Source organism: Euphorbia lathyris, chromosome 7, assembly GCF_963576675.1.
Source record: "Euphorbia lathyris chromosome 7, ddEupLath1.1, whole genome shotgun sequence".
NCBI classification, from domain to species: Eukaryota; Viridiplantae; Streptophyta; class Magnoliopsida; order Malpighiales; family Euphorbiaceae; genus Euphorbia; species Euphorbia lathyris.
In genome coordinates this window covers 4,949,291-5,021,379 of record NC_088916.1, presented here as the reverse complement: position 1 = coordinate 5,021,379, position 72,089 = coordinate 4,949,291, and the positions used below count along the sequence as shown (strand labels likewise).

The 72,089-nt window shown below is 34.9% G+C and overlaps 2 protein-coding genes across 6 annotated transcripts; one reads left to right on the top strand and one right to left on the bottom strand.

The window, feature by feature from the left end:
• Window positions 1-39,588: 39,588 nt before the first annotated feature.
• On the top strand, window positions 39,589-53,212 carry LOC136235629 (phosphatidylinositol N-acetylglucosaminyltransferase subunit A). Of its 5 annotated transcripts, none has more exons than XM_066025445.1 (13): window positions 39,589-39,733; window positions 44,747-44,932; window positions 46,868-47,001; window positions 47,199-47,771; window positions 48,171-48,325; window positions 48,727-48,817; window positions 48,917-49,033; window positions 49,107-49,210; window positions 49,710-49,800; window positions 49,880-49,975; window positions 50,564-50,772; window positions 51,137-51,332; window positions 52,570-53,212. In XM_066025445.1, exons 3-10 carry the CDS (start codon window positions 46,885-46,887, stop codon window positions 49,952-49,954), a joined length of 1,323 nt encoding a protein of 440 aa, XP_065881517.1. In that variant the 5' UTR covers window positions 39,589-39,733; window positions 44,747-44,932; window positions 46,868-46,884; the 3' UTR covers window positions 49,955-49,975; window positions 50,564-50,772; window positions 51,137-51,332; window positions 52,570-53,212. The 5 variants fall into 5 exon arrangements, with proteins under 5 accessions (XP_065881517.1, XP_065881516.1, XP_065881513.1 ...); XM_066025444.1 differs by having other exon boundaries at window positions 50,544-50,772; XM_066025441.1 differs by having other exon boundaries at window positions 49,880-50,772.
• Window positions 53,213-59,801: 6,589 nt separating this feature from the next.
• LOC136201118 (NAC domain-containing protein 86) lies at window positions 59,802-67,562 on the bottom strand. The gene is made up of 3 exons (XM_065991698.1): window positions 67,397-67,562; window positions 65,103-65,380; window positions 59,802-60,655 (listed from the first exon to the last, which is right to left on the bottom strand). The coding sequence occupies exons 1-3, from the start codon at window positions 67,551-67,553 to the stop codon at window positions 60,302-60,304; spliced, it is 789 nt and encodes a 262-aa protein (XP_065847770.1). The 5' UTR covers window positions 67,554-67,562; the 3' UTR covers window positions 59,802-60,301.
• Window positions 67,563-72,089: the final 4,527 nt, after the last annotated feature.

Sequence of the window (72,089 nt, the reverse complement as noted above, 5' to 3'; positions counted from 1 at the left end):
TTTTCTCTTTTGAACAACCAATTTCTCTTTCCTAGCTTAATAATACATAAATACATCAAATGTAGAATATAATTTTCATCAAATCTACAATAAAATGTTACTTGCCGATGTGGTTGGATCCTGATAGTTCGATTGGAGACCTGCAATTGAACAAAAACAAGATCAAAAGAGGGTCATTGGCTAACAAGCTCTGATGTATAAGCCAGTTTAAGGCAGGACTCAATGATGAACATAATAATAAATCAAAGTTGAATGAATAAAGTAGCATATGTTGAGCTGAACTTACTCTGTTTATTGTCATCAAACTGTAGAAGATAGTTATGTGCTAAGGAGCGGGATGTACTATGTGTAGGGGGAATCCTTGTAATCATATTATGTAATGGGGGAAAGTGACTATTAACAGTCATTGGTTCTAGGCCTATTCTCGACTATAGGGAGGAGTGACATGTCACCTTTGGACTTGTCACTAGGTTTGCTTGTATTCCACCATCTCTAGTAGTTGCCCCCTACTGCTATGAGATGGAACCTTATGGATGTATTCTTGTCGATTATATATTAATGAAATCATCCGCGTATTATTCACTTCCGTGTCCCTTTTATGTTGCCTATAATTGTATGTGAATATGCTTGATTGTCTTATGATTGCGTTATTGTTGTGACCTTTATATCTCGGATATATGGACGATATCTAACCCTTACATGTGAATATTGCAGATAAGGTGAATTATATCTAGTGGCTGGCTTACTTCCGGAGGATTAAGTGAGCGCCATACGGGTCCATCGGGTTGGCCCCGTGACACTACGTACCACCTATTGATAGTTGAACCTGCACCCAAATATCGGGTCTGATATTTCTGAAATCTACTAGATCCATGATTCATGGGATCGAGCGTGATTGTTGTAATAGATGGATCATTGATTGGGTCTTTTGAGACTTCCTTCTAATACTGAGAGTCGTATTGTTCTGTTTGGATATAGAAGCGTCACATGTTCTCTTTCCTCAAGTGTTAGTTCACGTCTCTTAAGTGTTGCGTGATGAGTTTATATTCTCATACTATCACTTGTTATTGGAGTTGTCAAAGGAAGAAAGATTTTTTTATATTAGTAAATAACAAAGTTCAAAAACTTATGTAGGACTGTAAATTATCTAGACCGATCTTGAATAGTTCAACATTAGGCTCGATAAAAGCTCGACTGTCTTCAGCTCGATTTATAACGAGCTGAGCTTGAGCACGAAAAAACTTGGCTTGAAAGATTGTGAACAGACTCGATTATAAGTACATAAACAAACTTATGAACAAGTTTGATTATAATGTTCATGGACACACTCGTGAGCAAGCTTGATTCGTTTTTTTAATAAGAGTATTTTTATAAAGGAGAAAATAAACAACGTAGTTTTGTGTAAAATTTAGTTTTACAAGTTTCGAAACTATGAAGTTTTGTGTTAACAAATTTCAAGTGAATATAATTAATGAGTTGTTCGTGAGCGAAGTTCATGAATATAATTAACGAGCCACTCGCGAGCAAAGCTCGTGAACAAGCTCGCGGGCAGCTCACAAACAAGATGTTGAGCTCAAGCATGTTAATTTCCTATCGAGGAGCATGAGCAAGTCAAAACTCGACTAGACTGTATTACAACCTGATAATTTGTTATCTGATTTTGATTACGTATCCAAGTCGCGATGAGGATCCGACGACGTATTGAGCCTACAAAATAGTATGCAGGCCAGACAGGGCCCGCTCCGATACCTAAATCAGTTTCTGGTTTAGGACCGAATGGGAGGGTATGGACTAGTTTGAGATAGTAGTTAACGTACCGAACCTTGCGTCTATACATGTCTATTTATAATATTCGATTAGGTTTAAGATTGTCACCTTCTTAGGAATCCTTAAGGAGCTAAGATTCCTAATCCCTTAATGAGTCTGAATCCTGGGAGGAATCCTTTTTCTCGTAAGATTCTAGAAGATCCCTTGTAGCTCTGATGTTAGAAGCTCGTGAGTTGCGCTGGGCTGCTGCTCATTGGGCTTGGACCATGGTGGATATATCTAGGCTATTGAAGGGGTCATAGACCGTCTTGGGCATGTGTGCCCTTATTACACTTGGACTTGGGCCGCGATGAGGATGGTGATGACGTCACACATGTGATATCACTTAGTCTGATATCACAACCCTACTTTTATGTCCGGTTTTGAAATTTAGACCGCAAAGAAAGTGATGTGAAAGTTAACGGATCATGGATGTAATAGAAAGTGGTGATTATTAAAACATGAAGAAAAAACAACAAATTCCTCAAAAAATAACGTTGTTTAGTGATTATGAGTGTAACATATTTGTTATTTATTGTGATAGATAGTTCCCCTTTTTATTATTTATTATTTATTTCTTTGTCTACATTATTTATTTCTTGTTTTATAATTCTTATGGGTGTGGGGTTTTACGTCAACATTAAATCATTAATTAACTTTCAATTTGTTATATAGTACTTATTAAGTTGCAAATAATTGCGATTATTCTTATGCAATTAATTAATTAATTAACTGTTTGTTTACTGATTTAATTAAAGTTCCTTCTATGATTAATTTTGTTCTTATTATTCTTTAACTAAGATGCTTTTGTCATTTGGTAGGTAGTAGATAATGATTTATATACTTAAGAACAAGATCCATTCTCGAGTTTCTAGTTTCATTATTATTATTATTACTCTATTCTCGAAATAAAAGTTAATAATTGGCCGGAAATGAATTAAAGATTGGCATGTTAATCAATTTCATTATCTCTTTTGAGCCATTACATTCGTAAGAAGGGAGTGAGAAACACAATAACGGTAAAAAGAAAATGGGGGTTAAAGAACGAGTGAGGCCGTTACAAGTTGTGAAAAGTTAGTAAACTCGTTAAAATAATATGTTTTAGTAACGGGCATGTCAAAGAACGTGATACAAAAAATAGATTTTGCAACGGGATTGGTTTGTACGCGTTATATATTGGTAATGTAATTGCAACGCGCATCTTTTATGTCGTTACATCTGGACAAAGTGTTAAGCTCGCCAGAAGTTAGTGATGTAATTGGAACGCGCTTTTTGTTTTAGCTTGTTACAAAAAATATATATTATCGAAAATTGTAATCATTGTCAGAAAATATGCATGATTCATTAAGAATGAACGTCTTTTAAACGTATACATAATTCATCTTAAGCAATTTGCACAACCAATATACAATTTGTTAATTTCAAGATTTATTTTCGTGAAAAATAATTTGGTTGTTTTGTTATATTGATAGTCAAGATTGATGATTCAAGATACATGAGCAACCTGTAATGGAGAAATATGAGCAACGTACAATGCAGATTTCAATGCATGACTTGGTTGGAATTTCAACAAAGGATTACAATACATATTGTATAAGTGATAACGACAAGATTAATTATGGTGGATTAGGATATCATGAAGATAATACTGAAGATATGGTGTGTCCAACTATAGGTGTGGAATATCTGAGTGTTGAGTCCTTGGAATATGCATACAAAGAATATGGTAAAGTAAAAGTTTACTGTATTTTTAGGTCATATTGCAGCAAAGACATTCAAATATAGGACACTCAGCTATGATAGGAAGGAAATCAGAAGGTCAGAAAGAGATTAAAACAATAAATTGCCCAGCAAGAATAACAGCATAAGAGAACATTGGTGTTTGGAAAGTTACTCAAATAGTACATGAGCACAACCACGAGTTGATTCCATACATGATTAGAACGATGCCTAATAATAGTAATCTGATTACTCAAGATAAAAGGCAATTAGAAACGTTTGATATAGTAGGGTTAAAGACAAGTAAGAGCCATAGATTGTTGGAAGTTCGAAATAGTGGATCACATAATATATGTTTCTCACAAAGGGATTACAAAAATTTCATTAGACGTATGAGGAGGCTAATGTTTGGTGATGGTGATGGTGATGCTTAGGCAAGAAACATAATGTTCTTGAATATACAGGAGAAAGATAAGGAATTTTTCCATCTGATTTAGAAGAATGATGAAGGAAATTTAAAGATTGTTGTGTGGATTCATCCTCGTTTAAGAGCGTCTTTTGAAGAATTTAATGTTGTTGTGAGCTTTCACACAACTTATCTTGTCAACCGATATAAAATTCCATTTGGTACATTTGTTGGCGTCAATCATCATGATAAATCGATTGTATTAGGTTGTTCCTTATTGTCTAATGAAGATGATACTTTCAAGTGGCTTTTCCCTACTTGGACAGCACCAATTGGAATATCAACTTTTAAACATGTAATTCCTAACGCAACTCATTGATTCTGTCTGTGGCACATCATGTCCAATTTTTTGTAAAGTTCAAGAACTTCGCAAAATTTGAAAATGCATGTAGTGAGTTTAAGGCGATAGTCTATAACTAATACTCCAAAGAAGTCTTCGAAACAAAATGGGAAGATTTTTTGCAGAGGCGTGGTTTTGAGCACAATCGGTGGTTAAAATGAGTTATACAATGAGAGGGAAAGTTGGGCCTGGGTGTGTCTTAGGGATACATTTTAGGCTGGAATGGTTTCAACATAGAGGAGCGAGAGTATGCATGTGATATGGACATTTTGTTCGTATCTTTTTAGGGTGATTCACGGTTTATTTTGAGCTAATGATTAAGTTTAATTCCAAAAATGAGTGTGTTTTATTTAATTAGTAGAACAATAATAAAATATGTGCTCTTGATAATTTTTCATTCTTTTTAATGATATTTCAGTAAAATAAAGAAATCAAGTAATCTCGAGTTCTATAGTTGTTCTTTGCAGGTTCGGGGAACACACACAACATGCAAAAGACGATGAAAACAAGTCCATTTTCCCACATCCACGCGGAGCTTGATATGTTCCATGGGTGCCCACTGAATTATGATAGTCAATGAAGTTAACCTGATCCTTGTCCCCCAGTCAATAGCAGTCCACGTGGAGCTTGATATGTTCCACGCGGAGCTTGGAGCCTTGATAAAACGTTGATAAACTTCAGAAGCTCATCCACGCGGAGTGTGGACCAGGTCAAGGATTGGGGATTTAGTCTTTCAGTAGTGTGAAATCTGCAACGCACGAAGAAAAGCATTTCACGCGGAGAGTGACAAGTCCCACGCGGAGCGTGGCCTCTTTTTTCAGCATCAAATGTGAACTATCCGAAGACCTCTGTAATTATGATTATGCCCCGAGCTTCGTTTGTGTATAAATAGGAGTGCTTGCCACTCAAATCATCATCCAATTTTTGTGTAATAAAACTCTACCACCTTAAGAGCTTGTATAATCCTTCCGTTACTCTGTTGAAGTTACGTTCCACCCGCATTCCCCAAGCTCGAGAGTTCCAATTCCAAGTCTGAAGCGACGACTTTGAGTCCGGTTAGCTAGTTCTAAGGGCTGATTCTTCTTCCCTTTTTACTTGTTAATTAGCTTGTACTCTTCCTATATGCTAGACTTGGTTGTATTTCGTATTTACATTTTCCACAGTAATAATATATGAGTTATAGTTTTCAGTTTCACTATACGTGTTGATATTTAGTGTTTGCTTTGATACTTATAATTGATTATTGTGTAGGTCGCTTACGAACTCTGAAATCCATTAGGATTCACATAGGTATTGCCTTACCAGAAGTGACAAACCAGAAACCATAGGGATTGACAAGCCACAGAACTTACATTCCCTATTTTCTGAACCTAAGAATTAGAGTCGCCTTAAGAGGGAAATACGATCTAAGAACCTCACGGAGTTGTTCGGTCTATAGATAATCATCTTTGCAAGATTAAATTGTTACTCGTTTATATTCAGAAATATTGTTTATCGTATGTTGTAACTTACCACTACCCGTATCACTTCATAAGAGTTTGAACTATACAAAACTGTTTCACCCAAAGTTTAGGAGTAGTTTATAGTATCACCAACTCAAATCTAAAGTATTCACCGCCTAGATAACGTATAGAACCGAGTAGTTTAATATTTGTGGGTATAAATCCCGTGGATTCGATACCTGAACTTAACCAGATTTATTACTTGATACGACAAGGTACACTTATCCATTAGTTGTAGAGTTGGAGTAGCGGTCACCTCGAGTGCTTCACTACGCTTTACTTGCATCAGCATGCGTATTTTGAAGGTTGCATAAATTATAATAGCACAATCAAGAAATTCAATGAACAATATGAGATTTCTATAACCGACAAGATGGAGAAAAAGTTCAAAGCTAATCATGAAAGTAAACACAAAGTACTAAAACTCATGATTGATTATGAATGGGAGAAATAGTTTCAACAAGTTTTCACCAATGCAATGTTTCGTACAGTGCAAGATGAGATAAAACAGATGTGATACTGTTTTTGTGTCCGGAGTGATCCTAATGTATTACAACCTGGGATGAAAAAGATCTCAGTGTTTGACATGCACATACCAAATATAGTAGAAATGAGGTGAATCATGGAAGGAAACGTGAAGGAACGCTTAACAACTCAAGAAAAAGGGCACGTAATGAAAACATCGGGCATCAAAAGGTATATATAATCTATTTTCTGTTTATAATTGTATCATCAGAATTGGATGGTTGACTTCATTTTGTTTTTTTATGTCATAGGGTACCCAGTTAATCGTCCATACTCAATACAACTAAGTGAATAGAAATCCAGACAATTTGGATCTCATATTATGTTATGGAATTATGGGAAATAAGTTTGAATTTTTTTTTACCTCACCTTACAATTGGCTGATCAAAGTTGATGAGCTGTTTACCTGGTGAATGATTGGAGTATGCACTATTTAACGCAAAAGCATGTGTTTATACATAAAAGAATACACGTGTGTCTTTAACCTTTTTTACTCGTATAACATAATTTGCTTTAACAATTCAATGATCTAATGTATGTGTTATTTATGCGGAATACATGTAAGCTAATCTCGTAATATGGATTTATTTTCACAACTCAGTTGTTCAATGTGTTATTTAGAGGATGGGAAATAACTTTGATGGAATTGTAGAGCTCAACTACAGTTGATCTAGGTGAGCATAGTTGATGAATTTTTACCCGGGGAATTGTTGAAGTATGCATAATTGAAAGCAAATGGATGAATTTATATAGAATGCATGTGCTCTTTAATTCTTTTACTGTTAAACTACTCGTTGTATCGTGCTTTTGTTTTCACTCGTTATATATGATGAGATATCAAATGAGATACATTATTTAGAGGGTGTTTGTCTTAGCTTTTCAGAAGAGCGTTTAGCGTTTCACTCCAAACCGCAGGAAATATAGCGTTTGGTACCATAGCGTTTAACATTTTCTCTAGAAATTGCAGCGTTTTGGAGCTTTTCACGAAAAACTCCTATTTGGAGCTAAACAACTGTTTGTAGTTATTTGTTATTTGTAAAATTATCCTTCTTATTTTCACAAAATATGTTTTTCATTAACATTATTTATATTTCTACAACATAATTACCGGAAGAACAAGGTTTTGTTGCGTTCAATAATTTTTTATTTTTTTATATAGATTATTTTTATTAATTTGTGTAACATATTTTTCATTTTATAATAGGATAATGTGCAAAAATACCCATGACGTTTATAGCTAGGAACAATTTTACACTGAATGTTTAAAATTGTGCAATTATGCCCCTAATGTTGGCAGCCAAGAGCAATTTTACCCCTAACATTAACAAGTTTGGGTCAATTTGAGAAATAATTCATCAAACTGTATTCTTGGTTATGAATATTGTCGTCTACACTTCACATGTGCATCATTTTATCATCATTATTAACAGATTGCAAACATATGATTAGACATGAAATTTAAAAATATATATATATTATATTTTATACGAGTTGGACAAAAAAAATTTAAATATTTCACTGAATTTATAAATATCAATATTCAATTTTATTATTAAATCACAAAAAAAAATATGAAATCTCATTTTTAGAACTAACTGGTATGTGTAATTGGTGTAGAATAAAAAAATAAAATATATGTGTTTTATAATAATGTCTGAAATTGACCCAACTTGCCAATGTTATGAGTAAAATTGCTCTTAACTGCCAATGTTATGGGTAAAATTGCTCTTAACTGCCAATGTTACGGATAAAATTGCATCATTTTAAACATTATGAGCATTTTTTCACCTATCCCTTGTATAATTTCTTTGTTGATTAATTTAAAACATGTCCATATTAGACATTTTAAATCCGAACATCAACAGTTCAATATAATTTTACCAAACACTAATAATTAAACAGCTAACAACAACATCAAACAGCTTACTGCAACTGCAAACAGCTAATAGCGACCGCAACAGCTATTAACTAACAGCTGAATCAAACAGACCCTTACTCTTACTCGTCCATATTATTTTTGTTTGGTTGTGTAGAACTATTATTTTAAGTAGTTTTTATTTTTTTCAAAAAAATAATTAATTTGAAGAATTAAAAAAAAAATTGCATAGTATTTTTATTTTATTTATCTTTTTGTGGGGGTGAGGGGGAACAAATGACGAATCTATTTAAAAAATATTATGATCCTGGCTATGGCAAAGAACATAGGGTTAAAATGGCATTTCTGGTCTCAAAAGGACCAAACAATCTCAAAATATTAATATTAAAAATACCTAAGGAATCAAATTAATTTTGGACCACTAAATAATAATATTAAAACTACCTATCTCAATTAACGAAAATTTATATAATTTTATGGGTTAATTACAAATAACTATCATGTGGTTTGGCCGATTTGCGATGTGGTACTTGTGATATTTTTTATTTGCAAACACAATCCTATGGTTGCAAAATTTTACATGTTTTTTTTACTTTGCCAAATTTGGCTGATAACGATTTCGAAATAAAAAATTTCAAGAGCTAAATGATATCTTAAGCAACTTTAATTCTTCAACTTTTTAGGTTTAAGGTCATTTAGGTGGTGTTTTTTTATGAGAGAGAAAGATAATGTTTAGAGAGAGAAAACTCCAAAAATGATGATTTTGAAAAATTAAGAATATGGTTCCATAGTAAATATGATACCAAACAAGTTTAATTCTTGAAAATTTTCATTTCGAAGTCGTTATCGGCCAAATTTGGCAAATAAAAAAAATATGTAAAATTTTGCAACCATAGGGTTGTGTTTGCAAAAAAAAAAAAAATACCACAGGTACCACATTGCAAATCGGCCAAACCACAGGGTAGTTATTTATAATTAACCCTAATTTCATTTATCATATTTTTTCTCGTTACACGCTATGATTTGCTACAAGTCGAGTTCGTAGTTGGTATTAAAAACTAGGGTTAAGGTACAAAAATACCCCTAACGTTTAAAATGGTGTAGTTTTACCCCTAACATTCGAAGCCAAAAGTAATTTTACTCCTAACGTTGATAATTTGGGTCATTATCAGAAATAATTCATCAAACTGTTTTCTCAGTCATGAATCTTATCATCTATACTTCACACTTGCGTCATTTTATCAGTAGAAAGTCACAAACATATGTTGAGATGTGAAAAAAAATATACTGTCTTTTGTACGAATTGGACAAAAAAAAATCAAAAAATTCAGTGAATTTATAAATATTAATCTCCAATTCTATTATTAAATGATAAAAAAACATGAAATCTTTTTTTAGAACTAACTAATATGCAATTGGTGCAGAATAAGGAACAAAATATCTGTGTTTTATAATAGTGTCTGAAATTGATCCAAAATATCAACATTAGGGGTAAAATTGTTCTTGACTACCAACGTTAGGGGTAAAATTGCACCATTTTAAATGTTAAGGGTAAAATTGCTCGTCACCCAAAACGTTAGGGGTCTTTTTGCATCTTAACCCTAAAAACTACTCTAAAATTTGGAAAAACTTAAACTAAATATCGTAAATAATTTGAAATATATACCTTTTATATTTCGTCTAATACATCACCCGCTTTCTGAATTTGTCCATAAAAGTAGATTGGCTCCTTAAATTTTATTAGTGTCTCACCAGCTCCCTTAAACTTGCTTATTTCGTATCACCGGCTCCTTGAACTTGTCCATAAAAGTAGATTAGCTCCCTGAATTTTGCAAGTGTCTCACCAGTTCCATAAACTTGCTTATTCCGTAACAACTAAATACAAAAATCTTAATACTAACTCTCGATCCTCATTTATTCGACCTCTCAAACATGTAACACTAACTCTTATAATAGGTTGAAAGAGAGAAGAAAATGAAAAATTACATCTCGAATAGATGAAGATGTATGTTTAAAATTTAGGTTTGATAAGTTTTTCTATTTAGTTGTTATGGAATAAGCAAGTTTATGGAGCTGTTGATACGAAATGAGCTAGTTTAAGGAGCTGGTGAGACACTAACAAAGTTCTGGGAGCCAATCTACTTTTATGGACAAGTTCAGAGAGTTGGTGATGTATTAGACCTTTATATTTAGTATATTCAGTAGTATTCACATGGATTCTGATGATCAAATAAATTTGGTCATTCATCATTAACAGTGTATTAATAGGTCATTCATCAAGTTTCAAGCATTATCTACTCTTGCTTTATCACGGTCTATGATATTGAAGATGCAGATTCAAATTTTTCTAATATACTTCTTGATTGTAATTTTTTTTTGATACACTATTAATGATGAATGACTAAATTTATTTGAACAATGATTATATACTTCGTTTTGAACAATGATCAAAACGAAGGCCGCCTGAACCGCTTAAGTTCTTTAAGCGTTCGAAATCGAGAATCCATCCCAATTTTCTCCGATTAATCCCTCTAGGCGTTTTTTAGCACCTAGGTTATTTTTAACCGTCCGGACTCCGGCTAGGCGTCTCGATGCTGCTTAGACCGTCTAGGTGCCGCCTAAGCAACGATGAACAAAAGTATTTTTTATTATAAATTATTTTTTTCTTTATTATAATTCATTTTTGAGTTGTTTCAATGATATTGTATGATGTGGTCCACATTTTTAAAGATATATGTTACAAATATACATGTTTTTCTATATTAAATAATTTTATATTATTAATTTTAGATAATATAATACATATTTTAATTGAATTTATATAACAATTTGTTGATTAACAATTAAAAAGTATAAAAAATACAAATCCAATCAATTCCCAATTAATCTCCAACTAATCACCGATTAATCTCAAAGGTCTTCGCCCAACTAGCACATAGCATTTTCTTACAACCTTGTATATATAAATAATATGAAACATTATAAATCATGAAATCAACATTTATGAGAGAATATTTTCTAAATCTGGAAGTCCAATATATTTAAATTTCACATGCACATTGGAATTATTAAATTTTGTTAGTATGTAAATAAACAATAATTAATTAAGAGAAAATTATTTTTAACTATTGTGTGAATGCAGGAAACAAAGGACATTTTCAAGCTAATTTAAAATTGATAAGATAATGCTAATTTTTTGAAAATATAAGATAATGCTAATATAAGTATATTTACGTGTAACTATTTCATTGCGTATTAAGGACTTAGGACCCAATTAAAATTCTATTTTATTATAGTTGGAATATACTATTAGATTCTATATACTTTATGGATGTTTTGCTTGCACATGGCTCAACAAAATATTCATTTTCTTTTCCAATTAAATTAATATTAAATCTACACAAGTTTTGAATTTTTAATGAGAGAATTACTAAAAAAAAATAAAAGTGTGTCTATTTTTTTATTAGAAAAAGTAAAAAAAAAAATGGCTGTTTAATTGTATCGATCCGGTCTAGCGCGGATGACATCGAGATAGAAAGTCTAAATAAGGAGTGACCTAGGGGGGATAGTGATGGAGGTAGTCCTACGTGGAAAATGAAGAGAGAGGACGACTCTAACTTATTAGTAAGGTGTGTATTCGAACATGTAGACACATTTTAAAGTCGTGAGGTCCAAGGTGTTGGGTATGAGCCAGAGTAGACAATATCTACATGGTATTAGGCCATATTGTTATAATTGATATCAGAACCGACTTTTCACATACGATGTGTGGTTCAGGGACAAACCAACCGAAAGTTGGTCACCTGTAACGAGCCGGTCCAGAGTGGGTGACGCCGGGATAGATGACAGTATGAATGAAATGAATCTCACATCGGAAATGGAAAGAGTGTGTGAATAAAGCTTATTAGAAGACACATTTTAAAATTGTGAGACTCAATGTATTGAATATCAATCAGAGCGAACTATATTTACATTGTATTGTTGTGGCATCGATGGTCGATGGTATCATATTCAACCTAATATTAATATAAATGAAATATTTTATCATATTAGGGTAAATTACATCCACGGCCTCTGAACTTTATCTATTTTAACATTATGACCACTGAATTTCAATTCTTAATGGTATGGTCACTGAACTTTACACTTTTTAATACTGATAGCCACTCAACGACCGTTGACGGTCTCAAAATAAAAAATTCGAAGAGTTAATGATATTCTAAGGAACTTTAATTTTTAAAAAATTTCGTTTTGAGGTCATTTAGGTGTTGTTTGGTTAGGAGAGGGAGTGAATTTTTAGAGAGAAAAAGATAAAAAAAAAGTGATTTTAAAAAATAAAAAATGTGGTTTCTTGGTAAATGTCATTGTAAACAACTTTAATTATTGATTATTTTTATTTTAGGATCGTTAACGGTCATTTTGAGCAGTTAGTTAAAGTTGAGTGACCACCAATGTTAAAAAGTGTGAAATTCAGTGACGATACCGTTAAAAACCAAAATTCAATAACTACAATGTTAAAATGGATAAAGTTCAGTGGCATGGGTGTAACTTACCCTATCATATTAACATGGTGACATTAGGGATGTAAATGGGGCGGGGATTACCCGTCCCCGACGGGCCCCGCCCCGTTTTATTATAGGACCGGAACGAGGACCAATATGTGCCCTGTTAGCGGGGATGGGAAAGGGTATCCCCGCCCCGTGGGGATCCCCGAACCCGCCCCGTATTGTGCCCCTTGGGGATTCCTGACGTTTAATCCCCGATAACATATTATTAATCATAGAAAATAAAAAATACGCATAGAAAAACTTGAACCTATGATTAATCCGATCCAAATGCTTTACCTCTATTTCACTCTATATCTATTTGTTCATCATATTCTCATATTTTCTTTCTTTTTTTCTCTATTCTTTTCCTTTATTTCCTTTTTCATATATTCTTTGAAACTTTAAAGGGTAAACGGGGATACATGCGGGGTCGGGGATTCCCCGCGGGGCGAGATCGGCGATGAATTTTGTTCCCGTTTGTTTCGCGGAGCAGGTATAGGGATTCCCCATTTAGTCGGGGAACGAGGATGGGAACTCCAATCCCCGCCCCGCCCCACCCACCCGTTTACATCCCTAGGTGACATATACTTCAAGTTTATTGCGCTAATAAAATACAACTTCTAATTTTTAATATATATCGATTTAGAATTTAATTTTCTCTTTTATATAATGTTATATTTTTTTTATTTTTTTTAAGTAATATAATGTTATATTATTAATACACTTTTATTTTATTTTTTCCTTGAATTGAATCTTATTTATGTATAAAAAAATGTTTAGTATATAAAAAAATATAATTAACCCATGATATTTAAGCAAAGAGAAAACTTTTTACATAGAAAAATGGGAAAATAGACTTTTAGAAAATAAATTTTAATGGTAAATAAAGGGTGTTGTTAAACCCAGCCCCAAATCCCCACCCCTAGTCTCGTGAAAGGACGAAAATGCCCTTTCATGGAATTTGGGAGGGGAATTTCTAATTTTTTTTGCCAATCCAACACGCGGGCGTGTGGATATCACGCCTCACCGCGTGGTCGAACGTGATATACACACGCCTCACCACGTGGTCGGACGTGATAGCCCCACGCTTCACCGCAAGATCGGACGTGGGGCTATCACGTCCGACCACGTGATGAGGCGTGTGTATATCACGTCCGACCACGCGGTGAGGCGTGATATCCACACGCCCGCGTGTCGGATTGGCAAAAAAAAACTTTTTAACCCCGTAAATAGTTCCTTAAACCCGTAAATAGGCCGTGAAACCCGTAAATAGGCCGTTAAGCCCGTAACTACAGAATTGTACGCAACAAATAAAAATAGAAAACTTAAAAATTAAAATAAACATTAATAAACATAAACATTTATAAACGTAAATGGTTAAATATAATATATACAACAAAAAGTGTTAAAATGTATGAATTTTACAACAAAAATTCAGCTCGCCCGACGCCACGCATCCATAAACTCATCCATCTCCCTCTTAATGCGTGGAACATCCTCGTCAGATCGGTGGGTAGCCGATAGTTGGGTGACACGCCATAACCAGCTAACCCACTGCAAAAAAAAAATAAAACTTAATAAATAAATAAATATTAACAATTAAACACATATAAACTAATACTAAATAATAATATTAAATAATAATAAACTTACAAATTCGATGTTGGCGCGAGCATGCTGTACCGGTGCAGCCTGTGGTGCATGAAGGAGATGGGGATGCGAATGTCGCCTATACCAGTCCATATAATCAGGCTCACAGACAGTGGGATCGTATCCAATGGGTCGGCATCTCCTCCGATCAATGCCCCGAGCCGATGGAAATCTCCGCCACGTATCCTCAACTGTGAGTAAGGAATGCGTGAGCTTATACGCGATAGATCTCCATGGTCGTACTGCTTTATCAGGTCTAATACGCTCAGCTGGGATAGGCTGAATATATCCGACCTGTCGCAGCGCTCGATCGGACATATACGGCTCGACGATGTCTCTACACCGTATCCAACCGGCGTAGGACACTCGAAGCCGATCATCATCGGCGACAGGACCATAAGGCAACCACGTCACCTGGAAAAAAGTAATACTCAATAAAAAAAAATAATAATATACTATAAATAATACTTAAATAAATTCTAAAATTTTATAAAATACCTCTGCCGCCGTCATACGATCCAGCTGCCCGCGAAAGGTATCTAGTCGGGCGGTCGTCTTGCCTGGTACCCCGACCTCCCATCTCAGTTCACGGGCATGGTCAGCTGGGATCAAGTGAGCTCCTCTATGCGGCCGGAACACCGGAAAATTCTCGTATATCCATGCCTGCAGTAGAGTCAAACATCCGCATATACCTGAACAGTCTCCCCTGCTCGCTATCCCCAGCTGCCGGTACAACATGGCTAGTGTAGCAGACCCCCATGATAGTTCAGATGCCCGCTGACACCGCTGTAAACCTCAGCAAGATGGGCCGGCCTAATCCTATCTCCATTCTTGTCAACAAATAGAGTGGATCGAAGCATAAGCCACATCCACGCTGTGGCCCGAGTAGCATCATCCCTACCCTCGGCGAGAATCCCCTGTACAGCCCCAACAAATACACCTCCACCTCCCCATAAATGACTAGTCGGCAACAGAAGCTCAGCCTGACTCACCCCAAACATCATCATGCACATGGCATGAAGCGAGTCAGTAGGGGGAGACTCGGACACCATCGGACCGTCGATCGGGATCCGAAGAATCTGCCACACATCATGCAGCTGGATAGTCATCTCCCCAAACGGCATGTGGAAGGAGTTCGTATCAGGCTGCCACCGCTCCACGAACGCAGTTAATAGCGGAGTGTCGAGGTTCTTGAACATGGCATGTGGAAGGTGAGACAAACCAGTCCTCTCGATCATCTCCCTCAGCTGTAAAATGACACATATACAATTTATACAATTACTGAATGTTTTTTATGTTTATAGTTAAAAATACAAATTACAATAAATGTTGACACACTATATTATGCTTACCTCGGGTGACGCATCAGAAAACTACTGACACAAATCTTTGCATGCTGATGATCTATTATAGCATGTCAGAAACGACCGAATCTCCCCTCCCAACATCCATGAGGCAACATGTCCTAGAAAACTAGGAATCACGGAACCATCAACGGGACCACCATCAATCGGTGCAGTAACTACCCAGCTCTCGTCCTCACTAGCTTTGGGACGTTTGCTTGTCCCTGAAAATTATAAAATTATATTAAAATTATACTAAAATTATAAATATACTAAAATTATACTAAGTTATAAATATACTAAAGTTATACTAAAATTATAAATATATTAAAGTTATACTAAAGTTGTACTAAAATATACTAAAATTATAAATATACTAAAGTTATAAATATACTAAAGTTATACTAAAATTATAAATATACTAAAGTTATACTAAAGTTATACTAAAATATACTAAAATTATAAATATACTAAAGTTATACTAAAATTATAAATATACTAAAGTTATACTAAAGTTATACTAAAATATACTAAAATTATAAATATACTAAAGTTATACTAAAATTATAAATATACTAAAGTTATACTTAAAATTATAAATATACTAAAATTATACTAAAGTTATATTAAAGTTATAAATATACTAAAGTTATACTAAAATATACTAAAATTATAAATATACTAAAATTATACTAAATTATACTAAAATTGTACTCAATTTATACTAAATTATACTAAAGTTATACTCAATTTATATAAAATTATAAATATACTAAAATTATAAATATACTAAAGTTTTACTAAAATTATAAAATATACTAAAATTATAAATATACTAAAATTTTACTAAAGTTTTACTAAAATTATAAAATATACTAAAATTATACTAAAATTATAAATATACTAAAATTTTACTAAAGTTTTACTAAAATTATAAAATATACTAAAATTATACTAAAATTATAAATATACTAAAATTATAAATATACTAAAATTATACTAAAGTTTTATTAAAATTATAAAATATACTAAAATTATAAATATACTAAAATTTTACTAAAGTTTTACTAAAATTATAAATTATACTAAAATTATACTAAAATTACTAAAGTTATACTAAAGTTATAAATATAACTAAAATTATAAAAAATACATGTACTCGCAAAACGACCTCCTACGCGCTGGGTCGGCTGTCTCCCCGAGGTCGGCTGCTCATCGCTCTCCTCAACCTCGCGATCATGTGCAACTGCAGACTGTCGCACTGCCCGGGCTGCCACAGCCAGGTAGTCCTCAAAATCAGTCGCCCCCTCTGATCCATGAATATCGGGCTGATCCGCAATCGGCCCCCTCCTCACCTGCTCCGTCGCAACCCCTCTCCGCTTACGACCAGATATATCTATACCATGCAATCTCGTATGCCGTGGTGTATCATCATCGTCGTCCATATCTAGACGAGCAGATGACGGGATGGATTTCCCACCCCTAGTAGGCCGCTCCGTCTACAAAAAAAATTACACTAAATTAATAAAATTGTAAACAATGTAAATTATATTAAAATACTACTAAATTAATACAAATGATAATAATAAATTACACTAAATTAATAAAATTATAATAAATTATACCAAAATTATACTAAATTATACTAAAGTTATACTCAATTTATATAAAATTATACTAAAATAATAATAAATTAATACTAATTATAATAATAAATTACACTAGATTAATAAAATTATAATACATTATACTAAAATAAATAAATTACACTAAATTAATAAAATTATAATACATTGTACTAAAATAAATACTACTAAATTAATACTAAAATTTTAAATAATATTTTTTTTATACAAAAACAGCGTGGGGCGTAAGGGAATCACGCCCGAACCACTGGGCGGGCGTATGAGCATCACGCCCTATCAGTGGTTCGGGTGTATGAGTATCACGCCCTACCACTGGTTCGGGTATGTGGCTATCACGCCCGCACCACTGGTCGGGCGTGATACTCATACGCCCGAACCGCAGATCGGGCGTGATGTTCATACGCCCGACTGCGATTCCGACGATTTTTTTCAATAAACCAACAGATTCAATTCGAGCTACAAATCAACGAAATAAAGCGGTAAATCTTACCATTTTATCTTTTCCTTTACGAATTCTGTCACCATCCATGATTCGGTTCAGTAATTTGTCCGGATTTGAGCAAAAATCGTATAGGGTTCTTGAGAGGTTTTGGGTTTTTTGAAATTTAGTGCAAAGGGTAGTATGGTATATTCCAAGGGCTAGAAGTATAAATTTAGGGCTGGGTTTAGTAACCTAATAAATAAATCATTTTAGTAATCTAATTTATATTTTATCGATTTTAATGAAAAACGATAGAAGAGAATCCTAAATTATAATTTTAATATTATTTTTTTATTTTTTATTTTAAATTGGTTCCAACTTACTACATCTTTCACCTCTAAAATAAAAAACGTATTAACTTTTTTTTTAAATAAAAAAAATGTATTAACTTAGCTGTGTGTACTTTGTATTTTTTTTTTCAATTAAATAGTGTGACTTTGTATATTTTTTTCCGTTAATTTATATTTTTTAATATTAAATTCGACTAATTTTTTTTGCTTGTGTCACAAAAAAAAATTCACAATAATATTTGATAGGGCGATGCTATTTGACTAGAATTTAAATGAATAAAATAGATATTTTTTTTGAAAGGAATATAGACTTTATTCAAAGGATGTCAGCGTATAACGCGTTACAAATGAAAGGAGGCGGGACATTTATCCAAACCTCGCGATTAGACGTTGAATGAGAAGCCCGAGCTAGCTCGTGAGCAACTTTATTCGCTGATCGCTTAATGAAGTTAAAAGAATAACTATCAATTTGCATCAATAAAGAAGTGCAATCTTCAACTATAAGGTCCAACCCCGACGAATTAGACCGAGCAGACTGTATGGCGCAGACCAGCAGCTGCGAATCTGATTCTATTTCGACAAGAGACCAGCCGTTGGAGATAATCCATTGCAGTGTGGCCCGGCATGCCAGAGTTTCAGCAAGAAACGGATCAGTACACCAGCCAATAGATACGAATCCGCCCGCGATGAACCCCAACTGGTTCCTCGCCACAAACCCGCAGCCAGCAGTACCGGTATCAGAAAAAACTGCTGCGTCGAAGTTTATTTTTACCCAGCCGGGTTTAGGAAGAAGCCAACGATTTGAAGTACACCGGGAGCCTTGAACAGAAACACGTACCTGAGCACGGGACCAAGCTTCGAATAATGAGACCGCATTATTCCCAAGGACCTCTGCTGTAGATAACGAATTATTCCAGATATATTGATTCCTATTTGACCAGATAAACCAGCATACCACTACGGCTAATCCCAACTCTTCCTTTGACTTGTTTAGCAGCAGAAAAGTCCAGAATTCGCCAAAGCTATTGAAATAGGCACTTAAATCTCCAATTGAAGTATGATTCCATACCTTTTTGGCAAAACTGCAGGCTATAATTGCATGGTAATTATCCTCCACTGCACCACAGCATAAGGGGCAACCATTGTAAACGACGGTGTGCCTAACTCTGAGCGCCTCCCGTGTTGGTAAGCAATCTGTAAGCCCTCGCCAAACAAGGTGTTTAGCTTTAGGAGGAGCGTGAATACCCCAAAGCCGCTGCCAGGGAAACAAAGTCGCAGGCATCAGGTATTGTTGACAGAGCTCACGGTAACCACTCTTCACGTTATAGCGTCCTCGCTTATCACCAAACCAGCCCCAGGCGTCATCAACCTGTCTACCACTCAGGGGCAGCTGTCTGATCAGTCGACAATCCCGTTCTGTAAAGAGTCCAGTTATCATGTTTTCATCCCACGAGGTGCCGTTTTCATCCCGGAGATCAGCAACAACTTATATATCCATCCCATCTAGCTTCTCACTTTCCACATAAGGATTGTCTGAGTCCGGAAGCCAGGGATCATTCCAGATATCGATTTGAGAGCCTGTGCCGACAACTCTTCGAGCTTTGGAAACCACCAAATCTTTTGCAGCCATAATGCTCCACCATATAAAGCTAGGATTGTGGGATAATTCTGCAGATGAAAAATCAGAATTAGGAAAATATCTAGCTCTGTACACACGAGCAACCAGAGATGTAGGGTACTTGAGAAGTCTCCATGCCTGTTTAGCTAGCAGTGCTAAATTAAATTGGTACAGTCTGCGGAATCCCATTCCTCCAAACTTTTTTGGTACGCAGAGGCGCTCCCAAGACTTCCATCGTACCCCCTTTCTTTCCACACCATCAGAGCCCCACCAGAAGGAGTTCATTCGTTTTTCAATATCATAGCAAATCATTTATGGTAGCAGGAACAAGCTCATTACATAGGAGGGGAGAGCCTGGATAACTGTTTTTAACAAAACCTCTTTACCAGCCCGTGATAAGAATCGTGTTTTCCATCCCTGCAGCCTAGACGAAACCATATTCTCAACATAGCCAAAAACTTCAGTTCTGTTTCTGCCTACCACACTTGGCAACCCCAGGTATTTCCCAGCTGTAGAATCCACAGATATGCCCAGTAGCGTGCTAACTGAATCGCGGGTTTGGGGAGAACAGTTAGAGCTAAAGGTAACAGAGGACTTTACCAGGTTTACTTGTTGCCCGGATGCCTGTTCATAGCGCAGAAGACAGTCTTTGATCATCTGGCATTCATCCGACGCAGCTCTAAAGAAGAGATAACAGTCATCGGCAAATAGAAGATGAGAGATTGGAGGGGCGTCCCTGGCAACACGGCAGCCATGTATTAACCCTTGATTTTCCAACGCTGACATAGAGGCAGACAAGCCTTCAGCACATATTAAGAACAAGTATGGAGAAATAGGATCGCCCTGTCTCAATCCCCGGTGTGGAATAATAATCTCAGTAAAATGAGAGCCATTTACCACGCGGTATCGCGGCTTTGTAACACATTGCATAATAAGTTGGACCCACTTCTCGGCAAACCCCATTTTCAACATCATTTTCCTGAGGTAATCCCATTCAATCCGGTCATAGGCCTTAGCCATATCTAATTTCAGCGCTGCATAACCAACCCTGCCTTGAGTCTTTCTCTTCAAATAGTGATTTACTTCAAATGCTAGCATAACATTGTCAGTAATAAGCCTATCAGGTATAAAAGCACTTTGTGCAGGGGAGATGATGCTCGGAAGAACCTTTTTAAGCCTATTTGCAATAGTTTTGGACAAGATTTTATAGATGACATTGCATAATGCTATAGGCCTAAGATCAGCAACATACCGAGGAGTGTTCTTTTTTGGGATGAGAACTAAAGATGTGTCATGCAATTCGTCAGGTAAAATTCCTTCGTTGAGCCACTTCAGGCACGAAGCCGTGACCTCAGGACCCACCAAATCCCAATGCTTTTGGTAAAAACATGGATTAAACCCATCCGGCCCTGGGCTATTGTTCGGATGCATTGCAAAAAGAGCCAATTTTATCTCAGAGGCCGTGAACGGCGTACATAACATTGAATTCTGGTTATCTGTAACACAAGGGGAGACATGACGGAGGATCGGCTCGGTGCTGCTGCCATTAGCTGTGAACAGGTCACTGTAGTAATTGAAAACTAACTCCTCCAACCCGTTATTCCAGCCAACCCAGACGCCTGAGCTGTTCAGTAACCGAGACAAGCAATTCCTCTTCTTTCTGTTATTAGCCGCTGCGTGGAAATATTTTGAATTAACATCACCAGAAGCTAGCCACTGTTTTTTTGCTCGTTGATGCCAGTATAGTTCCTGTTGATGAAGCACGGCTTCATAACGACGGCGAACAGCTCTCAGTTCCTGTTCAGAACGCCGATCGTGTCGGTATCGGAGCTGTGCGATCTGTTTTCTGAACTGGCAAATTTTTGAACGGAACCGCCTTCTTAACTCTTCACCCCACGCAAACAGTTGCTCACCACATTGTTTCTGCCGCTGCAAAATATCAGTTCCTGAATAACTAGACCAAGCACTCTGAATCTGATTCTGACACCCCTCCTCAACTAACCATGCATTTTCGAAGCGAAAATGTTTCACAATATATTGTTTTGGAGCAGACAGCTGAAGGATCAAGGCCGTATGGTCCGAGCAATGGGCCTCTTCGTTTAGGACCTGCGCCCCCGGAAACAAATGAAGCCAATTAGAATTAGCTGAAATCCGGTCTAGTTTTTCTTCCACAAAGCCAGCGGAACCTCTGCTCTTTTCCCATGTAAAAGGGTAGCCGAGCATCTGAATCTCAATTAACTCACAAGTATTAATCGTCTCCTCAAAGCCTCTAAGAAGGTAAGGCGGATGGCGGTTGCCTCCGCGTTTATCAGCCTGGTAGATCATATCATTAAAATCACCAGCAATTACCCATGGACCTTGGTGAACAGAAGCAAGATGTTTCAACATCCGCCAAGACTCCTGACGGCGACTCCTCTCAGGGCACCCATAGAAACCGGTTAGTCGATACTCCGGCAAACCTTGAATAGTAACGCAGACATCAATAAAATGATTAGAGAAATCAATCAGACGAGTAGTATTGGGGAATTTCCAAAGAAGGGCTAAGCCGCCCCCATTATTCACAGGGTCAATGAAAAACAGACCATAATAACTAATCTTTCTTTTTATTAACTCAACTTTTCCTCTCTTATATTTTACTTCGATCAAAAAAATAAAATTAGGCTGAAATCTGGACACAAGGTCCACTAACATACGAACCGTGCGAGGGTTGCCAATTCCCCGACAGTTCCAGCTTATCGTACTCATGGCCCTGAGTGGACATGAGCTTCAGGACCCACCATATATCGATCTCCTTGGGATTGACCCCCCGTAGCTGTCTCAAAGGAAGAAGGCAGCTGATCATGACGTCTCCTTTTCAGTTCAGAAATCTCAATACCGTCAGTATCATCGTCATCCATGCTGTCTTTGTTAGAACTGGCTTCAGCAGCATTGTTAATACCTTGACTTGCAGTTGTCAAAGAGGGCTGGCCACGCAGCAATGAATGCACCTTTGGGCCTGTTGTCGGACCAGAACTGCCAGGCGCAGTGCTAGAGGCCGGGGCAGGAGCAGGGGGCGATGGGAGGAGCCATTTTGATTGCGGCACAGAAGGCCCTCTGCGCATTGCGGCACGAAGCCAGGGTCCGTAAGCTTTCTCAGCTTTGTCAGGGTCCGGCACCTCTAGGAGAGCAGGGCAGTATCTATCAGGGTGACCAATGCAGCCGCAGAAGAAACAGAATTGAGGTAAACGCTCATATTTGAAGTTAATCCAGGAAGCGGAATCGCCCGTCATACTTATTTTCATCTTCCTTTTGATAGGCAATTTCACATTCAGAGAGACCCTAATGTGCAAGAAGAGACGACCAATGCTGTTAAAATTATTTGCATCAGATTCAAGAAAGATACCTAGGAAATTTCCAATCCCGACAACGACCTTTTCTGACATGAAGCCGTGGGGGAGATCATGAATTTGGAGCCAGAGATCCGTCAGGTCCAGTGATAGTTCAGTTGGATTTTCATTCCCATCAATCTTACGAGTCAGCAGCAGGTGCTGCTCAAAGGTCCAGGGGCCTCCTTTGATCACACGTTCCCTTTCCAATGGATGAAAGAAGTCAAAGCGGAAGAGGTTTGCACCTAACTCAGTAATACATAGTCCTTTCGACGGGTGCCATAAGTCTGCAAGGGTATTCTTCATAATCGGGATTTTGAAGCTTCTTTCAGTGTAAAAGCGGCCAACAAGGCTCCAGGTAGGAGTGGTTGGTTTCTCTACGATATCGTCTGAAGACAGCACCAGCTCGGAGCTATTCTCGTCCTCCAAAGTAAGTTGCGCACTATGATTTGTTAAGTCCTCCATCAGCAAAACAGGTGGTGAATGCCGGGGCAGGTTGATGAAAGGTGAATAGCAGCAGTCCGGTAGGGCGGCGGCGGCAGAAGAAACCTTGTCAACAGCAAGGACTTACAAGAGTTTGAAACCTTGTCAACAGCAAGGACTTAGTTGAATAAAATAGATATAGTGACTTATTTGTTGGGTAAAATGATGATTATAACCTTAGCTTATGAGTAAAATCATTCTTATATATAATTAATGTTCAAACTGTTTTTTTTTTCAATGCCCTTTTCTCTCTTAATTAAATTTTAGTTCTAATTGATTGCATTATTACTTTTAGTGTTTAGGAATTCTTTTAGTAGAAAAGGAATGCTCAAGGCTCAAGATAGGAAAAAGAGAACTAGAAAAACATGGCAAAATTAAACCCGAACAAATCTGCTAAACATTAAGTCTTTCGCATCAGCATAGAGTATTTCCTAGAAGCCTATAGGAGACGCATCAAACTCATGATGATCTAAGAGATAAGAATCTGCGAAATTCGTTAACCAATCAGCAGCACGATTGCCTTCTTTATAAGCATGCACAAAGATAGTGTACAATCTCTCTTCCGAAGCTCCTAGCAACAGGTGATCGACTATGCATATGGGTGATGGAGCTTTGTCACACCAGTCAGTAGCTGCAACATAACCTTTGGATCGAGCTCCACAACCACCTTTTGGAATCCCTTACCTCAAGCTACGCAAAGACCATAATAGATACCCTAAATTTCAACCAGAATAATAGTACAAAACCCGATGTTAACTCCAAAACCCCCTAGTCATGATCCCATTGCATCCCGGATTAATACCTCCTGCAGAAGCAGCTCCCGAGTTCCCTTTACATACACCATCTATATTAACCTTGACCTAATCCATCCGCGCGGGTTGCCATGTCATAGAGATGCATCTATGGGCCATAGCTGAAGGCGCTAAGCCAAACAACCACGCTTGATGAAACTTAGTATAGAGACGTTTAACAACCTCAGGCCGATTAGACAACCAAGCCTCCCCTTCAAACACCAGCGCCTTCTTCCACCGCCATAAACACCAAACTTCAAAAAAGAAGAGCGACGACCACCGATATCCCTGAATTAGAGTGAAATTACCAAGGTTCAACCGTATCCAGTCCGACAGACTCGTTGAGAAGAAGGCCACTCAAGATCGTTGTGGGAGGAATTGATTCCAAAAGAGTCGAGCTATAGGACAGTCTCTGAGCAGGTGCAATTCAGTTTCCACCTCCAGGAAGTAGCCACAATTCAACTCCTTCGTTAGTTGGCGTCGACCCCGATTCGAATTACACAATAATCCCTCAGTTGGTACAATCCAAATGAAACACTTGATTTTTTTAGCAGCCTCAATCCTCCAAAGCAGAGCCCAGTTATTCGAATCGTACATCTCCAACTGGTGTTCCATCAGAAATTCATACCGAGTTGCCACTGAATACCTTCCTGATGCCTCCGCTGACTAGTACCATTGATCTTCCACCTTGCTTAATGGCCATATCGTGAGAGCAGAAAGCTGTTGTAGATGAGTTGGGGTAACGATTGACTGAAGCTAATCCCAATTCCAACTATTCACGCAGCATCCCAAAACTAACTGACGGGTTCGTCTCTCGGAGTTGAATATAAAGTCGGTCCTCCATCCACCAATAGTGGGCCATCACCACACCACCGATCCTTCTTTAACCTCGTACCTCAGCCATTGAAGATCAATTTAGCAACTCCTTTGGACAAAACTTCTCCCCCCACCAAAGTGCCCCACCAAATACTAGATTAGGATGAGTGCGCTTTAAAGATTTCTAGGTTGGCTCAATTACCCCCGTATTTAGCTTTTAGGACCTTCACCCAAAGGGAGTCGACATCAGTCAACAAAGCCCAGTTGAGGCTAACTAGCATAGCTTGGTTAAAACATCGCATCTTGCGGATCCCAAGGCCCCCTCCTTTTTTTTACAAACCGAATTCCAATTCACCAGATGTATTTTCTGTGAAAAACCACAATAGCCCTAGAGGAATCCTCCATTATATCTATCCAACTGATCATAAATACTACGAGGGAGAAGAATCGCTTGCATCGCATAATTAGGAATAACAAACATAACAGATTTAACAAGTGTTAATCTACTTACAAAATTCAGACATTTAGTCTTCCATCTAACAAGCTTGGCATTCACCTTATCAACCACATCCCCGTACGTGTCCTTCGTGGCCCTAGTATGCACATCAGGCATCCAGAGATACCGTCCAAGATCAAATGTCTTAGCAATTCTAAGAATCGCACAAATACCCTGACTGGTAACATCAACCACATTAGCAGAAAACAAAACTCACGATTTTAAAGGTCTCACCTTTTTCCCAGAGCAATTTGAGAAGTCACAGAGAATGTCCCTGATCAAATACGCCTGATCAATTGAAGCCTCTGACATTAGTATGATATCATCAACAAAAAAGATGTGAGTGAGAGTTAGTCTCCCTCTAGACAATCGTACAAAGTGCCAAGAGCCCTTACCAACTGCGTCATTGATCATATGTCCCAGCTTCTCCAAACAAATCACAAGTATATAAGGTGATAATAGATTTTCTTGCCGAAGTCCCCTAGCTAGGGAGAAGCAACATAAGATGATAATGAACATATGAGTATAGCTTGTCCATCCAACAAAATAAGAAAAATATAATTTTGTATTTATACTTATAGTTGATATTAATTATGCATTCAAAGTATGTATCTTATCTTATCTTTGGCTCCATAATATGCATCAAGGTTGAGAGCTAAACCTAGCTACTAAGAAACTCTCGTCTTCTTTATTCAAGTTTTAAGGTTTTCTTTCTGCTTTTAACATGAAGATAAACTCATTTTTTTGTTTTGTTTTACTTTTTATTCGTTAAATAAATTTTTTGATTAATATATTATGATAGATTTGATATTTTATTTGATATTTTATTTGATTTCTTGATTCGATACTCGTCAGACACTCTTTAGATGGATCATCTTCCAATTAAAGCTTTCTGCTTGCGCTAGGACTCGAACTCGACATGAGGCTCTTAACCACTCAAGACAGCTTTAATTGGTTAATATTTTCTTCTTTATTTGTAGTTTTTTTGTTCTTTCTCCCTTTATAGGGTGATTGTCGTCTGTTTCCCTATATCAGTGTTACCATGTTTTCCTTCGTGGAAAAACATAAGAGTTTTTTTTTTCTATCATCACATAGATCTGATTCATTAAAAAATCATGAAGTCATTCCTAGAAAAAAAACCATGAAGTCGATTCTGGATAGAGTATGTTTCTCGTCGTTGTGTCAAAACAGTTTCAAACACTGTCTACTATCTCTATCACGATCTATGATATTAAATATGTAGATTCAAACTTCTCTCATATACTTTTAAATTATAATTTTTAATTACTTATATCGAAATATACTATTTTTTCGATCAACGAAATGATTATCTTTCTTCTATGACTCATGTATTCAAAGTAGATATATATTCATGAATTGCATTTATAGATTCAAAAGATAGAGAAGTGATAAGATGGTCCACTCCACTCCACATCACTAAATAAAACTTGTCTATATCCAATGTTTGGCTAACTTTATTTACTTCCATTTTTTCTTTTTCAATTTTGTTTTTTCCTTAAAAAAATAGAAATTATTCCAACTATAATGGATTTGGATAAGATATTTTTGCCCAAATTTGAAACAATAATACATATATGTAGCAACACAACAATGTGTGATTCAACTAATTTGAGCTATGCTCACTTTTTCAGTTTCATGTCATTTTCTCTTTAGTTGTAGGTAAGAATATCAATATTTCAATAACAAAATCTTTCTTTTTTTACCTTTGATTTTGAAGTTATGGTTTGATTTACTATTTTTTGAATAAAGTTTAAACATATTTAAGATGAAAAAAATGAACTAATCAATCCATTAATTATGTTTGGAAAATGAAATAGATTATACTTCAATCATTAAAAGGATAAAGAGAATACAACACATCATAAAAAAAATAAAAAAAATTGATTGAAAGTAATGTGTCTAGATACTTAAATTAGTGCTAAATAAATCATATTAGGTTTTCATAAAAAAGCATATATATATAATATGCAATCATTTTGAAGATACTTTAGGTTTAATACATCACGGTACCTAAATTTTAAGAGTGTCTTGTTAGCTTTCTAAACTTTTTTTTAGGCAAAACGAAAGCTTTATTGAAGAAGTAGGAAGAATTTCCTCAGCAGTTACATCAATAAGCCAACTTGGCAAAATATCAGGCACATACATATTAGCATTGGAATAGACACACCGAGCAACTAAATGAGTGGCTCTATTCGCTAATCAGGGAACATATGAAACTGAAAAATCAGTATTTTCACAGAGAATATTTCTGCAATCTTGGAATATTATACCATAATCAGAGAGATCGGTTTGATTTGAACTCTCCCTATTTGAGACAAACTTGGCATCAAATTCAAACTCAACCTTGGACATGTTTTTCGACCTCGCCCATATTTGACTACTCGTAACGCAAGGATCTTTGCAAATTTTGGATCGACTGTCCCTAGATAGACACTGCTATATCAACGCTGAAATTGCCCAAACTTACTTAAAGTGTCATGATTAAGTCCCTAAATCTATAAAAACGTCATAAAGATGTAAAAAATAAAAAGCTAATTTGTTTTAAAGACTTAGAATCACGAATTAAGTTCAAAGCTGAAAACCCAAATAGCAGAAAAAGATTATTCAGTTCGATGGCTGTCTAGAACAAGAACAAGATACCTCAATGTATCAAAAAGAAACTAACATAGAAACCAGGTCCATAAACTGATAAAAAGAGGCCTGATCTTGAATTTCGATGGTAAACCCACTTATATGAAATTCAATAAACCAGACCTAATAAACACGCTCCAAGCAAACATAGTCAACCCTAAAGACACACCAAAACCATGAACTGAAAATGACAAAAAGTACATCATACACTTCAGTAGATCTGTTCACGGGCCTGGATACCCATCCAGGCCCGTGTTCCCTGAGCCTGACTTGGACAGAAAAATTTATCTTTAGGCCCAATTCGGTCCAGGTCCGCTAAAGCCCATGTCTTTTTTTAGTGAGTTTGGGATTTATAAAAATAACACGGACCGGCCCAGCCCGGCCTGTCTATTAATATTAATTAATAAATTTATATATTAATATTTATTTTTAAGTATAAATATAATTTTTTATTATTAAAATTAATACATATATAATTTGGTGGTTTATATGGACTGAGTTTGGGATTTGATTTTTGAATCCGAGCCAGTCTGGTCCGAGCCCGCTTAAATTAACAGTGGGCTGGGCTGGGATTGGACTGAGCATTTTTAGACAAAAGCTTCTTGGGCCTTGCCCGAACCCGACCCAGCCCGATCCATAAACATGTCTACACTTCAGCCACAGATTCGGTGGAGGAGACCGTTGATGGAGCGGATGTACTAGAGCCGACAAACTAAGACCATACATACTGGTTAATCCTTGAAGTTTGTGAGTCATATTTATTAAATTGGAATTAGGATTCCGGAATATCCTTGAATATTAAGAACATATAGTCCTTAATATTTTAATATGATTGTTATGACTAAAATAAGAATAATTTAAAGGGTAATCAATTTATTAGTCCTTATATTTTGAAAAAACACACTATTTAATCCTTGTATTTTAAAAAACAAACGGTAAGGTCCTTAATCTTTTTCTGATGAACTGTTTAGTCCTTAACGTTTTTCTAGGTGAACTGTTTAGTCTCTACCATTAGACTCTTATGAAGATTCCGTTAGTCAATTTGGATTGGCAGGAACATCTTTCGTCATCACTGAAGCAGTTGGCAATAAACATGAGTTGAGAATACGAAGGAAATTAAACTCACAATTGAAGTAAGAAGATTTCCACCTTCAATTCTAACAGAAAGAGTAAGCGAGAGAGATTTGAGTCGATTTCTACCTTCAATTCAAACAGGAAGAGTGAGCATGACTGATTCGATTATGGGTTAGGTATTCAATCATTTCTCCATTTTTTTTGTGAGCGCGAGTTGTGAGAGAAAGACATGGAGGTGTGAATTGCTTTTGACTGATAAATAGTAAAGGGTAATTTAGTCATTTCCGAATTCATAAACGGTAAAAAATCTAACAAACCGACAGAATGACTAAACAGTTCACTGAGAAAAAAGTTAGGGACCTTACCGTGTGTTTTTAAAAATACAGAGACTAAACAGTGTATTTTATTAAAATATAAGGACTAATAAATTAATTACCCTAATTTAAATTCTTCCAAAGTAATTATTGGATTTTTCTATATATATAAAAAATTGAAGTATATTATATATTAATTAAAAAAAGGGAAAGTTTAAATAAAACTCATGTGGTTTCACTAATTTTCAGATAAAGGATTGTTCTATTTACCAAACATCATCTAAATAATTTCGAAATAAAAAAGTTGAAGAATTAAAGTTGCTTAGAATATTAGTAGTTCTTAAAATATGTCATTTTTGAAGTTGTTAAGGGTGATTTTAATAGTATCAATCGAAAAAGTCCTTATTTTGCTAAAGTTGAAAACCTTAGTCATTGTTTTGACAAAAAGTAAACCACAATCCTTTATCTGAAAATTAGTGAAACCACATGGGTTTTATTTGAACTTTAGCCTTAAAAAAATCCATATGATTAATTTTTAAGTCGGTGGTGTCTTGCATTATTGGTATTAGGTTGTAGCAAAATAATCCCACATGTCAAAAAAATTATACATTTTATACTTCTTTTGTCATAAAAGAAATATTATTCTCATTATTATCCAATTCAAATAGTAAGTGTGTCCATAACATGCTGCTGTTGGCTAGACTTGGAGAAATAAATAATATACTATATATTATAATATAAAATCCGCATAATATCCATTTCTCTCCCTAAACTAAGGTTTTAAAATCAATTGAGACTTTAAACTATCAAAATCATTAATTAGATCTCTGAACTAACAAAAAATCATCAATTGAGTCCTCCTCATTCTAAACGAAAATCATCAATTGAAGCCTCGTCGAAAATCATTCGGTTGAACAATCTCAGACCCTCTTTCTTAAACTCATTTTGAACCAATACATAGATTATTATAGTCTATATCAAATAGTCAAAGTTTTCTATTTTAGGATATGATGAGGACTCAATTAATGATTTTTGCTTAGTTTAGAGATTTAATTGATGATTTTGATAGTTTATGGTCTTAATTACTTTTAAACCTTTAGTTTGGAGATCCAAATGGATGTAATGCCTATGAAATAAGTAAACTAAAACTTCAAAGTAAATTACATCCTTACACTATCAAAATAATTAATTAAGTATCCGAACTAAACAAAAATCATCAATTAAATCCTTATTTTATTCTAAAATAAAAAATTGTGATTATTTAACATGAACTGTAATGATCTATGTGTTAGTTCAAAATAGATTTGGGGAAGAGAGTCTGAAACTGTCAATTGAATGATTTTCGATTAGGATTCAATTGACGATTTTTGCTTAGGATATGGACTTAATTGGTGATTTTTACTAAATTCAGGGACCTGATTGATGATTTTAATAGTTTGAAGCTTTAGAGGGCGTTTGTTTCAGCTTTTCGGAGGAGCATTTAACGTTTTACCCTAAACCGCAGGAAATATAGCGTTTGGTTAGGTTTATATAACCGTAGCGTTTAATATTTTCTCTGGAAACTGCAGCGTTCTGGAGTGTTTTACGAAAAGCTCCTATTTGAAGTTTTTCATAAATAGTTGTTTGTAGTTATATGTTATTGACAAAATTATCCTTTTTATTTCCACAAAATATGTTTATTCTTTAACATTATTTATATTTCTACAACATAATTACCGGGAGAACAAAATTTTCTTTCATTCAATAATTTTTTTATTTTTTATATAGATTATTTTTATTAATTTGTATAACACATTTTTTATTTTATAATAGGATAAGGTGCAAAAATACTCCTACATTTGTAACTAGGAGCAATCTTACCCTTAACGTCTAAAATTATGCAATTATACCCCTAATATTGGCAGCCAAAAGCAATTTTATGGGTTTTTTTTTTTTACATTTTCCCTTTTATAATTTCATCGTTGATTAATTTAAAACATGTTCATTTTAAACATTTTAAATCCGAACAGCAATAGTTCAATATAATTTTACCAAACACTATAATAATAAACAGCTAACAATTTACTACAACTGCAAATAGCTAACAGCAACCACAACAGCTATTAGCTAACCACTGAACCAACAAGCTCTTAGTTTGGGGATCCAAACGTATATTATACCTATAAATAGAAATAATTTTTAATTGTATTTTTTATTTGATAGAGATAAGCATCTCAAGGAACATGTAGAGTTACGTATAGAAAAGAAACAGCTATCTTTTATTTAGTATTTAGTATTATCACAAAGACATTCTGCTCATCCTCATCTTCAACCATTTATCTATAGTTGACCATATGCATTTTTTCTTTATATATCATTTTCTAATCAAGATAAAAGTATAGTTTAAAGATTTTTGGATAATTTTCATTTTTATTTTAAGAAATTTAATTTTCATGTATAAAATAATATAGTTTTAGTTTTAATGTTTGTCAAATAAGATAGTTAAAATTCTTGCTAACACAAATCAACAAATCAAATGGAATGTTGGTAATGGGGGCATGTGTTAAATTCTGGAATGATGTCTGGATTAATAATATCAGACTGATTGATGTAGCGCATCTTAAACCTCCTGATTTCGTTCTTGGTTTGCATGTGGTAGACTATGTCAATACTAATGGAGATTGGAACTAATCTCGGATTGAACCATTTCTTAATACTGAATGACTTTTGAGGATTTGTAGTATTAAAATTAGTATGGAGGGAGAAGATCATGATACTCGTATCTGAGGTGGTTCTAATTTTGGGCAATTCATTTGCAAATCTGCTTATGACCTTGTTCGTGGCCACGGGGAGGGCGCTACCTCGAGGCAGTGGAAGAAAAATTGGGTCTTGAAAATTCCGCAAAGACTGTGTAGCTTTGCTTGGCTAACGGCGCACCATAAGTTGTTAACTAATCAAGAGAGATTCCGGAGGCACTTAGCTTCTACTGAGAGTTGTCCTCGATGTTCTATTGCATGCGAGAATATATCTCATACTCTCTGTGATTGTCAGCACAATGGTAATGTGTGGCGACTCCTTGTTCCGTCTCGTCTGCTACCTGTTTTTTTTCTAAATCGAATCTGTTTTCGTGGTGCTTGTGGGAGAAGGAGCTAAATGTGAGTGCTAACTGGAAGATTACGTTTATTTCATGCTGCTGGCTGTGGAGGTAGCGTAATTGCTTCGTGTTTGATAGGAAAGAGGATATTCCCTCTAACCCATTGTTGATTATACGGTTTACTGTTAATAAGTTTCAGGAGGCCTGGAATAATTTGGGAAGAGGTAGTGGTGGGACTTCTTGGGTGGAAACTCTCGTTCACTGGACGAAGCCTCCAGTAGGATGGCATAAACTTAATACTGATGGCTCGAAGTTAAGTGATGATTCAATTTCTACCGGAGGGGTTATTCGTGATTGTCATGGGGAATGAGTGGCTGGTTTCTGCCATAATATCAGTATAGGTAACGCATATGATGCGGAAATTTGGGGTCTTTTTCTGGTATCTCTCTTGCTTTGAGCAGGGGTTGTCGATCGATTGAGATTGAGTCGGATAATACCGAGATAGTGGCGGCTATTAATGAGGATAGAGATATTGCGCGTATTGGTCGGAACATTTTCAAAGGTATCAAGCTGCTTCTCAGGAACTTCGAGTGTGTTCGTCTTCGGTATGTGTTCCGAGAGTAAAATCGTTTTTGTTGATTTTATGGCTAACAGCGCTCATGCTCTTGAACCAGATGTTACTCATCTTCTGCTCCCGCCGGTTGATATTCGAAGGCTGCTGCTAGATGATCTCGTGGGAGCTGGCTTTTCTAGGATGGTTCCACCTTAGTTTTTTTTTTCTTTCTTATTTATAAAAAAAACATGACATAATATTATCGATTTTTAATATTAAAAAATAAAAATGATATTGAAACTCAAATACGTAACACTTAAGTGTACAAGAATTTTTTATAAAAAAAAAGTGTACAAGAATTAATAAAACAGTTACATTATTTTCAATTTCTGCCAATAATAACGTTAATTATAACATTCGATAAACTTCCAGATTAAAATTATGTTATTTTATATGTAAATACTAAATTAATTCTTTGCAACAACTTTAAAACTATTTTAATACCTTATCTTTTATAATATTTTATTAGTTTTATCATTTACCTTATTTCACCAACCCATATTGTAGAAAAAAAAAATGTTCCACATTCTTCTCCTTTGTTCATGTCATAAGATGTGGCTAAGTTTTATGCTGGCCGCCACAAACCTACCGCAACCCTCTTCCTTTGTCCGGGCTTGGGACCGGCTGTAAAGGCCACCAAGTGAAGTAGATGGAGATGTTGCTCATAGGATTAAAGCTGGTTGATCGAAGTGGAAGAGTGCTACGGGTTTCCTTTGTGACACCGGCATGCCTAATAGATTGAACGGAAAATTCTACCGGACGGCAATTAGACCAACATTGTTATATGGTACGGAGTGTTGGGCAGTGAAACACTGCCACATCCATAAGATGTCGGTAGCGGAGATGCGTATGTTGAGATGGATGTGTGGTCATACGAGAAAGGATCGGGTGAGTAATGAAATAATTAGGACAAAAATAGGGGTCACATCTATTGAGAATAAAATGAGAGAAAACCGACTAAGGTGGTTTGGCCATGTGAGACGTAGAGCGCTTGATGCGCCGGTTAGGAGATCGAAGAGTGGCAAAGGGATGTAGTGGTGAGGGGTAGGGGAAGACCTAAACAAACTTGGAGGAGGGTGATCGAGAGTGATATGAGTTTACTGGGAATTGAGGAAAATATGGTAGTGGATAGGACGGAGTGGAGGGAGCGAATTTGTGTCACTGACACGACTTGATTTCACGGTTTTATATGATGGTTCATGTTAGCCGACCCCGAATCATTTCGGGACTAAGGCTTTGTTTTTGTTGTTGTATTCTTCTCCTTTGTCCCCTCACTCCTCTCTCTCTCTCGTAAAGGTGAGATATTTTTTTATTTCAATTTATAAATTAATAATTTTTGAATGATTTATACATATAAATCCGAATAAATGAATAGGTAATTGAGATAACTCTTATAATATAGCAAAAATTTCATAAGTATTGTAATGGAAGAAATTGAATCACAGTGACGTTTACAGAATCCTACGGCAAATCACTTTAGGATGAGATATGATGAATCCATGAATTAAGAGCAACTTTGAGATAGGAGAAGAGAAAGAAAGAGGTTGCGCGTCTCGCCTCATAAGCAATAGTAGTGCCTTTTATTTATTAAGGCAAATTATGTCTTGACCTAATAATCTTAGAATCATGTATGATTTGTTTCTGTTATGAACAGATACTAATTCTAACTCGACTATAAGTTTTAACAGTTTCCACTCGCAAGTAATGGAATACATTCTTTATCTCATCTCATTAATACTAGCAAATAGTTCATGAAACCAACATAATATTGAGAGCTTTAGTGCTATAAACATTTTAAGTATACATAGTCTTTCAATGAAAATGTATCAAAAAGTTATATATTTTAGGGTAAATTTCAAATAAAACCCCTGTAGTTTCACTAATTTTCATATAAAGGACTGTGGTTTACTTTTTGTCAAAACGAGGATTGAGGTTTCACACTTGGATTAATGCTATTAAAACCATCTTTAACGACTTGAAAATGAAAATTTTCAAGAATTAAAGTTGTTCAATGTCATATTTTCCATGGAACTACATTTTCGATTTTCGAAAATCATCTTTTTTGGAACTTTCTCTCTCTAAACATTAACTTTCTCTCTCTTTACCAAACATCATCTAAATAACCTCAAAATAAAAAAGTTGAAGAATTAAAGTTGCTTAGAATATTAGTAGTTCTTAAAATATGTCATTTTTGAAGTCATCAATGATGATTTTAATAATATCAATCGAAAAAGTCCTTATTTTGCTAAAGTTGAAAACCTCAATCATCGTTTTGACAAAAAGTAAACCATAGTCCTTTATCTGAAAATTAGTGAAACCACAGGGGTTTTATTTAAAATTTACCCTATATTTTATCCTAGATTTTATATCACATCTAATGCAATCATTTTGATCTTTACAATTTTCTGTCATCACAACTACGCGCTTATGCATACTTACTCAAACAGTGAAGTATAGAAACTCATGAGGTGTTTGGGTGCTCCTTTTCATGCTCCTGTTTGCATTTTCAGTTCGAAATGGAGAGTTTTAGGTGTTTGGTTAGTGACATTCCTGTTTGTTTTGTACACTTGAAAAGCAGCATTAGTTGTTTGGTTAGTGACCTCCTGTTTGGTTTTTACATCTGAAAAGCAGCCTTTTACAAAAGCATAGAATCTCTGCTTTTTGGAAAAGCAGCTTTTTCCAACAGCAAACAGCAAACCGTAACAGCAAGCAGCAACAACAAACAGCAAACTGTAACAGCAAACAGCAACAACAAATAGTAGGTAAAACAAACAGATCCTCAATATGTCACCACATGTAAATTTTTCTCTTTTATTATATTCCTTCCATTTAATCTACCTCACTTTTCTGGTTGGTCCTTCCAAGTCGAATAAGCCATGATCTTTACAGAGCATCCTTTCAAAATATCCACACTAGACTATACTTCCACAATGAGTTAAGGGTCATGAGGATAAAATTTAAAAAACCATAGTTTTACAAATTAAGTCCCACACTAAGAAAAGTTGATATCTTCATGTATTTTGTATCTCAAGGTCGTTAAGCACATGTTGCATGAAATCATGTGATATGGTGTTCTTTCATTTACTTATGAAAGAATCGCATGTTTTTCATCACAGCATCGATTGAAATGTGCCTAAATTCTAACCTTAGTCCATTTCTTTTAGGACTGCTTTCAGCTATAATGAGTACATAATGTCCAAATTACTCTTAACTAGCCTTTTACATTTTAATGAAGTTATTTTCATAGTTTAAACAAGATGACTCTTATCATTGAACAAGTTCCTGATTTGATAAAAAAAAAAAAAAACAGTTTCATCCTTAACTTTGTCAACGCAATGACAAAATAAGCATAAAAAAAACTTGTGTGGATGTATTACTTTTACGTATTTATTTCTTCATATCAATTAGCTTTTTTAAAATGAAATTTATCCCTCTTTTAATTGGTGGATGTGTAGTAGAAATTCTCTATAGTTTAGAGAGTTACAAGCCGTTATAGAGAAAAAATCAGTTACAATTTATAGGTATTGATATGAGGAAATTAGAGAAAGTATATTTTTAAAAAATAACTAGTTTTTGGCCGTGCGGTGCATGGATTCATCTTCATATATAAATATTAAAAATTTTGTAATTTAATAATTAAAATTAATAACATAAAGGTAATACCTAAATTAAATTTTATTATTTTAATTTTATTCTTTATATATAACAATGAACTAATTTCTTCTTTAATTTTAATTTTTTTCTCTTTCAGTTTAGGCTGTACTTTTTTTTCTTTACACATCAATAATCATCAAATTAATTAGTGTATTTATAATTTTATAAATTCTGAAAACTTAGTTTTAATAATAAAAAAAATTTGTGATTTGTATTTGTAAATATTTTGATTATTAAGCTAATTGTATAAAAGCCTCTTTTGATAATGGGCCTTGGCATCACGAAAAAACATATTGGGCCTTGGCCTCGGGAAAAAATATATTGGGGCTTGGCCATTGTTTGGGCCTGGGATGCCTGTAAATCCTTCAAGCCTTACAATTCGGGTCAAATACATAAATATCATAATTGAGTATAAAATTACAACTAAGTCAGATTACCAAACTTAATTCTTAATATGTTATTGTTCTCTATATATTATGATTTTACACTATAATTTAAAAATTATATACTTCAATTCATAAATCATAAACCCTAAAAAATATATTCTAGACTTCTAATTTATAAATTTCAATCTTTAAAATATATTAAAAGTACTAATTTTACTAGTAATCTAAAATTATGACTTGACATAATTGTAAATAGTTTTTAAAAGATGAATTTCTGTGCAATTTTCCCTTACAATTCCAAAGCTAATATAAACTAGTAAAAATGGAAATTTACAACGTTGAATCTTTACTATTACTTTCATTATAATCCTTGAATTTTAAAACAAGATCTTATAGCTCTTGAACTTTGTATTGCACTAGTATTATGGTCATTTTTACCGTTGAGCAAGACGACCACTTCAATAGCAGGTAACTCTCCGTTTCAAAGCTAGTGAAAATGATATTCTAAGCAACTTTAATTCTTGAACTTTTTTTTATTTTGAGTTCATTTAAATATTGTTTGTTTAGCAGAGATTAACCAGAGAAAACTCTAACAATAGTGATTGGAAAATCGAAAATCGTGGTCTCATGGGAAATATGGTTGTTAACAAGTTTAAAGCGTGGACTTATTCATTTTAAGACCGTCATGGGTCATTTTGACTTGATCAACAATAAAAAATAGTCATTTATAAAGTGCATGACCATAATATCTTCGACTTTGAAGTTCAATAATAAAAGTAAGAGCAAGACGACCACTCCAATAGCAGGTAGCCCTCTATTATAAAGTTAGTGAAAATAATATTCTAAGTAACTCTAATTCTTGAACTTTTTGGTTTTGAGTCATTCAGGTACTGTTTGGTTAGAATAACGAAAACAGTTGTTTAAAGAGAGAAACTCTAACAATGGTGATTGAAAAATCAGAAATCATGATTCCATCAAAACCGTGATTGTTAACAACTTTGGACTTTTCTAGTTGGAGTTCAATACATATCATTTTAACTTGATCGAGAATTAAAAATAGTCATTATATTAGTACAAAAAAAGTTTATGGATCATAATATTCGATTTTAAAATTTAATAATAAAAATATGTTCACGGATATACTTTGCCCCATAAACATAGCATCAAACATTTCATATATATATATATATATAGTTCTAAAAGTATCTGATGCATCAATTCAGTATATATGTACTTTGTTTTTTTATATGATTTCACCATTAGTTACAAGGTATAATTCAATATATAACTGTAAATATATATTATGTTGCTATTAGATATATAATTCACAATTACCCATATTTAAAATAATGTACATTCTTTCCACAAAAAATAATGTACATTAATTTTTCTTAAATAAAAATAAATAATGCACATTAATTAATAGACATTTATTTCCGTAAGTAACACCCAGATCCAATACATATTGGTGAAGAAGATGAAGGAAAAAAAATCCATAAAATCAAATACTAAAAAAATTAGAAATAATTAATATTTCTAATATAATAATTGAAAACTATTTGATAAATTACTATAGTAATTACCAATAGTGTGGATTTTATCTTATTGAAACAAAAAGAGATGAAATGAATAAGGCTATATTAACCGAGTTTTTTGTTCATGGCTAACTCAGATCGGAACAATGTACCAAAATCAAAATGATCGGGGCTCGGGATGGTTTTTAAATATGAGTGAAAGTGAGATGGGAAACATCACCACAGACACCATTTATCAGTGGATCATGGATCTATCACTGATTGAGTGGCGGAACGAGAGGGGGGCTAGCAGGGGCTCCAGCCCCGGGTAGCATCCGAAAATCTAAAAAAAATTATTAGTTTCCATGGAAATTTTGTAGAAGCTTCAAACCCTAGCCCCTCATATTATATGTTTTAATTTCTGTTTTTTTTTTAAATTCCTTAATTCAAAACCGCGTCGCTTCACTCGTTTCACTTAATGAGTGAAACGACTTCGTATAGTATAAAGGAATTGGAAGAAAAAAGACAGATTATATTGCTAACCTAATTTCAATTGAAATCATTTTGCTGATCGTTTTCTACGCTTCTTCCCTGCTTTAGGAAAATAGTTTCTCTCCGGTCAGCCTCCACCGCTGCTGCCGCTCCTCCTACCACATATGTTTTTGGTCGGAAATCGGAATAATCTCCAGCTAGGTTAGTAATTTCAATTCAAGTTTATAACCTAGCTTTGGAAATTGGAATTTCAATTGAAGACTGCTTTTCCCCCTAATTTCAAATGAAAGACTGCTAAAACTAAACTAGAATTGGAATTTTAATTTTAATTGAATGCTCTAATTCCCCTAATTGGCTAATCGGAAACTGGAAGTGGATGGGTTTCATCTTGCTTGACCGTTGTCGATGAAGTCGCTGGTCTCTTAGAACCGGAGATATTGGCCCTTTTCATTTTGGTTGATTCTATTAATATTTGGTTGAGTCTGGTTCGGTTTGGCCTTCTTTTAGTGATTAATATTTAATCCTTCAACATTATGATTATGTGGTTTTAGGACCATCCAGGCATGATCATGAGTGGAGCTTCTTCATTGAATTGATTGTTGCAAATTCTCTGCAACCCAATTAAGTGTAAAACATGATAGTTCACTTTATTGTAACTGGATAGTTGACTTTATTACCTCTTGATTAATCTTTAAAGTTCCATAAGTTTGAGAAATTAAGATTGTAGAAGGTTTGGTTGAAAATTCAGATTGTGCAGTAAGCTTGAATTTTCTGTGGTACTGGTTTTATTGTGGCCTCTTTGGTTTAATATGAATAAAGTGTTTCATAGATTTGGGGATGTTAGTTCCACTCTACTAGTTAATAATGATCGGAATTTGTTAAATGAATTTCAAATATGTAATTTTGCATATGGTTCACTGTTTCTGCAGTTTTTTTTCTTATGCTGATATGCATTATGAGCTAGGCAGCTTCAATTTTGTTTTGGCATATGAAGTTCTTTGCTTGAGTGGTTTTAGATTTTTGGATATATTTTTATTGACGTTTTAAAAATTTTGTTATTAAATATTGAGCCCCGGGTCAATTGGAATCCTGGTTCCGCCACTGGCATTAACTATCATTGACATAGTATCATAGTATGACAACCTTATTTATTGATTAAATTTCAATACATGATGAGGTGGACTTGTTGTGTTGTATATGTTTCAAGTCTAATGAGCATCCGTTTGTAGGGCTGTATCATATATTATAATAAAAGCGATTATTGGGCTTTAATAATAAACTTGAACTTATAATAAAAAGTATAACAACAACAACAACAACAAAGCCTTAGTCCCGAAATGATTCGGGGTCGGCTAACATGAACCATCATATAAAACCGTGAAAATCAAGTCGTGTCAGCGACACAGATTCGCTCCCTCCACTCCGTCCTATCCACTACCATATTTTCCTCAATTCCCAATAAACTCATATCACTCTCGATCACCCTCCTCCAAGTTCACTTAGGTCTTCCCCTACCCCTCACCACTACATCCCTTTGCCACTCTTCGGTTCTCCTAACCGGCGCATCAAGCGCTCTACGTCTCACATGGCCAAACCACCTTAGTGGGTTTTCTCTCATTTTATTCTCAATAGATGTGACCCCTACTTTTGTCCTAATTATTTCATTACGCACCCGGTCATTTCTCGTGTGACCACACATCCATCTCAACATACGCATCTCCGCCACCGACATCTTATGGATGTGGCAGTGTTTCACTGTCCAACACTCCGTACCATATAACAATGCTGGTCTAATTGCCGTCCGGTAGAATTTTCCCTTCAATCTATTAGGCATGCCGGGATCACAAAGGAAACCCGTAGCACTCTTCCACTTCGACCAACCAGCTTTAATCCTATGAGCAACATCTCCATCTACTTCTCCATCCGTTTGGATAATAGATCCTAAATACCGGAAGCAATCCGAGGCCTGAACAACTCTCCCATCTAGGGTGATTGTCCCTGCATCCCTACTCCTACGGCCGCTAAACTTACACTCCAAATATTCTGTCTTACTTCGACTCAACTTAAAGCCTCTAGATTCTAGAGTTTGCCTCCATAGTTCCAACTTCATCTCCACTCCTTCTTTCGTCTCATCAACCAACACAATATCATCTGCAAACAGCATGCACCATGGTATACCATCTTGAAGTGAACTTGTTAGTTCATCCATAACGATGGCAAAAAGAAATGGGCTTAGTGCGGAACCTTGATGCACTCCAATCGTAATAGGAAACTCTTCAGTCTTCCCAACACTAGTACGTACACTCGTGCATACTCCCTCATACATGTCCTTTATGATGTCAATATATTTCCGCGAAATGCCTTTCCTTATCAAGGCCCACCAAAGTACTTCCCTTGGTACCTTATCATATGCTTTGTCCAAGTCAATGAAAACCATATGCAAGTCTTTCTTCTTATTTCGATAGTGCTCCATTAATTGTCTCATTAGATGGATGGCTTCCATAGTTGATCTTCCTTTTTCGAGATCTTCACCGTCCTCCTTAGCCTTTGTTCAATCACTCGCTCCCAAAGTTTCATAGTGTGACTCATTAATTTGATTCCCCGATAGTTGGCACAATCTTGGACATCGCCTTTGTTCTTATACAAAGGGATTAAGGTATTTTTCCTCCATTCTGATGGCATCTTATTGTTTCTCCAAATTTTGTTGAAGAACGTCGTCAACCATTCGATTCCTCTTTCTCCCAAACATCTCCAAATCTCAATAGGGATGCCATCAGGTCCTACTGCTTTCTTCACCTTCATCTTACTTAATGCCATTTTGACTTCACCCTTTTGAATTCTCCGCAGGCATTCATGATTTATCATATCGTGATGGATACTTATATCTCCAACATCTTGTTGGCGATCTCCATTAAATAAGTCATCAAAATAGGACCTCCATCGTTCCTTGATATCTTTATCTCCAACTAGGACTTTCTGGTCCACATCCTTCACACATTTAACTTTTCCGAGATCTCGCGTCTTCCTATCTCTCATCCGAGCAATTCTATATATGTCTCTTTCCCCTTCTTTCGTATCCAATCTTGTATACAGATCCCGATTCACCTTTGCTCTAGCATCTCGTATGACCTTCTTTACTTCCCTTTTAGCCTCTTTGTATTTTTCGTAGTTCTCGTCACTCCTACATTTCCCCAATAGTTTATAGGATTCTCTCTTACTCTTTACTGCTTGTCGTACTTCTTCTGTCCACCAAGATGTGTCCTTACCCGGTGGCATGCTACCTTTAGATTCCCCTAGAACTTCCTTCGCTACTTCCCTTATACTATGCTCCATCTTATTCCATATCGAATCTATATCTGAATCCATATTGCAAGTCCAAATATCTTTTTTGGTCATCTCATCCACAAATTTTTGTTGATTCTCCCCTTGCAATTTCCACCACTTAATCTTAGTCTCTACTTGAGGTGTTTGTTTTCTTATACATTTCCTACTTCGAAAATCTAGCACCACTACTCTATGTTGGGTTGTCGTACTCTCACCAGGGATCACCTTACAATCAATATAACTCTTTCTCCAAGCACTCCTTACTAAGAAGAAGTCAATTTGGCTCGCATTACCGCCACTCCGATAAGTCACTAAGTGGGATGTTCTCTTCATAAACCATGTGTTCATGATACTCAAGTCATAGGCTGATGCGAATTCCAAAATATCATTTCCTGCTTCATTCTTATCTCCAAAACCATACCCTCCATGAACACTCTCAAACCCATCTCGCCTAGAACCCACGTGTCCATTGAGATCACCCCCTAGTACCATTTTTTCATCCCTAGGAACCTGTTGCACCACTTCCTCTAAGTCATCCCAAAAAGCTTGTCTTATAGACACATCTAATCCTATTTGTGGCGCATATGCACTAATGACATTCACAACCTCATCCCCTATCACTAGCTTAACACTCATAATTCTATCGCTCTTCCTAGACACCGCTACTACCTCATCAATATACTCCCTATCAATAAGAATACCTACTCCATTTCTACCCTTATCCTTTCCTGAGTACCAAAGCTTATAACCCCAAGGAGCTATCTCTCTAGCCTTGGCTCCAACCCACTTGGTTTCTTGTAGGCATAATATATTTATTCTCCTCCTCTTCATAACATCTACAATTTCAGCTAATCTTCCTGTCAAAGAACCTATGTTCCATGTCCCAAAGCGTAACCTACTACCCTTACCCCTACCCCTACCATTACCGTGGACTAGCTTATTTACCCGCAACCCTTGCATATTTGACACCACCCCCGGGTCCTGGGGTGGCGCGCCGCTTCGGGGCGACGACCTAGCAACCCTTGCACATTTATCACTACACCCGGGTCTAGGAAGTGCAGCGCGTCGCTGAGTAGGGAACGCCCCAACGGTATTTATATTATGGTTCATGTCATAAGATGTGGCTAAGTTTTACGCTGGCCGCCACAAACCTACCGCAACCCTCCTCCTTTGTCCGGGCTTGGGACCGGCTGTAAAGGCCACCAAGTGACCCTCACAGGCGGAGTTTTATAATAAAAAGTATAATTGGACAAAACTATCAATTTGACCTTTTAGTTCAAATAGTTTCATGACAAATGTAAGTAGAGGTAGAGACGGCACGAAGGTGCCATTATACTCCCGACCGTCGACAATCACTCATAAGATGAGTGGTTTCGCATTCTCTTTCTCAAGGAAGCAATTTAATCAAAAGCGCAAACTTATAGTTAAGGTTCAAGAATAACTTCTATTATTATCTTTGACACAACATTACGTGAATGCCCTCTAAGTTTGAAGTATATACAACATAACTCTGTTTTGCTATATGTTGAAACTCCATCAGATTGTCAAGATTCAAACCTTCGGCCACTTAATTTAAGTGGCTCTGATACTATGTCAATGAACAAATTGACCTAAAGCTTAAACTTATAGTTGAAGAATCACTTTTATTGAACCTCTAACCAATTGAAACACCATCAAACATCTTAACCATCTGGACTCATTCTTGTTAATCATTCACTAATTAAGTAAGAAATATTAGAATTTTAAAATATTAGAATTTTAAAATATTAGAATTTTAAAATATTAGAATTTTAGAACAATTGATAAAATAGAATCTTTTCTTTTGTTAACCATTCACTAATCGTATCTCCTGCAATTTACCCATTCTCTGCTTCCTTCCTTATTTTCTAGGGATTTATCTCCACCCACTCCACTCCATCGCCACCTCCACCTCCACCTCGCACCACCACCTCGCACACCGCCGTTCGTATCTCCAGTCAGTCCACTTCTCACGGCGCCGGAAACAGGGAGCGGCTTCTCCACCGTCGCCTCCACCTCCTCCACCTCTCGATCTCCACCTCTTCTGCACAAAATAGGGTAAGTTTTCTAAAGTCTAAAGTTTTATATTTGAAATTCTAAACTCTGTGTTTGTTGCTTTTTATTTATTTTTTCCTGGTTAGCAGAAAGTTTGTCTGTTTGAAATGGTTTCTTCTGTTTGACATTCATATATTCATAGTTGATAATCGATAATTTTGTACTAAATGGGTAAACGGGGATCCCGTGGGGCGGGGACGGGACAGTTTTTGTCCCCATTTAGCTGGCAGGGACTGGGGAATCCCCGTTTTGTTTACGGAACGACTTCATTCAGTTAACCAGTTAACGACAGTGGAAGGACGTCGTTTCTTTAAAAAAAAAGAAAAAGAGATAAAAGGTCTTGTGAGGCTGTGAGCTGTTTATTTATACTTTTGCTACTGTTGGCCTTGTTTGTCTTGTTATTGAATGACTTCGGTAGTAATTGCATCTGGTAACAATATAATAATCAAACACAAAGATTGCTTGCTTCATTATGTTGGCATGTATATCAATTTATAAAATTAGTTAGAGAATTAAGTTACACGTTTGATTTATGAAGTCAAAACAAGAAAAATAATATAACGACTCGAGCGTGTAGATTAGTACCCTGCTCATCTTTTCTAATGTTTTTTTCATAGTTTCAGGGGAATAAAAAGTGTTATTTTGGGTAATTGTGTGTTATGACTTGTGTATAGTACTGCCATTTGGATTTGAGACTGTTACAGTGTGTTATTATTCTGTTTTATTTAGCTTCGTTATTCAACACATTTGTCGATGGACTTTCAACATAAAGCAAAATTAGCTTATGTTGTACACGCTTTAAATATGAGGGCATTCACTTCTAGAGTTGTATCAGATATTATAATGTAAAGCTAGTATGACCCTTAACTATGAGCTTAACCTTTTGGTTCAAATGATTTCTTGACAAATATAAACAGAATTAGAAAGGGCATGGAAGTGTCATTATACTCCCGACCGCCATGAATCACTCATGTGCTTGAAATGACACATGTCATCTTGTTATATGTTGAAATTCCATAAATAAATGAGATTGTCAATAGAGGTATATTTAGATCTTATCCTTATAATAAAGGCTATTATTGAGCATTAATCAAGAGGCTCTGATACCATGTCATGGAACCAATTGAACTAAAAGTTCAAGCTGGTAGTTAAGTCTCAATCATAGATCTTATATTAATCTTTGATAATAATCAAGGTTCAAGAATAATTTTATTATGATCTAGCATGTGGTCAATTAAAACTATCCCATATATATTTTATTTTTTTCCCGTGAAGCACAATAAAAATTGAGCCATTTTGTATGATAAAGGGCGGCCCGGTCGCACTACGCGTCCCCGCTGAGCGAGGGTCCGGGGAGGGGTCCCACCACAAGGGTGTACTGGGGGCAAGCCTTCCCCTGCCAATTTATTTGGCAAGCCTTCCCCTGTCATTTTGTATGATGAGAGTATATAATTAACCTATATCCCTTTAATTTAATTAACTTCATTGATATACCCTTTTTTCTTCTTCTTTCCCTTTCCACATTATTATTCAGATTTACCGTTGATCTTTTATTTGCTTTACACTGTCCTTGTTGATCTAGAGGTTAGATGCAATTTATTGAGCTTTTATCTGTTCAACTTACAGTATTTTTGGATCAATTTGTATTATTATTTCCCTAGGTATTTACATCTTCCACAAATTGTGAATTGGTTTTGAGTTCTTTCAAATTTTTGGGAGAAAAGAGCCCTTAGATTCTTTTCCAATAGAAATTAGAAAGTATTCTGAGCTGTTCTAGGGCTGCTTTTTTGAAGACCGTTGTTGGAGAAAAAGCAATTTGGAAAAGGAAAAAGGGTAATTGCCCAAAAGTAGCACAACTGTTCTACCAAATGACACTTAAGTTTCTTTGCTTAAAACACAGCTGAATTTCTCATTTGATAACCATGCTTGATGATGCAGGTGATTGATTTGCCTTGATGGCTGAGCAGAAGCACAGAATCTTGATGGTTTCTGATTTTTTCTATCCCAACTTTGGTGGTGTGGAAAACCACATTTATTACCTATCGCAGTGCTTGTTGAAGCTTGGTCACAAGGTATAGTGTCATGAAACTCTATCTAAATTTGGCAATAGCCTTCAATATTGTCTTACAATCTGGATTTTGTATTACCTTTCCTTCAAAAAAAAAATTGGTGTCACTCTTCCTGTCCGTGTGGAGCAGTATCATATTTAATTTCCTTTTGAGTTTAGATACGAGTTAATTGCTTAAACTATTTAAGGCATGATTCCCAGGTGGTCGTTATGACTCATGCTTATGGTAATCGCTCTGGAGTCCGATACATGACTGGGGGTCTTAAGGTTTACTATGTACCTTGGAGACCATTTGTTATGCAGAACACGTTACCAACTTTTTATGGAACACTTCCAATTATAAGGACTATTCTTATTCGAGAAAAGATATCATTGGTGCATGGACATCAAGCCTTCTCAACTCTTTGCCATGAAGCTCTGATGCATGCACGCACTATGGGTTATAAGGTTGTGTTTACTGATCATTCACTGTATGGTTTTGCTGATGTTGGAAGCATCCACATGAACAAGGTATTGCAGTTTACTTTAGCAGATGTGACCCAGGCTATATGTGTTTCCCATACTAGCAAGGAAAACACAGTGTTACGATCAGGTCTACCTGCAGAAAAGGTTTACGTAATACCAAATGCTGTGGACACTGCTGTGTTTAAGCCTGCCCCAGGGAGACCTATTGGGGACAAAATTGTCATTGTCATAATAAGCAGATTGGTTTACAGAAAGGGTGCAGACTTGCTTGTTGAAGTCATTCCAGAAGTTTGCCATTTGTATCCAAATGTGAGTTTTTTAGTCCCCAGTTTCTTTTTATTCTTTGTTGTTTGTGCCACTTTATTCTCTTGGAACCTTATCTTAATGAAACATTTTTGTTTTCATTTTTATTTATTTAGTTCAAATTGGAACGTTAAGAGCTAAAATGAAGTTTCTCTCCTATTCCAATAGTCGCCCCACCCTACCTTAGCAGACAAACCAGGGCTCTCGTAGTCGAGGTTCCCTACCTTTTCATCAGGCATTTCCTTATTGGATTGGCCTTTTTCCAGTGATTCTAAGTTTTTGTCCATGTTATACTGTTCAGTGCATGGTGGGCTCTGGTTACTTGATAGGTTAATTCAGGTCACAAATGTTTATTATTACATTGAACCTGTCAATAAATAGTTCCATTTGTGAATTTTTGTTAAGGTACGTTTTGTTGTTGGTGGTGATGGACCGAAACGGGTGCGACTGGAGGAGATGAGGGAAAAGCATTCTCTTCAAGATCGAGTTGAAATGTTAGGTGCTGTGCCCCATGCTCTTGTACGGTCTGTCCTGATTTCTGGCCATATATTTTTGAATAGGTAACAAGCTCTTTTGTTATCAAATGTATGGAAATAATTACTTGTATTCTGTTTCTTTTCCTCTGCAATATAGTGAAGTTCGATCTTAAGCATTGTAATGGCAACAACACTACAATCAATAAAATATTACTGTGAAAATTTTGAGAATTAACGAGTCCCCTTCAATTACCACTGCAAATATTGTATTGTTTAAGAACTATAGCATGTATGGGAGCAGAAACTTTTGAAATGTTTGTTGTGTTAACAACTGCAAAATATCTGAATCTGACTCACACACTGAGGCACATGCTCAAATTGATTGAAACTCGCATGTAATTAATACGTAAAAGGTGAATAAAATGGATTAATGCTTACAATAAAATTATTTATATCTTATTTTTCTTTTGCACACTTTATGACAGTTCTTTAACAGAAGCATTCTGCATAGCAATATTAGAGGCTGCTAGCTGTGGATTACTGACAGTCAGTACACGTGTAGGAGGTGTCCCTGAGGTAGGCATCTTTCATTGATTAATATGGTTAATTATGTTTATTGCTTTTAAATGTTTTGCTAATGAGATTCTGGAAACTCTCTTTCTCTGTGTAGTGTAGGTTCTACCAGATGACATGATTGTACTTGCAGAACCAGATCCTGGTGATATGGTACAAGCAATTAGGAAAGCAATTTCGCTACTTCCAAAAATTGACCCACGAGTTATGCATGATCGTGTAAGTGAAGTGAAGTGAATTTCATATAAGCATATTGCTTTTCCCAGATATCTGATTTCACATTTTCTGATAGATGAAGAAACTCTATAGTTGGCATGATGTGGCCAAAAGAACAGAGATAGTCTACGATCGTGCATTGAAATGCCCCAATCAATTTTTTTTAGAACGGGTTTCGAGGTAAATTATAAGATCCAATGTTTGTCATATGATGGTCTTTTTTTTTTTTGGGTCCATAATCAGATCAGATGATCCAAACTTGAGTATTTTGATCATAAAGTTTCTTATTAAAAGAGTGTCATTTATTGAAGCTTAATGCAACCAAACTGGTGTGATTGTGCTGCCTATATATATATATATATACTACCTCCGTTTCATATTACATGTCTTTCTAGAGATTCTTTTTTGTTTCATATTACATGTCGTTTTATATGATCAGCACACGTTAAATCATCATTTTTTCTGCTATAAAACGTGGGTTTACGAAAATTAATGAGCATAATGGACTTATTATAGAATAAATAAATATTGGAATCAATAAATAAGGGACAACAATGTCTTTTTTCTAATATCCTTAATTTCTGTATAACTCTCTAAAAAGTCATGTAATATGAAACGGAGGGAGTATTATAAATGAAGCAGTTTGAATGGTTGGTGACAACGTTATTTATTTATGTAGGTACCTCTCTTGTGGAGCTTGGGCAGGGAAGCTTTTTTGCGTAGTTATGATCATTGATTTTCTGCTATTGCATCTAGTGCAGTTATGGCAGGTAAGATCTCTTTGTACATCCTTTTAGGTGTTTTAGAGCATCTTGAATCTCATATCTCTGCATTTTCATATTCCATTAGCCGGTAGAGGATATCGAGGAGGTGCCCGAATCAGCTTATCCTAATGGCGAAGAAACACAGAGCCAGTCAGGATGATCTCTCTTTTACCTTGAAAGAGTAGGTGTCAGATTTCGCAATGTTTACTTCCTTAGAGGGCGAGCCTTGGCGCAACAGTAAACGTTGTTGTCGTGTGATCAAGAGGTCACGGGTTCGAGTCTTAGGAGCGGCCTCTTGCCAAATAAATTGGTAGGGGAAGGCTTGCTCCCAGTACACCCTTGTGGTGGGACCCCTTCCCGGACCCTCGCTCAGCGGGGACGCGTAGTGCACCGGGCCGCCCCCTTATAATCTTCTGTTATGTGGAAAAATTAGCAGCTGTCGTTTTATTATTTTTGTCCTACGTTTTGTATTAACATTTTCCCTAAAGATTAGTTACAACTTATATGACATGTGGTCTGTCATGCTGTCATCATTTTTCGTTTTGGTGTGACGGTCATATATTTTGTACGTTGTCCTTTGGATGCTTATCAATGAAAATATCTAGAAACCTTTATAAAGTGTTTCATGGGCTAACTTAAAAAAAGCCCAAAGTCCATGACTTGTGAGATTAGGGCAGGACAGTAACACAATACGTTAACACGCCTTCCACTTTTCTGCGTTCTCTTATTCTTCTATACGGATGTAATAGCCTCTATGGAATCCACTTAGAAATCAAATCCAATCTCCGTATCAAAACTTAGAGATGATGAAGTGAGAGACAACATCGAGCTGCAGAGATTGGATTCCACCTTTAAGTCTTCATCCGCAATGGAGTGGGCGCGAGTCTAGTTAGCTAAGAAGAAGGGAGAACGGTGTTTCCATAGATCCGAGTTTCAGTTCCTTTTCTAAATTCTCACTACTCCAGGAGTAACTGCTAGGTATGCATATGCTCAATTTTTTTATTTCTGCTTCCACATTTCGTATTTTGATATTTGAAAATTTTGATGCTATGCCTATATGTTTTAACCCAAATCTGCCCAAGTACAATCTTCCAGAATATCTCTTAGGTAAATTATATCCGCTATAGTCTCTTCCGGGAAACATGACTATGGCGAAATTAATACTGTTCTGTTTCTGCTTTTTTATTTGTTTAGCATCAATTGAATCCCTTAGACTTTCCAGCAAATGTTGTCATGGTTCTAAATTCTATAATGTTGTTGATTTTCGTGGGAATCATACTCTATCTCACTCTTAATTCCATAGAAAAAACTCACAAATTAAGATGCTTCTTGTGGTTCTCAGGTCACCAATTTCTCAGCCAGGTATTACTTCGCCTGGATTTTACAGAAGCATCAGGGCCTTCTTTTATAGGCATAGATAAACGACATCTTCCATTCAATATATTATCAGGGACTTCAATGTCATGCCCTCACGTTGCTGGCATTGTTGGTCTCATCAAACCATCCAGCTGCTATTAAGTCTGCAATCATGACTTCAGGTATTATCTTCTACTCAATTTCTCATGTTTTTACATGTCATTTTGGTAATAAAATTATAATTATTATGTAAGAAAACCAGTTAAAACTTTCATATTTTTATGTCATCCAAACTTGTAAAGAAATTACACCAAATGTAACACGATGTTTGTGAGGTTTCAGCAAAAAGTAGAAGCAATATCAGAAAACCAATTGCTACTGAATCTCTTGATAAGGCAAATCCATTCAGGGCACATCTGGCTTGAGCGTGCAATAGAACCAGGATTGGTTTATGATTTAAGCGGCACAGATTACCTTAATTTTCTGTGTTCAGTTGGGTATAATCAAAACCCAAATATCAATATTTGTTGAAGAGCCATACAAGTGCCCATCAGCAAACACAACAAGTTTGCTAAACTTAAATTACCCATCCATCACAATCCCTAACCTCTCAGACACTGAAATTTAGTAGAAGATTGAAAAATGTGGGAAATTCATGTGTATATAGAGTTAAGGTGGAATATCTGTCAAGGTTGAGCGCCGGTTAGGAGAACCAAAGGGATGTAGTGGTGAGGGGTAGGGGAAGACCTAAGCAAACTTGGAGGAGGGTGATCGAGAGTGATATGAGTTTATTGGGAATTGAGGAAAATATGGTAGTGGATAGGACGGAGTGGAGGGAGCGAATCTGTGTCGCTGACACGACTTGATTTTCACGGTTTTATATGATGGTTCATGTTAGCCGATCCCGAATCATTTCGGGACTAAGGCTTTGTTGTTGTTGTTGTTGTTGTTGAGCCCATGAAGTTGAAATTCAACAAGTTTCCATGTTACAGTTAAGGGCATGGATAATATTATTGGAATGAATAGATATGTGTTTGGGGAGATTGTTTGGTCTGATAGGGTGCATATTGTTCAGAATCCTCTAGTTAGAGGTGGCAATTTCTGACACGAAAACACGATTACAGAGCCAACCCGACTGACACGACACGACACGATTGATACGAAAATCATTTTTCTAGCATTTATAACATATAAAACCATATGGAACATAAATATGAGATAACACGATTTTGATATGAAACAAGATAATTGCCAGGTCTACCTCTAGTGGTCAAGATGGCGGCCAATTCTCATGCTTAAACTAAATTAGTTTTACTTGATATGTGTAAAATGTTGTTGAGTTACTTGTATTTGGAACGCTCTTTTTATTTGTTTTTTCAAGTGTTTTTCTCCTTTGATTCAGCTCTATGTATCTCTTAGGGAAATTATATCAGCTACAGTCTCTTCTGGAAAACAATGCTAAGGCATCCGTAATGACACTGTATGTGTTAAGACTACCTCTAACCAAGGCAGGCGCACCCCTGGCTGACATCGCCCGCCTGACGCACACAGAGGCGCTGACCCCTGAGCCTGGCCTCAGTCACGTCTTTGATTCCAGACGTTTCTGCTACTGTAATTTCTTTAACATTTGTTTTGCTTCGGATCTTCTGGTAGCATTACTTCAGTTTTTTCTTAATATTTTTGTGCAAGACTAGTAAAGAGGAGAGGAAAGGAAAAATAGGGAGACAAATGAAGGATTCAGTACATGCTTCAAAGGAGATATGCATAACTCATTGTCTTTATTTACATGAAGAAGTTCAATTGTTGATCAAGTGATTTAATTTTAGGTTCATTTATGATTATGTTGGTAGAGGGCGAGCCTTGGCGCAAGAAGGTCACCGGTTCGAGTCTTAGGAGCGGCCTCTTGCCAAAAAAGTTGGCAAGGGAAGGCTTGCCCCCAGTACACCCTTGTGGTGGGACCCCTCCCCGGACCCTCACTTAGCGGGGACGTGTAATGCTGCACCGGGCCGTCCTTTATGATTATGTTGGTGACATATTTAAACTTTAGTTATTTTTTATTTTAGATCTTGTTATTTTTAGTTTCAATATTGACAATATTAGTGCGGTTTATTGTAAAATTGGATTGGAATGGCATGATGTATGTGGTTATAACAGGTTGCTACAGTTAGATATAGTCCAAAAAAACAAATTTTATGGCATTACTAAACAGAGATTTAGCGACCAAATATTGCGTCGGTAAATTTTTCAATCCTGTATTGAGTTTTTAGAATAGTTTACCGCCCATTTTCTGTCGGTAAATTTGTTTTTTTTTTTCTTTTTGTGAAAATCGATTCTAGAGGCGGTTTAAACCGCCATTAGGATAGCGTCCCTATTAAAAACCTTACACCGCCCTATTAAAACCGTTGGTAAAAATAGCAACGCTGGAATTGTCAACACTTTTGGCGGTGGTTTTTGAAACCGTCGCTAATACGGTTAAAACCGTCGCTAAAGTAGAAAAAACCCGTCGGGAATTGACTTTTTTTTTTAGTAGTGGAAGAACCTATGGACGATTTGAAGCGATTGACACAGACTGGATCATTGCTAGAATGCATTGAGGCATTTGACATATGCTCTCACAAGGTAACGATCTCTGAGGAATACGTTTTAAGCTATTCCTTGAGTGGTTTGAGGGATGAGCTTGCTTTTCCATTGCAAATGTTAGGCCCAAATTCTTTACAACAACTTAAGTAAAAATCATCGATTGAGTCATCATCGAACAGTTTCAAACTCTCTTTCCCAATCTATTTTGAGCCAACATAAAGATCATTACAATTCATGTCAAAAAGTCACCGTTTCTGATTTTAGGATAGCATAAAGACTCAATTGATGATTTTTGTTTAGTTCAAGGACTTAATTGATGATTTTGATAGTTTATGATCTTAATTGAAGTTTTAATTTATGGGTCAAAATGAGCATTATGCCTATATTATAATATAAAATGGGCATAACACTTATTTTGATCCTTAAACTAAAATTTCTAAGTCAATTATAGGTCTTTAAACTATCAAATGATCAATTAAGTTTCTGAAACTAAGCAAAAATCATTAATTGAGTCCTTATCTTATTCTAAAATCAGAAACTATGATTATCTGACATGGACTGGACTGTAATGATCTATGGGTTGATTCAAAATGTATTTGCGGAAGAGAGTCTGAAACTGTTCAACCGAATAATTTTCGATTAGGATTCAATTGATGATTTTTTTGCTTAGGATGGGGACTCAATTGATGACTTTTACTTAGTTCAGTGACCTAATTGATGATTTTGATAATTTAAGGTCCTAATTGATTTTGAAGTTTTAGCTTAGGGAGCCAAATGGGTATTAAGCCAATATAAAATGAGTAAACTAAAACTTCAAAATCAATTAGATCCTTACACTATTAAAATAAGCAATTAAGTACCTAAATTAAACAAAAATCATCAATTGAGTTTTTATCTTATTCTAAAATTAGAAACTTTGATTATTTAACATGGACTGTAATTGTCTATGTGTTGGCTCAAAATGGATATGGGGAAGAGAGTCTAAAACTGTTCAATTGAATGATTTTCGATTAGGACTCAATTGATGATTTTTGTTTATGATGAGATTCAATTGGTAATTTTTACTAAGTTTAGAGACCTGATCGATGATTTTGATAATTTCAGGTCCTTGTTGATTTTGAAGCTTTAGTTTGAGGATCCAAATTGATATTATACCTATAAACTGAAACAATTTTTAGTATTTATTATTACCACAAAGACATTCTGCTCATCCTCATCTTCAACCATTTATCTATATAGTTGACAATATGCATTTTTTCTTTATTTATAATTTTATTAGAGATAAAAGTATTAAAACAATTTTAAGATTTTTGGAGAAATTTAATTTAATTTTCATGTATAAAATAATATAATTTTGGTTTTAATATTTATAAAATAATATAATTAACTCTTGTTAACAGAAATCGACAGATCAAATGGTACATCGTTTGTCAATTTCTAATGTTGAAAGACAAAAATGATATTGAAAGAAGAATTAATAAAACATTTATTTGATAGCGAATTTCTATTAGTAATGGTTTTAATTATAAAATTTAGGGTTAAGGTATAAAAAATACTCCTAACGTTTTGGATTAGGAGCAATTTTACTCCTAACGCCTAAAATGGTGCAATTTTACCCCCTAATGTTGGAAGCCAGGAGCAATTTTACCTCTAACGTTGATAAATTGGGTCAATTTCAGACACTATTATTTGTTTCTTATTCTGTACCAATTGTATAACAATTCGTTTTAGAAAAAAGATTTCATATTTTTTATAATTTAATAATAGAATTGGAGATTAATATTTATAAATTCGGTGAATTTTTTGATTTTTTTTTGTTTAATTCGTACAAAAAGAGAGTATTTTTTATTTTTTTTTTTATTTTTTTTCACATCCCAACATATGCTTGTGATTTGTTACTGATAAAATGACGCAAATGTGAAGTGTAAATGACAAAATTTATAACTGAGAAGACAGTTTGATGAATTATTTCTCAAATTGAACCAATTTATCAATGTTAGGGGTAAAATTGCTCTTGGCTTCCAACGATAGGGGTAAAATTGCACCATTTTAGACGTTAGGGGTAAAATTACTCTTGACCCAAAACGTTAAGAGTATTTTTGCACCTTAACCCTAAAATTTGATAAACGTTCAAATTAAAATTATATTATTTTATATGTAAAATTAAATTAACTTAAGCCTTTGCATAAACTTTAAAATTAAATTAGCCTTTTGTATAAACTTTAAATTATTTTAATACCTTATCCTTAATAATATTTTATTAGTTTTATCATTTACCTTATTTCACCAACCCATATTGTAAAAATTAAAAAAAAAAATTGTTCCACATTCTTCTCCTTTGTCCCTCACTCATCTCTCTATTGTAAAGTGAGATATTTTTTTATTTCAATTTATAAATTAATAATTTTTGAATGATTTTTATACGTATAGATCTGAATAAATGAACAGATAATTGAGATAACTCTTATAATATAGCAAAAATTTCACGAGTATTGTAATGGAAGAAATTGAATCACGGTCATGTTTACAGAATGCTACGCCAAATCACTTTAAGATGAGATATGATGAATCTACGAATTAAAAGCAACTTTGAGAGAATGTAGAGAAAGGAAGAGGTAGGCGAACATGGTTTTACATGTCTCACCTCATAAGCAATATTAGTGCCTAGAGTCGAATTAGGTCTTAACTTAATTAGATTACAATCTTATAAGATCTCATTCAGTTACGAGTAGATACTAAGTCTAACTCGACTATAAATTTTAACAGTTCCCAATCGCAAGTAACGGAATACATTCTTTATCTCATCATATTCATACTTACAAATAGTTCGCGAGACCAATATAATGTTGAGAGCTTTAGTTCTATACACATGTTAAGTATACATAACCTCTCAATGAACATGTATCAGAAAGTTGTATTCTTTATCCTAAATTCCATATCACATCTAATGCAATCTTTTTCATCTCTATAATTTTCTATCATCATAATAACGCGCTTATGCATACTTACTCAGACAATGTAGTATAAAAACTTAAGATGTGACCACATGTAAATTTTTCACTCTTACTATATTCCTTTCATTATAATCTACTTCATTTTTCTAGTTGGTCCTTTCCCGGTCAAATAAGTCATGATCTTTACAGAGCATCCTTTCAAGATATCCACAATAGACTATTCCACAATGAGTTAAGGGTTATGAGTATAAGAAAACTCATAGTTTTACAAAGTGAACCTTCTCGCACTAAGAAAAGTGGATATCTTTATGTCTTTTGTATCTCAAGATGGCTAAGCACACGTTGCATCAAATCATGTGATATGGTGTTTCTTCATTTACTTTTGAAAGAATCGCATGTTTTTCATCAAAGCATCGATTAGGATGTGCCTAAACTTATAACCTTAGTCCATTTCCTTAAGGAATAGTTTCAGCTATAATGAGCACATAATGTCCAAGTTACTCCTAACTTGTCTTTCACATTCCACATATATATAATATATACAGATTTTGCATATATATATATCTTGCATTTTAACGAAGCTATTTTTATAGTTTAAACAAGACGGCTCCTATCAGTGAGCAAGTTCCTCATTTGATAAAAAAAAAGTTCCATCCTTAACTCTGTCAACACAATAACAAATATAAGCGTAAATAAACTTGTGTGGGTATGCTACTTTTACGTATTTATTTCGTCGTATCAATTAGCTTTTCTAAAATGAAATGTATCCCTCTTTTGATTGGTGAATGTATAGTAGAAGTTCTCTATAGCTCAGAGAGTTACAAGCCGTTAGAGAGTTTAGAGAGAGAAAATTAGTTACATTTTATAGGTATTGATATGAGGAAATTGGAGGAAGTATATTTTTTAAAAATAATTATATATAATAATGAATTAATTTTCTTCTTTAATTTTTTTAAAAAAATTCTCTTTCATTTTATAGCTCTACTTTTTGTTTTCTTTACACATAATAATCACTCAAATTAGGGGTTAGGCTATCCTTATTTTGTTTTTGACAAAGTAATCTTTACTTTGTTTTTGACAAAATAATTTTGTTTTTGACAAAGTAATCTTTACTTTGTTTTTGACAAAGTAATCTTTACTTTGTTTTTACCACCATTGGATGAACTTACTTTGTTAAAGCCCACCATCATCATCCAATGGTGAAAAAAACAAAGTAAGCTTTACTTTGTAATAAACAAAGTAACCATAGAAGACACCCTCAAATTAGTTACTATATTTGTAATTTTATAATTTTGAAAACTTAGTTTTAACTTTTAATAAAAAAAAATTTGTGATTTGTATTTGTAAATATTTGGGAAAATTACACAGAAATTCACTTTTCATAAACTATTTACAACTATGTCAAGTCATAATTTTATATTATATCAAACTAGTAAAATCAGTACTTTTAATATATTTTAAGGATTGTAATTTATAAATTAGAAGTCTAGAATATATTTTCTAGGGTTTATGATTTATGAATTGGAGTCTAGAATTTTTAAATGATGGTGTAAAATTATAATATATAGAGAATAATGATATATTAAGAATTAAGTTTGGTGATATGACTTAGTTATAATTTTGTACGTAATTATGATATTCATGTATTTGACCCTAAGCTAATTGTATAAAAGCTTCTTTTAATATTGGGCCATGGCATCACGAAAAAACATAGTGGGCTTTGGCCTCGCGAAAAAAAGGGTTAAATATATAATTATGATAAAATTACAATTAAATCATATCATCAAACTTAATTCTTGATATGTCATTATTCTCTATATATTATGATTTTATACTATAATTTTAAAAAATTAGATTCTAATTCATAAATCATAAACCCTAACAAATATATTTCAGACTTCTAATTTGTAAATTCTAATCCTTAAAATATATTAAAAGTACTGATTTTACTAATTTACATAATCTAAAATTATGACTTGATATAGTTGTAAATTGTTTTTAAAAAATGAATTTCTGTGTAATTTTCCCAAAAAGGGATATTAGGACTTGGCCATTATTTGGACCTGGGCTGCTTGTAGATCCTTCAAGGCTTATAAATTCCAAAGCTAATATAAACTAATAAAAAGTAAGGGTGCACAAAAAAAAAAAAAAAAAAACCGGAAAACGAAAAACCAAACTGAAACCGAACCGAAAATAAAGTTAACCAAAATCGATGGACTAGTGTACGGATTTTAATTTTAAAAACAGCGGTTAATGGTTACAGTTACAATTTTGGTAATCCAAAAAGCCACAGTTAACCGACCCAATATCAATTAAATATTTCTTCCTTTATGGAAATTATTATTATTAAAAAAATCGAACTATGATTGCTCACGAGTCTGTTTATAAACATTATAATCAAGCTCGGCTCATTTACAAATCGAGCCGAACGCCAAATCACTCATGAACGACCGAGAGTCAATTCCAAATTGAAACATAAATCTTTCCCCTTTCGAATGATTCAGTGCTCTCTTCAACCGAAGAGTTTAGCCTTGTCAGTGTTCTCAGAAACTAGAAAAATTAGGTCTATATCGGTTCACTGAACACTTTTCCAATCAAAATGAATTCGAAAGGCGAGACACGACACTCACAACACAAGACTCGAATCAAAGATCTCGGCTCATTTACAGCCCTAGCTCTGGGCAGACGCTCTTTTCGCCCATGCCCAAGAACTATCCTAGGCAGTCACGGATATAATTTACACTCGTACAAATAGCATCAAACATTTCAAATAATAATAAAAGAAAAGTAGTTACAAAATTAGCTGATGTATCAATTTAGTATATATGTATATATATATATATACACGAGGTATAATTCAATATATAAAATATATATTATGCTGCTATTAGAAATATAATTGACAACTACCCATATTTAAAATAATGTACATTAATAACCATTTATTTCCATAAATAACACCCAGATCCAATACATATTCATCCAGAAGATGAAGGCAAAAAAAAAAAAAATCCATAAAATCAATTAATAAAAAAATTAGAAATAATTAATATTTCTAATATAATAATTGAAAACTATTTGATAAATTACTAGTAATTACCAATAATGTGGATTTTATCTTATTGAAAGAAAAAAAAAGTACATATTTTTCTTATATATATATATATAATATGTTATTTATTGACCACCACCAATAGTAGGAGATAATGCTAGGGTTTTAAATAGACAAAAATCATCCCAAGTCCTCAATCTTTCATTTTGATGCATGAAGCTCCCGATCCTTTTTTCCGTCACATTAAGTTTTTTCGGCTTTTAACATAAAACTCGAGCGTCATTCAATTCATCTGCATTGAAATTTATATTTGTAACAGTTCAAAAACAAATTTATATACTACCTAATATGGTTATATAGAAACCGTAAAAATCTTATTTCAAACTTTAAAATAAGAGAAGTTCTACTGTGGACCTGGTCCTTCCATTCAGATAATGTGGTATCATCTGAGTGGACGGGACCAGTACCACTTTCAGAGACAGATGAAATGAATAACGCTCATTTAATCGAGTTTTATGTTCATCAATGCACCAAAATCAGAATGATCGGGGGCTGGGCATGGTTTTTAAATATGAGTGAAAGTGAGATGGGAAACATCATCTCCAAGAATATTGGAAGAAGAAGTAGACCAATTAGTAGGATCATGATCAGTGATGAATTGCATCCATGAATCATCTTTATCTTCTTCTTCAACTTCTTCATGATCATGATCATGATCTGCAAAATTATATGATGATGATGAAGGATTAATTTGGAAATTATCTGGTGATGATAATATGCTTTCATGATACTCATTATTATTAGTATTTATTAATCCACCCCCCTCCATTATTGATATATTTATACTTTGTGCTTGTTGATCTTCTGTTTCTGTGCATATTCCATTTTTCTTGAATACTCTACATAATGCATATGAGTCCTGCACAAAAACACAAAATAAAAAACATTATATAACAACTTGGTCAAGTCGTGACTTGATATGTTATCGAGTAGTATTCATATGGATTCTGAATGATCAAATTTGATAAGTGGTTGTTACTCTGTTAGATTTAACAGTGAATGATTAAATTCACTTGGTTATCCAAGTGAATATTACTGGTTATCAGAGCTTATTAAATTGGCAAGGGAAGGCTTGCCCCCAATACACCCTTGTGGTGGGACCCCTCCCCGGACCCTCGCTCAGCGGGGACGCGTAATGCGACCGGGCCGCCCTTTTTTTTATCAGAGCTTATTAAACTAACTACCGTTAGAGATTATAATGAAAGCTATTATTAAGCCTAGGGAGAGATTCAGGAGGGAGCTACGGGGGCTTGAGGGCATTACTGGATAACGTCGAAAATTCCATGAAATATTGTATATGGGGTTTTAATGTTTTTTTTTTATGTAATATCAATTTAGTATCCATAAAGCACCATTTGTCAGTGCATCATAGATCTGTCACTTATTGAGGCTTAAATATCAATTTAGACTTTTGGTTCAATGATATGGTATTAGAGCCTCTTAGATTAAGTAGTTGAAGGTATGAATCCTGACAACCCTGTTTACTGATTAAATTTCAACACATGATGAGATGGATCTGCGTTGTACACACTTCAAGCTCAAGGGGTATTCGTGTGTGGGTATATCAATAAAAGCTATTATTGGGTCTAACTATGAACTTAAACTTTTGGTTCGATTGGTTCGTTGACAATGATTAAAAATTCAAATCCTGACAACTCCATTTGTTGATGGACTTTCAACCTATAGCAAAATTAGCTTATGTCATACACGCTTCAAATATGGGGCATTCACGTGCACGATTCTGCATGGGAGTGTGATAATATAAACACAATTAGAGAGGGCATGGGAGTGTCGTTATACTCCCGAGTGGTTCTGCCTATTTGCAACTAACCAATTCACCCAAAATCTTAAGCTTATATAGTTAAGTCCGAAGAATACCTATAACCTCTAACATATCTCACAGGAATGCCTCATGTGCTTAAAGCGTGTACGATATAAGACCATCTTGATATGTTTCGAAATTCCATCAATAAATGGAATTGTGTCATAGGAGTATATCTGAACCTTATCCTATAATAAAAGTTAGTATTGGGTATTAACTATCAGCTTAACCTTTTGGTTTAAATATTTGCATGACAAATATAAGTGGAGGTAGAGATAGCGTGGGGGCGCCATTCTACTCCCGACGGCTGGGAATCACTCATGAAATGAGTGGTTCCGCCTTAGTTTAAAACGTGTACGATATAAGCCCGTTTTCCTATATATTGAAATTCTACGAGGTTGTCAAGATTCAAAACATCTACCACTTGGTCTAAATGGCTCCTTGCGGTCTCTACCGTGCAATTTCATTTGTTGGGGACAATTCGGACCCCACCATATGGAGAAAAAGATACACAAATCATTTAAAAGTTATTTTTAGACTTTAACTATAAACTTAAACTAAGTCAACCTCATTCATTAATAAAATTTCAACACATAGTAGGATAACAGTAAGTTGTAAACACTTCAAGCCCAATGAACATTCGTGTACGAAGGTATCAGAGATACTAATAAAAACTATTTTTAATCCTTAACTATAAGCTAAAAAATTTGGTTGAAATGATTCTTTGACATCCATATGAACTCGTTATCTCTTTATTTTGCATAGTCTACACCAAAAACAGACTAAAAACTTATTTTACAATCCAAGTAGGACGAACTCATGGGAGCTTAAGTATCCACCCGCAGTCGAAAAACATTGAAAATTTCATCAAAACTATATACAATTTCTTTAACTTTGTATATAAAAATACTAAAAAAAAATATCAATTTAACATTCATAAATTATGAAAGTCTACCATAAATATTCTCTGTCAGTGAATTCTCAATGCGGGTATCTAATTTTGCATAGAAGAAGAAGTTGGGAATAAAGCAAAAGTAAGAGCCGACATATCCTTGTTCTTACACCTTAAAAGTGATGGATTTTGCTTTGATTAACTAATGTTTGGAATCTAGACTTTGTTTGTAATGAAATCAGATTGGATTGGAGGATAATACTTTTGTCTCATTTGATAAACAGACAATAAAAAATTTAAAAAGTGAAACCCAACTTTCATACGTGGACATCTCACACTAGTTCAAGCAACGAATATATACATATATGTCAGTGTATCTATATATTTCAGAGTATCTTAAAAAAATTAAAGTAAATAAAAGCTTTATACTCTTAATTTAGCTTTCCATGCAAGTCATGCACTTCCACGTTCATATTTTAATTCATCCTTTCATCTATTTTACTAAGTGAAAAGCTATTTTTCCCTTAATTAAAAGATTTAGGGATGTTATCAAAAAAAAAATGATTTAGGGATTAAGAGTACTTTACATCCGGTTTAAACCGCATATTGAAATGAATTAATTGAATTTGGTTTTTCAGTTCGGTTTTTTTACATTTCGGTTCGGCATCGATTTTAATTTTAAGAGTATTTCAGTATTTGGATTGGTTCGGTTTGATAAACAATGTAAAAAGATCGAACCGCATTAAATTACACATTCTACATTATTTTTAGAGTACTATTACAGTACTCTAAAAATAATACATCTGAACAATGAAAATCATTTTGTATATTATATAAGAAACAATTAGTGTATATATATATAGTATTAATTTTTGGCCGGATGTATTACTCCTAAAAATATCATATAAAAGTTTTTGATAATATACTTCAATTAGGAAAAAAGAAAAGTAAAACTTGTGAATAATAATTAGTTAATATATTAGCTTCTACTAGTTTTTCTTAGGTTTAATATATTAGCAACTACCGGAGATGGATTTTGATTGGTAGTTGCTCGCCGAACAGGGGTCTCAATGGAAAAATTTAATAAAAAAATGACACGTGGTATTGGTGTGGTCAACAGTCAAACGCGTTTTCTACACGGGTCAATATTTTGACCGAACATATGGGTCTAAGGGGCTGTATGTGATGTTTTTGGAGAGTTGAGGGGGTTGAGAGGTTGTCCCCTAAGTTGAGGGGGCCAGGTGAAAAAAAGTTACAAGTTTAGGGGGTTGGGTGCCTATTAAGCCTATTAAGCCTTTTTCTTATGATGTGTAATTTTGGTGATGTAGTAAGTGAAATGTGGTTCCTTTATTGTCTTGATAATTTTGGGATTTTTATATAGAGTGGGTTTAGAGTAAAATAAATTTTGGAATAAAGTTTAAATTTGTCCCTAACATGTTTCGAAAAGTGTAAATAATCTCTAATGCAAATAAGGGGTGGCTCGGGGGTTCTATGACACCCTCGCTTCCGCGAACCACCATTAAGATTGATGGTTCAACCCCCTATCTCCAAAAAAAAAAAAAAAAGGTTGGTGGGGGTGCAATTGGCACCCCTAGCTTTTAAAGTCTGTATTCGTCCATGCTCCAATGTACATAAAAAAAAATTATAAACTTTTGTTTCTAACGTCCAACATTGTGCAATTTTGGATCCAGACATTAATAGGGTCACTTTTTAACTATTTAGAGTGTAAAAAATATACTCAACTTATGCGAGTCTTAAATTATGCTAAGTTTGAAATACTAGAATATATTTACATTTTTGTTTTAATGTTAAGGATAAATTTATACTATTCAGACGGGGAGTGAGCCTATAAAAGAGGAAAATGAGCCTAAAAGGATATATGATACTCTTTCACTAACAGTTTATATGACATTTACAAAACATGAAACCTAAGATATCTTTTAAGGGCAACGAGCTACCATTTCAACCAACAACTTGTTCAATTTGGATTTAAGCCGAGAGAGCCTAAAAAAGGAACGGTCTTTGACATTTACAAAACCCAAACTTTAAACGTTGTTTAAGGCTAACGAGCTCCTAACCATTTCAACCAATAACTTGTTCAATTTGGATTCAAGTCGAAAGAGAAAGAGCCTAAATGGGGACAACACGCTCTCAATAACAATTTACGACATCCACAAAACTCGAACCTAAGACTTTGCTTATGGATAACGGAATTTTTAACCATTTATATTGCATATAACTAAAGTAAATAAATAATAAAAGTGATAAATTACAAATTTAGCCTCATAATTATTTGAAAAGAGCCGATTTAGTCTTCACGTATAAAAGAGTACAATCTTAAATCTAACATTTACCAGACAATGCAATTTCAAACTTCATTAACGAAAGGTGGGGTTTAAGATGAATAGAACTCCATAATGAGAAAAAAAAACTTCATTTTTCGTTAACGAGACTTGAAATTGCACTGTTTACCAAACGTTTAAGTTTAAGATTGAATCATTTTGTACGTGAATGCTAAATCCGCTCTCTCACCTGATAATTACACGACTAAATTTGTACCTTATCCCGTAAAAAGAATAATGCACGAACTACCTGAATAGCACAAGTGTCTTCGGAATCTTTATCATCGAGACGATATTCATGCATAACCCAATCAGTTCTTATCCCTTGAGGAGCTCTACCTCTGTAATAAACCAAAGTTTTCTTCATACCAATAGCTTTGTTATGTGAATTTACTCTTCTATCCTTTCCTGTTGATTTCCAATACCCTGCTTTTGTTGCTCTATTTGTTCTAAACCCATTTGGATATTTTCTGTCTCTTGGTCCAAAGAAATACCATTCTGGATCTCTACTTGGTAGGAAGGATTTTTCTGTCCAAAACATCATAAATATTCGTGAATTAGGCGGACATGTCAGAGATAATAATAAAAATTATTTTTGAGAAGTAGCGGTGAAAATATTGAGTTTTACCAGCCGAAATGTTCGTCGCAAACACAAAAAATTTCGCCAGTAATTTCATTATTTCCGTAAGAGCAAATAATTTATTAGTCCCCTGCTTTTTACCTAACACACTGTTTAGTCCTCCTATTTTGAAAAACATATTATACGGTCCCTAACTTTTGCCAATATTAACCTTTTGGTCCTTTTGTTTAGTTTTTGTAGACTTGTAATCGTTATATTTTAGCATAAACATATATATATATATTTATATTTATATAATAACAGAGTAACATGGTCAACTTGTATTGTACTGTGGTTGTTTAAAGAGCTAAGATATGTTCGGTTAAAAAACTAAAAAAATAGATAAAAGGACCACAAGGTTAATATTAGTAAAAGATAGGGACCTTAAAATGTATTTTTCAAAATAGGGAGACTAAACAGCGTGTTAGGTAAAAACTAGAGAAGTAATAAATTATTTACCCTTTCCATAATCTGTGACAAATTTGATGTCAATTGCAGAATTTGGACGAAAATTTTCATCGCGGATTTTTAACCCACCAAAACTTTTATATTTCTTACTAAATTTTGGTTTCACCAGAGTTCTTGGACATTAACTATAAGTTTATAAATTTTATAAAAGCATGGAATCACTGGTTTTTAGAAAAATATTTTTTTCCAACAATAAATATCAAGTAAATAGAAAAGGAAAACCATTGCTGATTGCTGGTACATATTTATCTCTAACAATCACATTTGAATTATTATATTTATATCAATGCACGCAAATATAGTGAAATTATCAACGAAAACTATGTACATTGTTAGGACGAATATTTCTATCGAATTTTTTTATTTTATTTTATATTGCTCTCCGGAGGGACGAAATATATATAGGGGCGGACCGACTCTATGGCTTGGATAGGCCCCGACCCCTAATCAGATCAGTATGGTGATATGGTGGATGAAGAATTTTGGTCCCGTCAAAATTCCAGCCAACCTCCCCAACCCAGCCAACAACCCCTTTTAAAAAATATGGGGTTAAATCCCAAAAGAGATATTCTAAGAAAATTATTCCCAACGTGGTTGGGGCTATTTTTAACTCTGTATTTAAAAACATCCCCATTACAATAGCAGACCGGCCATAGTGGTATAAAAGACGAAAGCAGATTCATACATTATGGTGGTGGGGTCGTCATACTGAGACTCTTTTTAACTACAAAATTTAAAATATCCCCTCCAATAAAATTATTTCCCAACCATTACTAGATTAGGAATAATTCCGTAAAAATGCCCCTTTTGATCGGTTAATCCAAAATTTTGCCCCCTGTAACTTTCAACCATGTATATAGGGATGTAAATGGGACGAGGATTCTTCGTCCCCATCGGTGACCCGCCCCGACAGGATCGAGGAATCCCCTGTAAAGATCCCATGGAACGGAGATGGGGATAATTTTGTCCCTCTTGACAAAGATAGAGCGGGAATAGGGAAAGGTATCCCCTTCCCCGCCCTGTTAATCCTCGATTATTCTCCGTGATAATTTTTTTTTTTTTATGATTTAAGTACAATTTAATTAGGTGATTGATTGTTTTCAAGTTTTAGTGTTTTTGGTGATTTGAAAATTTTGAGAATGATTATTAGTACTTAGTATTATTAGCTACGTTTTTTGTCTTCACGACTTTTTTTAACATAAACGGTGATTCCCAGTAGAGAATGGATAATGGAAAATGTGGATAACGTTTTTAGAACATCTGTAAACGGGAAATGGGGATAGTATTCCCGGCGGAACAGTGATGAGGATAAGTTTATCCCCGTTTGCCTCGCGGGGACGGAGATAGAGAATCCCCGAATAGTCGGGGACAGGGATGGAAATGCATTCCCCGTCCCGTCCCGCCCCGTTTACATCCCTACTTGTATATATAGAAATTAAAAAAAAAAAAAAAAATACCTGATAACTCCCAAGGTTCACATTTATAAAGATCAACCTCAGGAATGATGTCAAGTTCAATATGTTGGCCATTGATTTTCCGTTTGAGGTAATAATTGACAAGTTCTTCATCGGTCGGATGGAATCGGAAACCGGGAGGTAATCCCACCGCCGACATGTTTTTACTTGATTTTTCTCTGCAATTCTTTTCTTTCTCTTTTTCTTTCCTATATATATGGATTGATCACTTTTTTTTTTTTTTTTTTTTGCTATCTCATCATCTTTACACTGCTCTTATATATATATATATACATATCTCTTTGATTTCATCACTTTTGCTTTTACAGATTCTTAGACAAACGTTTCTTTCAAGCCATTCATGAATGAATGATCATTAACTCTTTCATTTATTTCATACATGGATCTTTTCTTATTATTGTTTTATTGGCTTAATAAGTTAGGAGTCCCGTTGAACTTGGCTCAAAAAACCGATATGTTCCTTAAACTTGAAAGAGTGTTCGGTAAGTAATTAAGTGGCTTGAGTGTTTAAGGACTTCTCAAATCGTTTAAATTAGATTTCGAGTTGGAATCATAGCGTACGTACGTAGAAAGTTTTAATTGGGAGAGATACACCTAAAGAGTGCCCGACGAGCCTCCAACCGAGAAATCAGATAAACTATATATAAAAAAAAAAAGTGTTTTGTAATCCTCAGAAGAGGTGGCAAAAGTACGAATGACCCGATTACATGACACGTAATTTTAGTGTTTGAATTTAGCTTAATAGGTAATGTGTCATTTTTAGGTTGTTACGAAATTGACACGGGGTTTTTGGGTTGGGTTGGGTTTGGGTTGATATGCTAACCCGAAAATGATATGAATATTTAAAATTATTTTTATATTTTCTCATGTTTTTACATGTCACTTTTATTAATAAATGTAATAAAAGTAGAATTATTACCTGCAAACACGGCTCAAATCTCCTATATTGTTATAAACACATTTCATAACTCTCAAACATGATATTAGCAGACTTTTGGATGATTGCGGTTACCAATATTAATCCAAGAATAACATAAAATATTTAAAAGTAGTATCATATCCTCCTAGATTTTTGAAATACACCATTAATATATGTATGTAGTAAAACAACATGTGATCCAAAAACACGGCATGAAATCAATATTTACCCGATTAGGTTAACATGACATTGACACGAAAGTTTTTGGGTTGGATTAGGGTTGCCTCATTTTGAAACTAATTCGAAATTGACACATGCCACCTCCTGAACTTGCTTAAAATGACAAGATTAACTTCTTAAGTCCACGTGGCAGAACAAGAAAGGATTTGGAAAAATTGAAATGTATAACACTTTAAGTAAGTTTTAGGGCAATAGATTACTGTAAGCAAGTTTATTGGACCAATTTAGGTCATTTTAAAGAAATATAGGTGGCCACTAGATCACTTTAAGAAAGTTCATGGGCTAATGAAACACTCTATGAGTTCAAAGGGTAAATCAACTTTTAAGGACAAGTTTAGGGGGCTCTTGATTTATTAAGTCTATTTTATTTTAATTAACTTGTAAACAAAGTCTAAATCACACCTAAAAGTTACTTCAAATGAGGAGGATCGCCTCATATATTTAAAGAGTCGAATGGTTTTTTCAATTTAGCAATGTGGGTTATTTAACACGCCCCCTCACGCCCAATATTTGGCATATGATGGTAATGGGACATCCAACATTAGACTATAACTTTGATACCATATAAATATATGGCGTATGACGTTAATGGGGCACCCAACGCTAATAGGGCACCCAATATATGCCTTGAGCATGCACTGTCAACATACCATATCTTTTACTCTTCTGCGCAACTCAGACTACTCTTCTGCGTATCTCAGACCCACCAGCAAAATGATCAAACATTCTTAGGTACCCAAGTCTTTTTCGGTCCTTTTGGATTAGTCTTTATAGGTCTTTCATCGTACTGATCATAGTAGCCATTTTCATACCGACACATGTTAGTATTGTTGCGTCTCTTACCACAGAATATTTGGTGTATGACGCTAATGGGACACCCAATATATGACTTTGATAACATGTAAATACTTGGCGTATGATGCTAATGGGGCACCCAACATATGCCTTGAGCATGCATTGTCAACATACCACATTTTTTACTCTTGTACACATCTCAGGCTTACTTGCAAAATGATCAAACATTCTTAAGTACCCAAGTCTTTTTGGGTCCTTTTGGGTTAGTCTTTACAGGTCTTTCATCGTACTGGTCATAGTATAGCCCTTTTTATACCAACACATATTAGTAGTGTGGTCACTCTTACCATAGAAGTTGCAAGCAACCTCTGGTCTTGTCTTCCATCCTTTTCTACTAGGAGTTTGCATTTTTTAGTCTGAATGGCATTACATTGTAATAGTAAGTGCCTTCGTGAGTAACAAACGAGGTTTTATCTGCGTCTGCTGGGTCCATCGGGATTTGTTGGAACCCATCGATGACATCAAACTGAGACAAGATTTTACAACCAGCTGTCCGGTTGACTAGCTGATCGACATTAGACAGAGGATAACAATCTTTAGGATAATCTTTATTGATATCGGTAAAGTCTACACACATACGATAATTTATGTTGCTCTTCTTTATAAGTACTACATTATAGAGCAAATCAAGATAATTTCTCTCTAATAAAATTAACAGTGAGGAGTTTGTTTATCTTTGCCTTGATCGCCAACTACTTATCTTTGGCGTGGTGCCGCTTTTTCTATTCGATGGGTGTGTAGGTGGGATCAATGTCGAGCTTATGAGTGGCATGCATTTAGGGAAACCCATGTGATGTTCGTGTGCTCCAAGTGAAAATCGTTGCATTGTCGCTGAGCACCGGTTTGATAGAGGCTTCTAATTCAGCTGGAAGTTGTGTGCCAATCTCTAGAGTGCATTTTCTTATGATGAGGTGGTCGACTACTGGATCGATGGGATGTGGGTTGTATCTGTTGAAACACCTTTCCACATGATTTTAATTTGACAAAATTATTTAAGTTAATCCCATGATTAAAACAATTAAATTTAAGTGCTTTGATTTAATTGTACTAATGTGTTTGTTCAATGTTGAGTATATTAACTAACGAGAACAGGAACTTAAAGACTATAAAAGAAAGACAGAACAAAGTCAGCATGAGCAAGTCACACAGCGGAAGCTGAGTGGAACTCAACTCAACCCTTCCAAAGAAATATCTTCTTAGGAAAGCTTGAAGGCGAAGCTGCGAAGTCAAGCTGAGTAATATTCAAGACGCCGCTAAGTTAAGCTGATTGATAATCAAGTCAGTGTCCAATTATCCGTCAACTTGTGAGACAAAGTCTGACACATTTCAGAAGCCTCGGAAATCCGTTTCAAGGACCTTTTCGAGACGCATGGACCGTCTGACGATTGGCAAGAAGACAAACCTGGCGCTAGAATACGAATCTGACGCTAGAAGACGAAACTGGCAAACCTAGCTCATGCGCAAATCAGAAGACAGGATTGGCCTGCGGTTCTGGAAGCTGACCACATGATGACGAAGAAGACCGTTCTTCTCAACGGCTATGTCGGATTTTCAAATCATTGAAGCTTCAGAATTCACTATAAATGGACAAGTTCATCACTTGGATCATGACCGAAAATATACAAGAGAGATACAGACAAGCAAAATCTTCACTAAGTTAAAAGATCCAAAAGAGAAGCTGTCTGATTAGAAAAAGCAAGTTCTTACACCCAATTCCAATCATTGTGTAAAAGTCTAGAGTGAATTTTATTCATCTAAAGTGTTCTTCGTTTTGTGAGAACAATCTTGTATCAATTGTAAAGGTTAGAAGAGTGAAGCTGAGTACTCGGTTATAGTACTCAGTGGTAGAGAAATTCTGGATACTCGGTTATAGTATTCAGTGGTTGATAGGATTGAGTAGACAAATAGAGGATGGTATACTCAGTTGCTATTGTAAACGGTTTGTGCTCTACCTTTAAAGAGCTCAGTAGTGGATTGAAAAAGCCCGGAGGGATTCTGGGGACTGGACGTAGGCGGTGAGGCCGAACCAGGATAAGTCTGCTGAGTAATCTCTAACCCTTTCTCTTGATATATATATGTATGTGTTGCTTGCTTAAATTGCTCAGTAAATAATTTATATAAGCCGACACTGAGTAATCAGAGTGTTGAGTTGGAAGCTGACTGTAGATACCCATTTTTGTCCGGACCAATTTTTAAAGTTTTTAATAAATTTCACTCAAAATTTGAACAATTCATGAATTATTTAGAATATATGACGTTATCTCGAAAATGATTTATTGGGGGAAAATTATGCTATTAAGGCATATTTGTCGTATTTCGGTATAAATCGGTAAAAATATCGAATTATATTCAAAGTGCAACTTAATAGAATTAAGGTATAATTCTAACCTATTATGAATTTTATTCGAGATATATTCCTCATATTCTGAATAAAATTGAATTTGCTTGAATTCGAGTTATAATTTATTAATTAAAGTTCAGATGTCAATCAATCGAATTAACATTTCAATGCGTATTTATTTGTCGTAAACTATATTTAGAAACGTCTATAGTCTGAATTGCGAATTATGATGTAACATCGTATATTAAAGTTAAAGTTAATATTGACTTTGGTTACGATTTATATTATAATTAAACGTTTGGAATATAATTGATTTCTAA

What these genes read in the sequence shown, in the direction of transcription:
- LOC136235629 (XM_066025443.1), top strand. Translation starts at nt 46,885, where the DNA reads ATGGCTGAGCAGAAGCACAGAATCTTGATGGTTTCTGATTTTTTCTAT. An exon ending in TGTTGAAGCTTGGTCACAAG is followed by an intron (nt 47,002 to 47,198) that starts GTATAGTGTCAT and finishes CATGATTCCCAG; the next exon opens with GTGGTCGTTATGACTCATGC. An exon ending in GGCCATATATTTTTGAATAG is followed by an intron (nt 48,326 to 48,726) that starts GTAACAAGCTCT and finishes ACTTTATGACAG; the next exon opens with TTCTTTAACAGAAGCATTCT.
- LOC136201118 (XM_065991698.1), bottom strand. Translation starts at nt 67,553, where the DNA reads ATGTCGGCGGTGGGATTACCTCCCGGTTTCCGATTCCATCCGACCGAT. An exon ending in TGAACCTTGGGAGTTATCAG is followed by an intron (nt 65,381 to 67,396) that starts GTATTTTTTTTT and finishes TGTTTTGGACAG; the next exon opens with AAAAATCCTTCCTACCAAGT. An exon ending in AAGACACTTGTGCTATTCAG is followed by an intron (nt 60,656 to 65,102) that starts GTAGTTCGTGCA and finishes GTTTTTGTGCAG; the next exon opens with GACTCATATGCATTATGTAG.